Source organism: Rhinopithecus bieti, unplaced genomic scaffold (assembly GCF_001698545.2).
Source record: "Rhinopithecus bieti isolate Rb0 unplaced genomic scaffold, ASM169854v2 scaffold_7212, whole genome shotgun sequence".
NCBI classification, from domain to species: domain Eukaryota; kingdom Metazoa; phylum Chordata; class Mammalia; order Primates; family Cercopithecidae; genus Rhinopithecus; species Rhinopithecus bieti.
The window spans coordinates 24,690-96,778 of NW_016806198.1; the positions used below are offsets into that span (position 1 = coordinate 24,690).

General features: G+C 35.3%; 1 long non-coding RNA gene across 2 annotated transcripts; it reads left to right on the forward strand.

The window, feature by feature from the left end:
* Positions 1 to 3,443: 3,443 nt before the first annotated feature.
* LOC108531621 (uncharacterized) lies at positions 3,444 to 37,052 on the forward strand. Of its 2 annotated transcripts, none has more exons than XR_001886227.1 (6): positions 3,444 to 3,803; positions 17,968 to 18,067; positions 19,431 to 19,523; positions 29,554 to 29,746; positions 32,808 to 32,961; positions 37,016 to 37,052. It is a non-coding gene; the product is annotated as an uncharacterized LOC108531621 (long non-coding RNA). The 2 variants fall into 2 exon arrangements; XR_001886228.1 differs by lacking the exon at positions 3,444 to 3,803 and adding an exon at positions 17,659 to 17,698.
* The last annotated feature ends 35,037 nt before the right edge of the window (positions 37,053 to 72,089 follow it).

Consider the following 72,089-nt stretch of genomic DNA (forward strand, 5'->3'; position numbering starts at 1 on the left):
CCTGGATCAGTTCCAGGTTTTATGAGAAAGTGGCACACTATGATAACTGCTTAGAAGTTGCTGAGAAATCCTTGAATCTCAAAATGCCCACATAAATCTTTAAAGTGCTCATTATTTACAATAACATTAGTAACCCTTTTTCTTGAAAACTAATAGTATAATATAATTCATTGTTAAAACTTTTGTTTCAAAATAGGATTTAGAATATCTATCCAGAGACCAAAACAATATCTTTGGTAATTAAGAAAAATGCAATTTATATTTTAAGATAAAATATTGAATTTAAAGTGGTATTATCTTTACGTGATAATATTTAATTAGCTCATAAATATTTAAGATTATTTATTTATTTATTGAGATGGAGTTTTGCTCTTGTTTCCCAGGCTGGAGTGCAATGATGTGATTTTGGCTCACTGCAACCTCTGCCTCCTGGGTTCAAGCGATCCTCCTGCTTCAGCCTCCCAAGTGGCTGGGATTACAGGTGTCCGCCACCATGCCTGGTAATTTTTTTTTTTTTTTTTTTTTTTTTTTTTTTTTTGCATTTTTTTTAAGTTGAGACGAGGTTCACCAGGTTGGCCAGGCTGGTCTCGAACTCCTGGACTCAGGGTGATCCACCTCCTCGGCCTCCCAAGGCTGGGATTTACAGGCGGTTGAACCCACTGCGCCCAGTCAATACTTAAGATTCTTAATAATAAAAGTCCTGGGAATGAACCAGGCTCCAAATGAAAGGATGTAGAAAACAATAACTAAATATTATCTATTTCATAGCTATAATATAAATTAGCGCTATTATCTAATTGTTTATATATATAAAGCAAGTATTATCAGATATATTATAATTTACAGCAATTTATAAATAATGTAAGCCACTGTACATTGCTTTAAGAAAAAATAGAGGAATAAAGATGCCGTAGTCAATCCTTATACCTGTCTGTACAAGATACCTTCTTTATGCTAGGGCATTTTATGTACTTCATTTCAAAACAATAATGAGACCTACTAAACTGAGGGTCAGTGAGATTTAACAAATGGCTCAAGAACTTGCCGTGCATTGGCTGAGAATAAACATGAAATTCCAAATTTGTCTGAGGGCAAAATATGTACTTTTTCAACTAAGTGATCTTGCATTTTAATACAAGGCTGGACCTGTACCAAAAGAGGAGGAAGGTAGAAAACATTATTTATTTCAGAAAAAGTAAAAACAGACCTAAGTTCAGTAGAAAAACGTGTTTCTTGTGCCCAAATGTAGCTTGTGACAGAGACTAGTCATGAAACGAACTCATTTTCACCAGGGACATCTTTGTTGTATGCGCTTGAGAGAGTTAAAACTAAGTGGATGGAGTCAGGGTATGTAGGGTATGTAACCATCGGTAATTGTTTCATACTGTGGTTCTTTTTAACTTAAAACTGATTTCCTTTCTGTACTAATATGGAAAAGACATGATAAAGCAACTCAAAAGGAATCTTAGTACTAACATTTCTGAAAGTCATTCACATGTCTAGGTTATCTTATTCAGATATTATAGCCAAAAGTGCTGTAAAATCTTTGTGAAGAGACGAATTTTTACCAAAATTTTAAAACACTTGTTACTAAGCTGGCATTTTTATGAGCATGGTTGAAGACACAACTTGCAGAGAAGAAGTTAAAATTTTTCCTCAGATGTTACATATATATTACCAAGATCATTATATCAAAGTCAAAGAGATAAATGTCCTACATTAATAAATAGGGTAATTTAACGCTAAAAAAAAGGCAGCAACCCACCATAAGATGTCTTCCATCCCTTCTTTGCACACTTTGTATCCTCTGTTACTGTGATCTTGATTTTTATTCCCATTAGGTAATACTCCCTTAATTCTCCTCTTTAAATGTCCTAGATGCTCTCAGCAACATCAATTCTTATGATTCCCAAGTGCCTTCACAGTTTTAGTATATTTTACTGCTCTGTTGACTTGCAGGGCATAATATAAAGGTAATTAAAAATGTTAACTTTCAATCTTTTTTAGTTCAGTAAATGTATGTCTATAAGAAGTGAAAGGAACTGCAGAGGGATAATTCTCCACATGGAATTAATATTTTCGAACCACCTTACCAAATTGCCCACATTTTCTCGGCTGTAGGCTCAGGCTGAGCAAGGAGGCCAAGAGAAATGTAAGGGCAAATGGTAGTTCCACGTGATAAGTGAAAACACTGGCATACGCTGTTTGTAGCAAATGCTCATTGTCACTGGTAATTGGTATTGCAAGGTCTACTCAATAAATATTTTAACATAGTCATGCAAAATATTTCAAAATTATGATTTTTGAATTAGCATACCATATTTCTGAAAACCATGTAACATTCTACGTTCCTAATTCGAATAGCATTCCTAATATTCTGAAAACCACAGTACCAATCCTACATCCTATATTCTGGAAAACCATAGTATAGTACAATTCTACATTCCTGTCCCAAAATTTCTAACATAGCTCAAGGGTCAATGATATGTGCCAATCAGAAATCCTCTCCCTCACATTGGATAATGATCGTTTTAAATCAATGTTAAACACATCAGTTCTCTGCTAGGAAAATAAATGGGTTTAGACCACACATGTGAAGAATACTAAATGTAAGGCCTTTAGATAGGAATACCTCTGACAAATATTCTTGTTATTTACTGTATCAAGTCCATATACGAGTATGTTACGCATCTTTTCACACACACTGAAAAGCTAGATGAATTCTAATTATGTGAATTTAACTGACTGTATTTAATAAGACTCTGTCTCTAGCATTCAGTCTGGAGAGGGAAAAACTAGAGAAAGCAAGTGGGGCTATGGGAGTAATTGACTTTGTATGGGCTACACATTTCTTATTACACAAATACTAGGCTTATAAGAAAAGGGGTATTGTTTAGAAATCATTACTATGTTTTTCTTTGCTCTCACACACAGGCATCATCAACACACAAAAGACTTCTGTGGCCAAACTGTGTTGGTGGGGGGTTTTTTTTGGGGGGGATTTCCGCAATCGGGGACACCCATAAGGTGTCCTCCAATTCAATTATGACTCTGTCCCACGTAGAGGTAAAGTTATCAGATTCCAACAGTGTGGGGAAGCTCACGTTTTCAGAACTGCCTCCTCCAGACAACTAGTCGTGGGAGGAAAGAGAGAGACCCTCCTCATAATTTTTTATATTGTTTTCATACTCAGAAAAGGAAAGAGAAGCGAAACTTAAAAGCAGGGCTACCCCGGTTGCCCAGGAACCAGACCCGAAACAGACCTGGCCTGCCTGACATAAGCCTGGTAGTAAAATTCACCCTGACCTAGCAACTGTTGTTATCTATAGCATTCCAGATATTGTACGGAAGGGCATTGTGAAACCTCCCGTTCTGTTCTGTTTCCTCTGACCACCGGAGCTCCGGCAGGCCCCTGTCAGGTACCCCTGGCTTGCTCAATCGATTTCGCCCTCTCACTGTGGGACCCCCTTAGAGTTGTGACGCCTTAAAGAGGGACAGAAGTTAAGCACCTGACGAGCTCGGATTTTAAGACACTAGCGTGCCGATGCTCCCAGCTGATTCAAGCCACTCCCTTCACTATCTCCGCGTCTGAGGGGTTTTGTCCGTGGCTGATCTTGCTACATTTCTTGGTTCCTGACTGAATATTCTGAACAAGCAGCTTCAAGATGAGTTTTCCACAACCACCTTTTTTGGTTCAAGTAATTTTCTACAACAGTTCACAGTACTCAGGAAAGCATTTAAATATACCAGTTGATTAGAAAGGATACTACAAAGGATACAGAGGAAGGACTGCCTAGGATCAGGTATGTGAGAAGGGGCACAGAGCTTCCGTGCCCTCTCTGAATGTGTTGCCTTCTGGGAATCGCCACTTGTTCAGGTGTCTGTAAACTCTCTGAATCTTGTCCTCATGGGCCTTTTACGGAAACTTCATTGGATAGGCATGATTGACAATTGTGTGGAAATGTGACTGGACAAAAGGAGTATAATCCTAACCCGGCAACGTTTGTCTGTTCAGATTCTTCTTGGCCTTGCATGCAGTATTGCTTCCTTCAGTGTGTGAGGCACGAGCCCCTCTGGAATGAAGGTCTTAGGACCCACAGTCAGATTAGAGTCCTGCCTTAGGCAAGTGAAAGGAAGACAGGAGAAGGTTGAAGAGAGAGATTCTGTTTTCTGAGACCCAAAGACCCTCAACGTTATGAAAAGGGATATGGGAGTTATGAGGCAAAAACTGGATGTGTGTATATATACACAAATATATATACAAATATATATATATGTATACACATATACATATATGCATATATACACACACGCATACATGTATATGTGTGTGTATGTGTACATATATACATACATATACATATATACATATACATATATATGACAAACACCAGTATATTGCAGAATAAGAGCAAGAAAATTTAACCTAATAATTTACTGATTAAATGTATACATCTGGATAGTTATTCAGCACAGGAAAGAGAATACTTTCTCAGAAAATGTGTGCCTTGTGATTAAATATAAGATAATTAAATATAAGATAATATAAGATAATAAAATAAGATAAGATAATACGGATATATATATATACACACACGTTCCAGAGATGGCAAGAAAGTGAGAAAAAATTTCTGAAAAATAAGAGAATAAATACAATAATAGAGAAAATAGCACTACCAAATCCAGCAGGTAGGGTATATGCAATCCTTTATGACTTAGAACTTTGGACACAGGAGACAAGCATGTGGCCCTTTTTACTAGAAATAACACTATCCATTTGACAGGGATAGATACTGAGAAGAAAATCTGCCTCACCGAATTTCTAGTTTCATGACTGTCCTCAAACAGGTTTGGGATTAGAATTTATACCACACCTGCTTCCAGAAAAACCCAAGTAAATAATTTAGTTTAAATACACCTAAGTTACGTTGTTGCTTTATTTCCCTGGGAAAAACAAAAGCAAAACTTAATTAAAGCAAATCTCAAAAAAATTTCCTCAAAACTGTTCCCAAATGGTGGACTCCATAATCAGGATAAGAAAGATAATAGAAATATTAAACAAAAACCCTGAGGCAGTAAATATTAAATTTATCAGAAATGGAATGTGAAGTAAATCTTTTTCACATATTCAAAGAAAAGTTGTTAACTTTAAAAAATCTCTGGGATTATTAACTTAAAAAAAAACTCCAGACATACTTATAAATACTAAGCCAAACAAGACAGATATAAATTAATTGGTATGAGACATACTAAACAAATTCGACATTAATTTTTAATAAATCACTGCATAAGGGTAAAATATTTGATTCAGCAAGAAGATATAACCATCTCATGGTAAATTGCCTGGTAACATAGCTTGAAAGTAGATGGAACAAAAAATTGACAAAATTCCAAGAAGAAATTAAACAAAATTCAGAATCATATTGAGCAATTTTAGCACACACCTCCTGGAAGATAAATCAGACAAAATAATCTAATAAATCAGAAAAAATAGATAATTGAGGATTTGAACAATACAAGGAAGTTAACCTAATTGGCATATATGAACAATTCACTCAATACCTGGAGAACGCATATTGCTTTCTAGAATTCATGGTAAATTTAAAAATTGACCTTAAAATAATTAGCAAAGTAAACTTCAGAAATTAAAATATGATATTATATGTATCTTTCTCTGACCATAATGTAATTTGGAAATCAACCAAAAACATAACTAAAAGAAACAATTTAGAAAATATAAGCTGCACTGAAGGCAAACACAGGTAAAAGAATCAGTCACAATGGAAATTAGGATTTATTTACATTGAATTGTTTGCCATCATAACATAGGTAAAAACTTTTGAAAACATACTTAACAGGATAATTTTATCTTTAAATGTTTATTTGGGAAGAAAGGAAATCCATGCCCAGGTTCTAACTTATGAGTTTATAAAAGGAATAAGAGAATAACAGCGGTACATAACACATTAAAAAACAAACACACACACACAATCAACAAATGTAAATTCTTGTACTTTCAAATCTAATAAAATTGATCAACTTGTGGCAAAATTGATGAATAGATACAATTAGGAGTTGGAAAGAAGACAAAATTCAATATGTAGTAAAAATATTAAAAGAAGAAAATACGATAGAAAATTATACTATCAAATAAAAAATGTTCTTTTAAACAGAAATTTAAATAGAAAAATAAAAATTTCCATGCCTAACTAAAAATAGGTAATATGAGTAGTCTCACATTATTAAATAATAAAATTAATACTTAAATAATAACCAAACAGTTATCATCATTCCCAAAGCATTTTAATGTTGAATTCTTCCCAACATTTGTGGAATAAATCATTCTCACCTTAAAACAAGATTAAACAAGAACAACAAATCTCTTCAAATTTATAAATCTTGTATAAATTTGATACAAAAATTGTAGGAGAATGAGAAACTACAAGTTAATACACTCATAACTATAAATACAAATTTAACATTAATGTTAAAATACTAAATCCAACAGTGGTTTAAAATATAATCCTCCCCAAAATTCAAAACTGAATGAACATTTGAAAATCCACTGATGTAAGTCTCTGGATTAGAAATATTAAAGAAAATCAACATATTTATTTCAATGGATTTAAAATAATATTATTAGATATGTTTTCTAATTAACAGTGCATGATCAAAATGAAGAATCTTAAATAGATATGACACAAGTAATTTCCTTAGTTTATAAAACTTATAATAAGAATTATATTTAATAGTAAATTTTAAGAGCTTTTCCTTTGAAATGAGAAGCAAGTAAAGTATTTTCGCCATATCTCTTCAATTCAACATTCAGTGCATAAATAAACAGGCCAAAATTAAGTTGACATGATTGGAAAAAAAAAAGAAACAAAATACTTAGCTTTTGCAAAGTGAGTGAGGACAAGTTTATGTACATAGACAACCTGGAAGGATCTACAGTCAGATAATTAGAATTGTAAGGTTGCTGGCTGGATTAGTCAGGATAGCAAGAATACAATGTAGTAATTAAGAAATAAACACAACCTCTGGTTTGATTCATGCACACATTTATTCTTGCATATACCCTGTCTGATCTTGGCACTAGAAACTCTCCATAGTGTGTCCTACATGTTGTGATTCAGTGATCCAGGCTGATGCAAGCTCATGACACTGCTAAATTCCACACCAGGCCTCTGCATTTCCCAAGCAGGGTAGGCAATTGCCTTAGTCCCTTTGTGCTGCTATAACAGAATACCACAGACTGAGTAAATTACAAAAAAAGAGAAATTTATTTTCTCACAGTTCTGGAGGCTGAAAAATTCAGTATAAAGGTGCAAACATTAGTGTCTGGTGACGGCTGGTTCCATCGATGGCATCATCTGACAGTGACATCCTCCCATGGCGGAAGACACAAGTGCAAAAAGGGGCGAACTCTTGCTGAAACCTCTTTTTTATCAATCCATTCCTGAGCACTGAGCACCGTGACTTCATCACTTCTCAAAAGGCCCCCACCTCTTAACAGCATCACAGTGGAGATTAAGTTTCAACATGAATTTTGTAGAGGGTACATTCAACCCATAACAGCAATTATGTTCACACATTAATATAAAAACAAAGATTTGTCTCTATAAAATGTTACACATTTATTTTGCATTCCATATTCCCAGATCCTAGCGTTAAAATCATTGTGAAGAAGTTTTTGAGCTTCTATTATGTGGCTGCAATATTTACAAACCTCCAAATATTTCAAAGCCACTGTTTTGGTATTGATTAAATGAGAATAAAATGTGTTACGAGCGCACCTCAATTGCCCTGTCATATAGTATTTTATCCCATTTTTATCTCTCTCTTCCTCATAAAGCTTTTAGAGCAATAAAACAGTAAAATATATGCAGGAATAATTTTTGTGTTATAAAGATATACACAGATGTAATAGAAGGACGTGCAAGATACATTCCTAAGAATGTCAGAAATACGAACATCTATGATTGAGTTCATGATTCCCCAGTATTAACAAAATTGTAATGGAGAAAAAAATATAGACAATGTATAGGTTTAAATAGATAATAATAAGTTATCCTGTTTTGAGAGCCCCTCCAACTAATTAGGGGTTCCAGTACCAAAGTAGCTGGCAACCCTGCCTTAAGAAAATAGAAAGAGAGTTGGATGTGAGTGTTTACAGTGTGCCTCTCACAGGACATTATTTTACCTGGTGGGCGACCTAATGCCTAGTTGTTTGACCCATGACCAGGGGGCTTCTCACACGGGAAACTTGCTTATACTGGCAGATGCCCTTGTGGCTCTTGTCTGATCCATGCCCAGTTTATACCTACCTCACCATCACTCTGGTTCCAGGACCTACAGATGTCCCTAATTTTTCAGATGGAAGGTACAAATTCAGTACACTACCACTATAAAAGTGCAATGACTTTTACTTACATATCCTGAGCAGGGAGGGCACGAGGAGTCCAGAGGACAATTCTCCATTCCCAGGTCCCAGGAAGCAGGGATGGAGGATCAGGCGGACAGAGACAGAACATTTTGGCAATCAGCAGTATGCATGAGGAAATAGGGTGTGGGACACTTTAAGTTCACAGACAAGTGCCTGAATGTCTGTTTAAAAGAAGGGGAACCAATCAGCTAGGTGAGAAAAATGCTGCTAAGTTCTTATCTCTAGCCACCGGCTTGAACCATTTGGATGTGGTATAGAACTGGAAACTATGTCAAGGATGACTGAGCCCTGCTTCTGGTGTTAGAAAGTTAAACCTGCCCTCAAAGTGGAGGTGAAGCCAACATAAAATTATAAAAATACACCACATCCCTCACTGCCACTGCAGAAAAAAAAAAAAAAAAAAAAAATCCCGGAATGGTATAGATGGACAAATAAGCCAATACTTATTTCAAAAGTTTAAGAGAAGAAATATTTGATACACATAGGTCATTGGAGCTAAGCCTTGCAGGATGTGCAGCTTTAAACAAAGATAGATAAAAATGAGAGCCAATGAATTCCAGTCATAAGGAAAGAATGGAAATCAACATGGAAATTTACGAAGGCTACATGGATCATACTGACCAGTTCAGTGTGAGTGAGAAATGAGATGCATAAGAGGAAATAGTGGGATAAAGAACTTGGAATGGTGGTGAGAAGACAGGCCAGGGGTAAGGTCATGGAGGTCTTTAGTTATATTCAGTAGAAAATGTGTAATCATACAAATTCTCTGCCAGCATTTTGAGGCAAAAGAAAACAGGGCAGGGGTTAGAATGTTGTCCAAGAAAAGAACAAAAGAAGAATGATTTGTGAGAGATGCAATTTGCAATTTAATTGTCCGAACTTGGTCAGGGATAATATGTGTCTGGGCAAACAGTGCCTGAGAGAATGGGAACACTATTTATCTAAATGGTGTTGTAATACCAATGAGCGGAATCATATTGCTGATAATTTTTTATATCACACGCTTTACGCAAACTATATTGAAACATTTAAAAAGAGCTTATTTTTAGTTTGAGGAGCAAGTAAACTAGCAACCTATCAACTAAACATGTGCAACTTGAACTCAATAGGTCAAAGTGAGAAAGGAATACAGATTAGTGACCAAACTTATGCATGTGATACCTGAAATCATGGGAGTGTCTCACCGTTCCAAAATAAATATGCTGTAGAAAGTTGAAAAATAGAGCTCCCGATTTTATTTAGCTCCACCAAAATTAAAGGAAAATAATTATATACTTTAAATAGCATTTATTAATTACAATTGTATGTAAGGTGCTAAGAATGTATTAAAGACATAGGGCTATTGCATTGGGAGTTATACATGATATAAATGATGAATTGATGGGTGCTGACGAGTTGATGGGTGCAGCACACCAACATGGCACAAGTATACATATGTAACAAACCTGCACGTTATGCACATGAACCCTAGAACTTAAAGTATAATAAAAAAATAATTAAATAAATAAAAAAAGACATAGGGCTTAAAACAAAATTTATTCTCATGTAACATAATTAAATAAAACATAGATTAGTAAAAGAAATATAATCTATTATTTTTCAGCCTTGAATTGTGTTGGGTATTTGGGCTGATTACTCATAAATCATATGTCGCTAAATAGCCTTTCAAATGACCTTATCTACATTTGGTGTATAAAGGGAAAAAGACTTATTAAAACTGACATAGGCAATGCCAAAATATGGATTCATGTATCATTTAAGAACCTATGCTGGTTTTTTGTTTTGTTTTGTTTTTTGTTTTTTAACTTCATGAAACAAGAGAGGTTAAGAAGTAGGATGGTAAAGGAAATGTCTTTATGATTAAGAAGTCATTAGAAACCTTAGAGGACCTGGTTGTATAGACTGTTAAAAGAGGCAGACATAACTCTCAGTGATTAATGAATTAGCCTGAGGAAGAGAAAGCCAAAAATGACATAATATTCTGAGAAATATAACCGAGGAAATACAGCCAAGAATATGATCTTGAGAGAAGTAGCAGAATCATTGGAAGATGCTTTAAGAATAAGTGCAATTATCATGTTTGCAGGCAAAATGAAAATAGGAAGGACATAAATGATTTGGAAAGAATTTCATAATTGATTTAATAGGACCCCTAAGAATGAATAAGGGCATCAAGTCGAGGGTCTAATGCAAGAGACACATCAAATGATGAAAATAATGAGAGAAAAAGTACAAACACTGATTATATGGATACAACACAGTGATTAGCAAGGAGAAACGCTGGTAAAATTATAACAATAGAAAACGGTGACATTCTTTGAAAATGTCCTTGAAGTGAAAATTCTCGACTTGCATTACTTCGCTTTTAAAAGTCAAAGACTCTTTTAAAAACATGGGCTGTTTAGGCCGGGTGCAGTGGCTCACGCCTGTAACCCCAGCACTCTGGGAGGCTAAGCTGGGGGATCACGAGGAGGAGATCAAGACCATCCTGGCTAACACGGTGAAACCCCGTCTCTACTAAAAATACAAAAAATTAGCCGGGCAAGGTGGCAGGTGCCTGTAGTCCCAGCTACTGGGGAGGCTGAGGCAGGAGAATGGCATGAACCCGGGAGGCGGAGCTTGCAGTGAGCCGAGATCGCGCCACTGCACTCCAGCCTGGGCGACAGAGCGAGACTCTTGTCTCAAATAAATAAATAAATAAATACGAATAAATAAATAAATAAATAAATAAATTAATTAATTAATAAATAAATAAAATAAAAAAATAAAAGCATGGGCTATTTGGATATTTATTTTCTCTTAAAGCTGGAATTTAATTGTTATTGTGCTAACACCACGTTATGGTCCTTACATCAGTTGCATATACACCCAGACACACATCTACAGTGCCTATGTAAAATAAAATTATAAAAATATTAATAATGTAGACAAATGTACAATTGTATGTGTATGTAACTTTGTTAGGTATATGTTGCTTTTGGAAAGAACAAAAGTTAAGTATTAAAATACAGTGAGAGTTTAATAAACATATGGAATTTAATTTATACTCTTTAGCAATACAGCAATAAATCTCTCCAGTCATAGTAATTCTCGCTGTTTCAATAACATAACGTCTAAGTTCAGATATGTGCATGTATAATCTTTAACTTATTCTATACTCAATTTCTAGGATTCTCTAGAAATGTGACATACCTCTCTAGAATACCTGCTTTATCTTGAAAGCTCTCCGCTTCATTAAAATTTTTCAAATATATATTCATATATATATTACTATAAGTATGTGTAGACACATATAATTATATGTATATATGTACTTTATGCATACATATATGTACTTTATTCTGATAAAAACACATATCTATCTTAAATCAACTTTAATTTTACTCAACTTTTTTAGTGGTTGAATATTTTTGATTTTTGAATAATTTCGTCATCTTAGCTTCCTTGGGTAAGTGTGTATGCCCTGAGTACGGAAGAGATTCAAAGGAAATAGTAGTTTCCATGGGAAAGAATGGACTTCACACCCTGATATAATAAATTAGACCTGGGTTGAGCACGGCAGATCATTTTGGCTTTCTGAGTTCAGCTTCTCATATGTAAAATAAGGGTATGAACTTTTATCTTGTAACCTAATGCAGCTGACCCTTGAGTAATATGGAGGTTGAGGGGCCAACTCCCATGCAGTAAAACATCTGCGTATAACTTTTGACTCCAAAAACTTAACTACTAATAGCTTACTGTACACTGGAAGACTTACTGATAGCATAAAATCAATTAACACACATTTTGTAGGTGATATGTATTATATATTACATTCTTACAATGAAGTAAGTGAGAGAAAAGAAAATGTTATTAAGAGAATTATAAGGAAGCAAAAATGTACTTACTGTTCATTAAGTGGAAGTAGACCACCATAAAGGCCTTCATCTGCATGTCTTCACCTTGAGGAGGCTGAGGAGGAGGAGGAAGAAAGGTTTCTCTTGCTGTCTCACAGGTGGCAGATGCTGGAAAGGTGGACAAGGTAGAAGGGTAGACATGTGTATAAGTAGACTTGTGCAGTTCAGACTCGTATTGTTCAAGGACCAACTGTATATAAAAAATTCTCACAGAAATGCAACATTGTTAATAAAATATATTGTAATTACATCATTGCATATTGTAATTACATCATTGCATATCGCTGTTTTTATTTCTTCATAATTAGAGAGCAAGGTCTTTCTAGACCTTTCAGTATTTTTTTGCCCTTGTTAATAACTGATCATACGTTAGTAAAATCATATTGATTTTTTCCAAGTCAGTAACATTATAATATTAACATACCAAAACTGTAAATGATGTAGCATTTGGATGTATACACTAATCGCTTTTATATAAAGATAAAAATAATTTTATTGGCCCGGCGCTGGGACTCACGCCTTTAATCCCAGCACTTTAGGAGGCCGAGGCAGGTGGGTCACCCGAGGTCAAGAGCTCGAGACCAGTCTGACCAGCATAGTGAAAGCCCGTCTCTACTAAAAATATGAAAAAAATTAGTCAGGCGTGAAGGCACGCGCCTGTAATCCCAGCTAGTCAGGAGACTGCGGCAGGAGAATCGCTTGTACCCAGGAGGCAGAGGTTGCAGTAAGCCGAGATCGTGCCATTGAACTCCAGTGTGGGCAAGAAGAGCAAACCTCCATCTCAATAATAATAATAACAATAATAATAACAATAATGTACGAAGTATTTGGTGTCAAAATATGATTGAAGCTGTTGAATATTAAAATTTGACATTTGCATGCTAGTTATTGCTACATATGAACGTGTGGAGATGCCAAATTTGTGATTTAAAATCTATTTCAAATTACGCAGAGATACATTTCTCCATCTGAGTTTGAAATCACCACAGTGTTGCACAACTATTGGAATGCTGACACCAAGTGCAGCACAAACTTCCTGAGCATCACCTCTTATCTTTAAAATGTGAAGCATAGGCCGGGTGCTGTGGTACAGGCCTGTAATCCCAACACTTTGGGAGGCTGAAGCAGGCGAATCAGGAAGTTAGGAGTTTGAGAACAGCCTAACCAACATGGTGAAACTCCTTCTCTACTAAAAATACAAAAATTAGCTGGGCATGCTGGCGCGTGCCTGTCATCCCAGCTACTTGGGAGGCTGAAGCAGGAGAATTGCCTGAACCTGGGAGGCAGAGGTTGCAGTGAGCCGAGATCACACCACCGCGCCATGGCACTCCAGCCTGTGGGACAGAGCAACACTCCATCTCGAAAAACAAAACTAAACTAAACTAAATAAACGTGGAGCATAGTAATTTTCTTTCCACAAAATGAGCTTTAAGTGAGATGTTGACCATGAATAATTTAGAATGCAACCTTATACGTAGTATTTCCTCAATAAATATAAGCTCCTTTAAATTTAAAATGTTACTTCCTTGAGATGCTAAAAACTTTGACTCTTCTCTTTAGAAGAGGGAAAACTGACTCAAATAAAATTTTAATTTATTACTTTTCAAAGTTAAATATTATATGATGCATTTCCCAACCAAATTCTTATTGGCCAGAATCGTACTATTTTTGTGAAAATGGAGGCATGAGCATATCTAATGTTTAAGCAAAGAATCTTTAATATCTTTTTAAAATAAAATTGTTCCTTAAATCATATTCTAACAACGTCCATTAAAAGTAGAAAAGGATCTCTTTTTACTAAATTGTTAGATTAACCCATAAGAAATTATTTCTGAAGGTCAGAATGGTTGAATATCACACTTCATACAGCTCAACCTAATTAGTGCTCATTCTCTAAATCCCAATAATGAGTAAATGTGTCAGATAAGTCAAAATGTGAGTTACTGTTTTAACTACGCCGCTTGTAGATAAAAAATAAAGCCATGCTTCTTGAAAATGTTTAATCCCAAATAAAATATTGTTATACAATAAACAGAAGCCTTACTTTAACTTATTTACAAGGTTAAATTATGTGCAAGGTTTCTTTAATCTGAAATTTTTTAACATTTTAGTTATGATGTATTGACTGTATTTAGCTATGAATTGGAATGTATTCACTTTTACATTTTTGTAGATTTACTTTTACACTTGTAAATATGTGTTTTGCTAGGTATAAACATGTACAATTTTCTTGCTATGCAAAGTAATTAATGTTGCCTTTAAAAGAAATACTTTTTTTTTGGTACTGTTTGATTTTTACCTCATATTCCTCACCACTCATCCACTAATCAAACTATAGCAGCAATATTATTACAGCTATTAAGTAACATATTGGAGATTTAGAATGTGTCAGGAAACCTCACTTATGTTACCCACTTACATTCGTATAATGCTCAAAATTACCCTTTGCATCTGTACTGACATGTCCTATTTTTCCACTATTAATCACAGATGAACTGTATGTTTCTAAGCAAGGCGTGTGCCTCTGTTGTGTAGTAGATCCCATCATTTATTATCTAACCAAGGACACTACAAAAGTAATTCTTCCTCTCCCCAGCACTTCCCCAGAATATAAACAAGCAGATACTTCTCTCTCATAAGTTACTGGACTATTTATTTTCTCCTCTTCGTAGAGGTGCCATGTTTCTTGGAAGAGTCATCTTGAAAATAATGTCCGTAAGTTTCTTTCCTAGATTCTTCCTTTTATGTCGTTTTTATTTATAAAAGTATAACTATTATTCAGAACAGGATACAAATTGTAGGTGTATTGCTTGGTAAATGATCACAAAATGAGATCGACAACAGGTAACAGTAGAAGCACTCAAGATGTTTTCATAGTGCCTCCTCCCAGTTGGTGTCCTCTTGCATTATTCCTCATTTATGTTTATTAAGAATAATATTACTGGCCAGGCACTGTTGCTCACGCCTATAATCCCAGCACTGGGAGGCTGAGGTGGGCGGATCACCTGAGGTCGGGAGCTCAGGACCAGCCTGACCAACGTGGAGAAACCCGGTCTCTACTAAAAGTACAAAAAAAAAAAAATTGTGTGGCGGCGCATGCCTGTCATACCAGCTAGTCGGGCGGCTGAGGCAGGAGAACCGCTTGACCCAGGGAGGCGGAGGTTGCAGTGAGCCGAGATGGCACCACTGCACTCCAGCCTGGCAACAGAGCGAGACTCCGTCTAAAATAATAATAATAATAATAATAATAATAATAATAAACAAGAAGAAGCAGCATACTATGTATATTCTTGCATGCTTGTACTGAGGCATTAAAATAAAATTGATTGAATTTTAATTTAATTTTAAAATACACACATTTTAAGTACAAATAATCATTTCAAAGCTTAAACTCAGTGCACTCTCGGTTCCCACCTACCCTTCTCTAGAGGATGTTCTTAAAACATGCTAGTGCCAGAGAGAAGATAAAAGGTGCCTCTTGATGGTCCTTGTGCTAGTATTCAACCAGGTGTACTTCATTCACCCCGTACGTGTGTAATCTCTACCTTAGATGCGATACTCGAGGTCTCCATTCACTGTAGTCTTTTTTCATACACCAGACACCTACTCATATGTAACTTCTCTGAGGACATGTTTGAACTATCGGAGTTCTGGAGCTTCTTGGCTGCTTCTGCCTCCCCAAGTTCGACGTGTTTTCTCTGGACCACTTGCGTAAATATTCTCATTATCGTCTTTCTTCTTCTTCTTCTTTTTTTTTTTTTAGGCGGAGTTTCGGTCTTGTCACCCAGGCTGGAGTGCAATGGCACGATCTCGGCTCACTGCAACCTCCGCCTCCTGAGTTCAAGCAATTCTCCTGCCTCAGCGTCCCAAGTAACTGGAATTGCAGGCATGTGCCACCACGTCTTGCTAATTTTGTATTTTAGTAGAGACGGGGTTTCTCCATGTTGGTCAGGCTGGTCTTGAACTTCCGACCTCAGGTGACCCACCCATCTCGGCCTCCCAAAGTGCTGGGATGACAGGCGCGTGCCACCGCAACAGGCAGTCTTTCTTTTCCTAATCCAGCGCTTAAGCAGGACAGGAGTAGGATGCTGGATACCAAATGCTTCTAAGACACCGAACAATTTCAAAGGCTATTCTCTGGAAGACAACGAATAAGAGCCTCTACTGTGGGATTTACCCAAGGTTTCCTGGATATTTCTGAAAACACCCCATCACCTAAAAGCAGAGTTTTGATAGAAATTTGTGTGTGCTCGTGTGTGTGTTTGCAGGAGGGAACGATACGGAGCAGTCAATACATTTATCCCCAACTTTACTCCTTTGTCCTTTTCTGATATACCTATTACCAAAAGTCCTTTTAATGCCTATTTCTGTCTAGTGGGAATCTATTCTTTTCTTCCTCATTTTAGTTTCATGACTTTATGAAATTGGCAAATGGTGGCAGGGGTAAAAGTCTGTTATTTAGGAAGAAAACTATAGGCAAATCTTTTTTGTTTTCTTAAATCCCCTGTACATCCTAAGGATTAGTAAGTGCTTATATGAGAGAAGTAAAATGATATAAGAATGTCTAAGATGGTTACTTACTCTGAACTTAGCAAGGTCAACATAATACAATACATATATGTTAAGCTAAAATCAGAAAACAGAAAAGAAATAAAGAAACAAATCTGAACACATTACTGGAAAAGTAGTTTAGTTTCCTACGTAAAAGTGCAAGGGTGATCTTTTTTCCTTATCCAATGAGTTCAGCTGTGTCTGAGTCAATTTCATTATTAAAACTTTTTTAAAATGTAGAATTATACTTGACCAAGTAAATTAGAAGTATACATTTCATGTTTGTTGAACTTTGCACAAAATAGAATTTATACAATTCCACTTGAACATGTTCATAATTATCTATTATTTAGTTTTTTATAGAAATACCAAATCAGATGTCTATTGATTTTTAAATTCTCATTTTCTTCTCAAAGAGTAAGCATTTGAATTTAAATGTCCAATGATAGTAAATTTGATATTGTATAATTATGACAACAGCAAAAATAATCTCATTGAGAGATGTTAATGAAATTTCATGTATATTTAATTTCATTACAATTATTTCATTGGTCAGCATATTTTAATGGAGTTTTGTTAGCTTTTTCATATTCATGTGTGAGAGCAAAAAATAGGCTAACATGCTTTAATAAGAGTCTGCATATCTTTCAAAATTAATTTTTGAACATTGTTATTGGTTAAATTGAAAGAGGTAGATGAAAATTAGGATAAATATTTCACTTGACATCTTACTCTATCTCTGTGTAACAGAGTTATTTTTTACTTTACAGCATGACTGAGCAGTTCTCTGATTATTCTTCTGTTGGTAAGCCTAGACAATTGCTCTTGAAGCTTGTCTATGATGAAAAGAAGTCATAACGATTTATAGTATACTGTTTAAAGATCAAAATTGCCCTGCTTGTAAACCTGGGAAAAACATACTTGCAGGTACCTTACATCTAACTTGTTGGTGATATAACTAATTGGAGATATGATTTGACTACATGACTAGGTATATAAAAGTCCTAACTGGACACTTGGGTCGATCTCTCCTAATCAGGTTTCTTTACATATGTGTTGGTGGTTATTTTCCAGGGACAAAGAGAATTCTGATAACCAAAGAAAGGATCCTGGTGAGCTGTTCCTAGGAGATTTGCTGATGCCCAGGGCTTATCTGTGCCTTCTTGCTCTGGCGGTACTGTATACTTTGCCTCAACAATGTCTTTCATAAGCATGCTCTGTGAAGTCTAATGAGTCATTTCATTATCCATCTATCCAATGCCACTACCAGATATATGCACATTGTACAGCTTCTTCTTAATTCTATTGGTAGTCACCTGTGCAATCTTGACAATATGCTCATACCTCAGTTTATCAAACAAACAATATCCAGGATAATTGCTTTATTGAATTTGGTTTACTTAATATACCTCTTCTTTACCAAATATTTTATATATTTTTGTTAGTTTCATGTTTCTTAATCCATTAATTTTAGATAATGTCTCAATGCCACTATGTAAGAAAAGAAAATATGTGCTTCAGCCCTCTCTCATCTATTTCTAAGCAGTTTCATCTTCCAACTTCCAGCAACTATAATTTGATTTTCCAATTGTATAACATGTTTAGAAACTATAAGTTTCTTTAAGTGTCTGTCAGTTTCAAAACTTGTGTTAGGTTTTCAAAGTCTACAACATGTTTAGAAACTATAAGTTTTGATGAGTTGTATAAGGATAATTTTTTTTTTATTTTCATTTTTTGTCTACTAACAGGGAGGCAGCTACTCTGTACCTCTTTAGGGTGTTTGACATAATAGGGTCGATCTTTTGATTTTAAACTATAAAATCTCAGCTCTTCTAACCCTGGGAATTGTGAATCCATACCTCTAAAATTAACTTGAAAATCTCTCATGAAGTGTACAAGAAAGTATAACTCGAAGTAGAACTAACTGTTCTCAGGGAGATAAGAAAAGTTTTACATTATTGTGTAATTTCGTGTGAAATTTTATCCAGACTGTTTTCTCTTTCTCAGTACTCGCATTCATATAATCTGATCCATACTCAATAATAAATTGGGTCTTTCCTTTCTTAACAGTATGGAGTTCTCTTTGTGTGGTAGGATTTTTTATTCTCTCATTGTTGCCTGTTTATTGGTTCTAAAATTAAACTCCAATGTAGAGTGCTTGCAAATTTATGATTGTATAATTTTGTCCACCAAGAAGATTGATAGGAAAGAATGGATGATCTACATTAAAGTCATGAAGCTTGTCCTATTTGAATAAGAATGTTAGACACCAATGTAAAATGGTATCCTTTTATATAGCACAGAAATAATTTTCAAAATGTATGTCACAAATTATATCATAATTAAAACATGATTTCTTTTGATAGATTGTTTTACCTAGAGTAGGCAATACTTTTTTCACTTTTATGAAAGATACATATTACTTCATTTTATTAATAAATACACCAAGCACCTTCTGCCATATTACATGTTAAAATGAATCTTACTTATATTTGGATGCATCCATCTCAGTGCCCTGAATTTCCTTTCCAATGCAGATTGGTCACTTTTTAGGCCTGCTACATGTTGCAGAATGTTGGATTCCCCAAATATCAACAACATAACCTGTTTCTAAGAGAAAGCTGACCAAGGTAAAGGACAGCACTATTTCTATGAAGCTTGGGCAATGCCTTGAAGTAGGAAAGAGACATTAGAATTTATTGAAAATTGGAGATTTAGTTTAAGGCAAGAATTTCAATGTTGATGGGCTTGATTAAGATTGGGTTAAGAATAATACATGATACAATAGCCTTCGATTAGTGAAAAACAAGGTGAAGATTTTGAAGCAGAGAATTTAATGAATCTCAGGTCACACACTGTTAATTTTTATTGAATTGAAGAGCTGAGAGGTCTTCAGGAAGTTTCATAATGAACAATTAAACAATTTGCTTGGACTACAAACACTTGAGAAAGTACAGTAATGTTATTGAAGACAGTGGAATAGCAAAATCATGCTATTTTAGTGTTATGGGCTGGAATATGTCCCTCCAAAGTGTATGTATTGAAATTCTAACCACTAATATTTTAGAATGTGACTATATTTGAACATAGGGTCTTGAAAGAGGTAATTAGGATAAAATAAAGTCATAGGTATGGGCCTTAAAACAATCTCACTGGTGTTCTCATAAGAGGGAGAAATTTGGACATGGATATGCATATTCACAAAGGAGCAACCATACTAATGCCAAGGGAGAAGACGGTCATCTATTAATCAAGGAGAGAAGCCACAGAATGAAACTAATCATGCCAGCACCTTGATTTCAGTCTCCCAGCTTCAAGAATTTCTGAGTAAATATTGACCTTGTCTACCCACTTTGAGTTTCTGTTGTTTAAGTCATTCAATCCATGGTAGTTTTTACAGAAGCCCTAGCAAATTAACATATGCAGGTAAATGGTGGATTGGTAGTTTTGGTCCCCTGTATTCAGGTTAAATGTGGGGTGGGCATTTTGATTCAAAATGTATATTTTCTTTTTTAGCATACTCCTGATTTTAGTTCACTGTTTATGCATACCTATGTATTAGTTTTAATTTTTATGTTGGTAATATATATTTTTCAAATATTTTCATATATTTGCTTAATGTTTAGTTTTTTCTGACCTTATATTTGATTGGCATTTTACTGAGTATCAAATTTATGTTCTATTTTACTTCCTCTTAAATATTATTCAGTTGTTTTCTAGCACCTTGTTATTGAAAAAAATTAATGTTACTTTAATACAAACTATAAATGTAACATATACACATTTTTTCTGTCTTGCATTCTAAAAACCTTTAAAGAATGATTATTAATACCTAGTGATTATTAGTTATCTACATAATTATAGACATTGTTTGTCTTTATGTTAGTCAACACAGGCTGCTATTGTGTTTTATTTATATTTATTTATTTATTTTAATTTATTTTTTTGAGATGGAGTTTCGCTCTGTCACACAGACTGGAGTGCAGAGGCCCAATCTTGGCTCATTGCAACCTCTGCCTCCTGGGTTCAAGCAATTCTCTGCCTCAGCCTCCCAAGTAGCTGGAATTACAGGCACCTGCCAGCACAACTAGTCAATTTTTGTATTTTTAGTAAAGACAGGGTTTCACCATCTTGGACAGGCTGATCTTGAACTTCTGACCTTGTAATCTACTCTTCTCAGCCTCCCAAAGTTCTGGGATTACAGGCGTGAGTCACTGCACCTGGCCTCAGGCTGCTGTTTTAAAAACTAGCATAGACTAGGTGGCTTGTGAAAAAAAGGTATTTATTTCTTACAGTCCCAGAGGCTAGCAAGACCAAGATCTAGGTATCCACATATTCAGTGTGGACCTGCTTCTTGATTCACAGATGGCCTTTTTTTTTTTTTTTTTTTTTTTTTTTTTTTTTGCTATGTCCTTACATGAAAGGAAGGGCAAAGGAGTTCTCTGGGGTTCCTTTTATAAGGGCTCTTATCCCACTTGTAGGAGCTGTCCTCATGACCTAACCTAATCACTTCTCAAAGGCCTTACCTCCTAGAGTCCTCTCACTGGGGGTTAAGATTTCAGTAAGTGAATTCTGGGGTACACAAACATTCAGTGTATAATATTGTTCCTAACTGTGGCTGCACACTAAAATAAGGCATCAGAGCAACTTTTAAGAGATAGCAGGACCAGATGCCAGACCAACTAGATAAGATTCTATGAGGGAGGGTCCTCTCAACCTCATTCTACATATTCTCTAAATGATTACAGCATTATTGGGAATATACATACATTTCTCTTTATATAGGAATGCCATGTTTACCATCTTGACTACTAGAATCAACTTAAAATTAGCAAAGTGCAGATGATAGATTTAGTTTTGCTCAGTTGAAACTATGCCAGGAATTCTTGTGTTTTCTAGGCAGATAATTCCACTTTTTTAGATCCCTATTCTAGAAGTCAGTGTTGAAGTAACAATAATTCTATGCAACAAGTGGGATAAGTTATTAATAAAAGCTAATGTAGCAGGATGAGCCACAGACAAAACCCCTTAGACACCAGGTTAAAGAAGGAAGAGGCTTTATTCAGCCGGGAGCCTTGGCAGACTTGTGTCTCAAGAACCAAGCTCTCCAGAGAAAGAGTTCCTGGCCCTTTTAAAGGCTTACAACCCTAAGGGGCCCACGTGAAAGGGTCATAATAGATTGAGCAAGCATGGGGTATGTGACTATGTCCACATACGTTAGCGGTGGGGGTAAGCAATGCAAGTATTTCTGCATACCATTGCCTGTGATCTATAGATAGCACAAGCAATTAGGGTGGGGGTTAATCTTTAACCTACAGGCCCTGCCAATGGCACTAACCAGTCTGTTATTTTTCAACTTTCACTTGCTCCTTCTCTTTGGAGACAGGGGACAGTAAGAGAAATGGCCTCTCTCCTCAATAACAAAGAATAATTAACAAAAATTTCAACTGTTGGCATAACCTTCTGCTAATACTCTGCTAATGCCTTCCTCTGCTATTCAACTCCACATGTCCTTCCTCTGCATTCCCAGCTTTGAGCTTCTTGAGGCTGCTATTGGGGAGAAGAGTGCTTCTGCAACCATTTCCTGTGTGTATATTGGACCATGACTCCCTTCACTATCTCTGATGGAGTCTTAACTTTCCATCTGCCTCTGATTTCCCAAACATGTGTTAAAATCTCTGAGCCACCGATTATTTTCTTTCTTGCTACCTCTGTATATTATGTTACTTTTTTTTTTTTCCTTAAGTAGTCATCAGAGGGAAAAAAGAGAAATATATTTGATATATAACAGATATTAATGCCTTTCACATTATGCCCCTTTTCAATTGTCTCAGAGTACAAGGCTGTAGATAAAAGCTGTTAGGATAGAATAAAATAAAACCTTACTTACACTGTGTTTATGAAAATATCTGTTTATATGCTTGTTTTGAAATTTAGTATTGAAGGTTTTTTTTTTTTTTTAATTAAAAAAAAGGTTCAAACATTTTAATCTATTGGCCTCCAAGGTACGACTTTGGTGTTTTCCCATTCCATTTATTTTAATAAAAAATACCATATAACTGGGTTGAATTCACTCTAATTGTCACCATATCTTTACTGCTGAGGGATTTCTTATCCCGTGATTTCATCTTCTATCTATTCATGAATAATTTTCAAAGATGAAGCTCTCATATTCAGACAGCTTTCTTTCAGTGTAACACCTCATCACCTGCCCTGCAGGATACCCCAGATGCATGTCTCACACATCACGTTGGGTGTATCAAAGACAGAATGTTTACATTTACCTCAAATGCCTCAATGTTCTGTTTTAGGTCATTCTGTTTAGGGTCATTAGGAAAATCTGCAAAATTGTTGTATCTGGGATTTTATTAAATTAAGATATCTCTTTTAACCTTAGTTTTTTGGGGGGGAATATATAAATTTTGTTGGAACCAAACTTGGGACACAAACTTTCCATGAGAAAAATATGACTAGGAAAACCATGGGGCGTCAAAAAAAAAAAAATAGATTGTTACATTTTGAGGACAAAATAATACAGAACTATGTTTAATTATATATGGCTTAAATATGCTTTCAAAATGTTAACTTCTGATGTATCACAGAAAAGTTGAAATAAACATTTGAGTTGCTGGGAACATCGTCACCTTTCCAGTGAGATGACCTTTCCGGCCTCTAGGGACAGAAGCAGAAGCTGTTATTCCAATGTTTAATCACTAGAACATATACTGAGATGACACTTGTGTGGCACTTCTATGATTTAACAGCAGTAAAGTTAGTAATGTCAGTGCAAATGCTGGAAAAGATCGAAGAAGCAGACCCCTCACAGAAATATTCAAACTTCGTGCAAAACCTGTTAGAAGCAACTTTGTCAGAATTCTAGGAAACAGTGAAAGATTCATAGCAGCAAAATAAATGCTGAATTAAGAAAAGACAACTTAAAATGATAGAAATACTTTTTGACATTTTCACTTGTCCTTGCCACACTCCCCTACTCAGCTCAGGGGTATCTTGAAGATGGCAGCCTTTGTTTCTGGTGGAATCCCTGGTTCCAGAAGAGGCAAAGAATTGCATTTGCCTGCTCTAAATTGCCTGGGGGCTTCCCGAAGTGTTGAGGCAAGGCACTTGTCTTTGTTTAGCATAACTGGGAACTGGGTCTGAAAATCTATGGAGCTGACTAATAAACATTGTAAGGCAAGTGCAAAACCCACTGCCGCCTGGGGCAAAAGATTACACTTGAAGCAAACAATAGAGTCCTAGAAGCCTAGGAGGGAAAGCAGAGGAGAGAGTTTCATTGGGAAATTAGGGCATTCAAAAGTTTCTGAGTCTACCTGGGATTTAGAAAATTACATGCATGCCCAGGGTAACACCCATGCTAAGAAAAGGCCTGTGAATACCCAAAATGTTCCCCTTTGGTTAAACTCCATGCACAGTGCAAACAGGATGTGCAGGCTAAGGCAGAGTTTTAAGTGGCCTGGCTGAGTATTGAAGGATTGCCTCATCATAAAGCCAGTCGGTAAAGATTGGGGAAGGTTTTGGATTTTTGCTTTCCTCTCTTCTCTCTGTCTGTCTAGGGTCTCTCTCTCTCCCTCTGCCCCTGACAGTCTAGGAAATAACTGCCAAAACACTAGCTAGACAAAAATGAAAGGAAAAGCTATGTCAGTGATCAAACATTACAAAAATTGCAGGTCAACAGTTTAACAACGAAAAGATGACCAAATTAAGTGGGCAAAGGGTATATACAGACATTTCTCCAAAGAACTTATGCAAAGAACCAAGAAGCAGAAAGCCCTTGACATGATGCTCAACATCATTAGTCATTAAGGAAATGCAAATCGAAACCACAATTGAGATAGCACTTGTCACCAACTAGGATGGCTTTTTAAAAAATTTAACTTATGGCTGGGTGCGGTGGCTCACACCTGCAATCCCAGCAATTTGGGAGGCCGAGGTGGGTAGATTACGAGGTCAGGGAATCGAGACCATCTTGGCTAACATGGTGAAACACAGTCTCTACTAAAAATACAAAAAATAAGCCAGGCGTAGTGGCGGGCGCCTGTAGTCGCAGCTACTTGGGAAGCCGAGGCAGGAGAATGGCATGAACGCATGAGGTGGAGCTTGCAGTGGTAGTTGACAGAGGCTGGAGGATGGGAGAATGAGGAGTAACTGCTTGACAGGTACAAAATTTCCTTAGGGGATAATAAATATATTTTGGAGTTTAATAGAGGTGGGTGTATAAAAGACTGTGAATGTACTGAATGCCATTGATTTGTTCACTTTAAAATGGAGGTTAAAATAGTTAATTTTATGTTATATGAATTTCACCTAAACTAAATTAAACTAAAACAAATTAAACTAAAATTAAACCTAAATTAAACTAAATTAAACCTAAATTAAATTAAACCTAAAGTAAACTAAAACAAAAAAGTAAAAGCTACAAACTTCTTGCTGTCCTCAAAAAATATATATGATATCTAATTTTTATATGAAAATCTGTCAAAGACCAGAGGTGGTTTATGTTATTTTGGAATTGACATAAACTGAAAGAAGGTAAATATTATTTGTAAATTTCAGTGGCCCTGAAAACTTTCTGTAACAAGTTAAGAAATAACAATAAGTAATAGTAAATTAATTAATATTTCCTTAAAATCCTAAGTTTCTTTGACTAAATCATATGACTCTCTTATGTGGAAAGGTTTAGAGACATTGTTGTGAATGGTACCAGAGCATGCCACCCCAACACAGACCTTTTGCCCTATGAATTATTTTGAGCTAGGACTACTGAGAACCAGCAGACTCAGGAAAAGCTCTAAAAACAGGGCATTAATTTTCCCTTTGTAAAGGAAATTTCTATTTGTAAAGGTCTCTTTTTATCCCGGAAGAGGTGGAAAGTTCTCGGAACATTTTAAGAGTATGCCTTGGGCCTTGATCACTCACATATGACTCAGAATAAACTTCTTTAAATATTTTACAGAATTTGACTCTTTGTCAACAATATCAGAATAGATTAAACATCCAACATTTCTACAAATTGAAATGCCAATTTCAAATTTTTTTTCACAAGAACACAAATTGTCGTTAAATTTGGTGGCTGTTCATACTCACGGGAATAATCTGAACATAACGCATTTTCCTGCATTGGCCATGTACCTAGAAGGTCTACATTTTTTTTTCCGTCTCTCTCTTCAACTTATTTTTCTTAGCAGAAATTTTGATGTCTTAGAATCTACCAGGATTCTTACAGTTAAATAGCAAATAATTTCATTCAAATTAATTAGAGATTTAAAATGAAGTTGGTGAGTAAATATTTGAGAATATTGAATCAATAATATACTATTTTTACACCATTCTTCTTGGTTTTTTCTCTCTCCTTCTCTCCTCTCTTTGAAAGTCATTTAACTATTACCTGTTGAAAGCCCTGCAGGTGGCTCAGTGTTACCCTCATTATTCAACAGGAGCAAGAAAACTAAAGAAGCTTTTGTTCCTAGGCAGTCAAAACAAGATAGACCAACAATAGTTACAAAGCTATGAATTCGGTGCTAATTAGAGATTTGGAGGGTTTTTGTGAAGCTGCTATTCTTTAGAAATGCTTCCGTTTCTCCTTTCTCATACATTCTGTCTTTTCTGTCAAGTGAAATGTAGCATCTGTGTGTACAGAAAGTTTCTGAGCTAAGTATTTTCCTTTCCAAGATTCAACACCTATGCATTGCAATCAAATCTCTTTTATACCACATTGTATAAGTACATAAAGGCAACAGTTTAATAAATTAATTTTATTGAGCCTCTGTTAGTAAAACTTATGCAATTAAATGGTATAGTGCATTAAAATATATGAAGTGGTTTTATACTCTTTTCTGTGCAAAGGTGTTGAAAAGGTAACCATCCAAGGTTAATTACCGGCAGTAGTAGAAGTAGTATTTTTAGTAGGACAATATTTTGTTAAGTAAAACTAAATTATGCTTATACCTCGCTGTGATCTTATTTTATAATATTAGAGTTAAAGGTTACCTTACAAAACACAATTACCAACTTGCAAAAGTAGTTTAAAGGTCTGTTATTACTTTGCATCATTGAATAAAGTGTTGAAACAATTGTGTGATAGTGAACAGAATGTATTTAGATTATACTAGTAGATCAATAATAATAATAATTACACTGTTTTTGCCAGGCCTAGCATTTCAGAGAAAACTAGGAATAAGCAAAGGTATAGATGGTAGAAGGGAACACAGGACAGAAAAAACACATTTAAAATGCTTCTAATAATTTTCCAATTTTAAAAAGTGTCTAAAATCTCTCTGTATTTCTTTATATTTTTGAAAAATTTTGATGACTAGGAAGTTGCTGTTTTAGCTAAAATATGATAAATCTTCTGAAAACTAAGTCCAGCCAATGTGAAATTTGGCAGGGCCTATTATCTCTGAGCTACTTCTTGGATTAACCTCTGTAGTGTAATGGAGACTGTTAAGACTCCTGGGAGTGACAGCAACCACAGTGACAGGAGAACACCTGGTTATTGGCATTTCATCCTCTATAATAGATGCCCAAACAGGTCCCCAGACACCTGCAGAAATTACTAGGGTGTGTTAGACCATGACAGTTGATAAATTATTACCAGACACAATCTGGAAATGGGCTTCTAAGCTTTACTATCATCTCTGAAGGAAAAAATACTACTTGCCTACCAGGAGGAAAACTCAGATAAATATTCTAAATAAAAAATCAAAATATATGCATCAGACAAGCAAGCATTCATTATAGTAAATTCAATAGCTCTTAGCAAAATTCGACAACAAAATAATGTTTAGAAAATGATCAAAAATAACAAAGGCATAATATAATTAATGTATATCAAAAATGACAATTTTATGGAGACTTACAGTTTTTGTGCACAAGGACACAGTACTGTTAACAGTAACTATATAAAATTTTAAACAGAAAATAAAAACAATGGTAGAATATTAGCATTGGTGTCAATTCTACATTTTAATTATGTACAGTACAAAATATGTTAGACTTCCATATATTCGTGCTAACCTAGTTGATGCTAATCTAGATCTAACCTAGTTCATGCTAACCTAGACGATCTTCCCAATGTCATAGAGGAAAATTTAGTGACAATAAAGCTTATTGAGTGTCCACTCCGGATACTTACTCAAATATTTCCTAATATGGGTATGTAATCCACATATATGAAAACTCTTCTTTCCTCCCTATTCTTGCACTCACACTTAACAAAGAACTCTTCCATAACCAAATGTGTGTTGTTTGTTTTTTCCCTCACAACAATTTAATTCTCTAATTCTCTGCAGACCCCAGTTGGGTGCCCTGCAATTGAATTAATTCTGACATTCACTGTAATTAGCACAAAACCTACAGGTTAAGGGCTTAGTCTCACAAACCGTCCACACATGTGAAGCCAACCACAAGTTCCAGGTTTTTACTTGTCCTTCTGACTTTCTGGCTATAAATTGGGGTTTCCATGACTCCCTTCCTCCAGTTCAGTCATATTCCGAAAGGGTTCATATGACTCAGGGAAGCATTTTACCTATATTACCAGTTTATTATATATTTAAGGATATGATAGAGGTTACAGGTGAACAGCCAGATGAAGAGGGGGACATTGGGTGAGGTCCAGAAGTTTCCTGAGTGCAGGAGCTTTTCTCACCACAAACTTGAGGGGTGCCACACTCCCCATATGTGGATATGTTCACGAAACTAGATATTCAAACCCGATAGTTCAGGGATTTTTTTAGTGGAGGCTTCTTCACATAGACTCAGTCTCTAGTCCCTCTTCCCTTCCCAGAGGATCAGAAATAGGGCTGAACATTCCAAACTTCTGATAATGACTTGGCCCTTCTGATGACCAGCCCCAGAGCAGGAACCCACCATGAGTTCACCCAGGGATTTTATTTTATTTATTTTTATTTTTTTTGAGACGGAGTCTCACTCTGTCGCCCAGGCTGGAGTACAGTGGCCCGATCTCGGCTCACTGCAAGCTCCCCCTCCCGGGTTCATGCCATTCTCCTGCCTCAGCCTCCCGAGTAGCTGGGACTGCAGGTGCCGCCACCACGCCTGGCTAATTTTTTGTATTTTTAGTAGAGACGGGGTTTCACCGTGTTAGCCAGAATGGTCTCGATTTCCTGACCTCATGACCTGCTGGCCTCAGCCTCCCAAAGTGCTGGGATTACAGGTGGGAGCCACCGCGCCCAGCCACCCTGGGAATTTAAAACTCTTGGAGCTCTGTGTAAGAGAACTGGGCTTAAAGATCAAATATTAGTAAAAATGACACATCTAGTGCCCCCATTTATCAGGACATTACAAAGTTTTAGAAGCTTTGTGACAGAAATTAGGGGCAGAGACCAAATATTTTAAAATTATGTCTCATATCTATATCTATATATATCTTACACCCAAATAGACATTGGTGTCACAAACTATCCTATCTCCAATCTATTTATCTTTTTAAAAATTATTCTCCCACAAGCGGATTTTCTCCCTGTCTTTTACTCTATTAAAATGGTGCATAAACTCTAAAATCTCATCACTCTGTTGGATATTCACCTCCTCTTGTCATGCTCCCATGCATGCAAAATTAAAAATTATACATTTACATTTATATGCCTTTTCTCCCGTCAATCTGTCTCTTGTCACTTTATTTTTCAGATCCAGCAGGAGAACATAAGAGGTATAGAGGGAAAGTTCTTCCCTCCTACAGGGCCAATACAATATGCTATTGTTAACATTGTAAACTGAGGCGTAATAATATTTTAAAGTGTTTATTTGAACAAACAACAATTTATGAATCCAGGAGCTCCAGACCAGAAGTGGTTCAGGGATTCCCTGGAGGAAGCATAAGGTACAGGCTTTTCTAGAGTGAATATGGAAGTAATATAAAGAAAGGGATATGATTTGTCTGTGTCCCCACCAAAATCTCATATTGAATTGTGATTTCCATAATCTCCACATGTCATGCAAGGGACTCAGTGGAGGATGATTGAATCCTGGGGTGAGTTTTCATGTGCTGTTCTTATGATAGTGAATAAATTTCATAAGATCTGATGGTTTTATAAAGAGCAGTTCCCTTGCACATGCGCTCTTGCCTGCCACCATGTAAGACATGCCTTTGCTCCTTCTTTGACTTCTGCCATGATTTTGAGGCCTTCCCAGTCATATGGAGCTATAAGTCCATTAAACCTTTGTTTCTTTATAAATTACGCAGTCTCCGGTATTTCTTCATAACAGTATGAAAATGGATTAATACAGAAAGTATATTTGATTAATTACAGTTATAAAGTTGCCTCATTTAGTCTCTCCTGCTGGAAATATCTAGTCATATATTTAGAAGTTTGCTGGCTGCCTCTGATTTACTGAACTTAGGTGTATATATATGCGGGGGGAGAGAAAGACAGAGACATTTACAAGAAATAACTCAAGCTAAATTTTGCTTATGTTTTCAAATTCAGCAAGGTTAAGGTCACTTGTCAGGCCTAATTGGTTTTGTTTGCTCTCAGGGATTACTCAGGTCTGGTCTCCATTTTAATTTACTTTAATATCATCTCAAGCTAGACGTAGACCAGTGATTCTGAAAGCATAGTCCAAAGGCTACCACCAAAAAGCCATACAATGTTTAGAATCCCAAATATTTTTGACCTCAATTTATAGCAATAGAAGATGAAGACTTTGAATTGACATCCTTAGGAAAAAATACACACAATTAAGTTTTGGTAATGTTCTGGTAAAGATATATTAAGGATGTTGCTTTTCTGCTCAAATCCATTGTTACAGATGTTCCTCAAGGGACATCTATTACACTGAAAGAGAGGGACCTGGCTAGTAGAGAGAGGCCATATATGTTTAGACTTAAAAATTATGTTAAGTATAGAATAACCGTTGCTCCTTAAACTTGGAATTTATAATAAGCCAGCTGATAATTATCTGATTAGATTGGTGAAAGAGTTGGATTGCCAAAAAAGCCACAAGTCTGTACTTTAAAAGTCTGTGACTGGTAAATCTGCAAACTAAGCCTTGAATCCTTAAAATATCAATTTTATTTTATGATTTATAATCTTTTGCCAGTAATTTGGAAAGTGTAATGAAATCTTCAATTTCCTAAAGAAGTATAATTTATCAAAACTTAGTAACAGAAAATCTAAACTCATCTAAAATAATTAAATAAAACTAATCAACATTAAATACTTACCTCCCCTCCTCAAATTCCACATGTAAACAAAACTATCTGGGCCTAGATGGGTTAGCACATTATCTAAAACAAATACTTAGATATTTTTAAACTAACGTGTATTCTGCCAGTGAGAAAATATTACTTCAATTTATTTGAGTTATAATCATAATAAGAAAAAAAGAAGGGGGATGAAAAAGGAACACAGAAAATAGTTCAATTTTTTTTTTTTTTTTTTGAGATGGAGTCTCACTCTGTTGCCCAGCCTGGAGTGCAGTGGCACAATCTCGGCTCACTGCAAGCTCCACCTCCCAGGTTCACGCCACTCTCCTGCCTCAGCCTCCCAAGTAGGTGGGACTACAAGTGCTGGCTACCACGCCTGGCTAATATTTTTTTGTATTTTTAATGGAGACGGGGTTGCACCATGTTAGCCAGGATGGTCTCGATCTCCTGACCTCATGATCCACTCACCTGGACCTCCCAAAGTGCTGGGATTACAGGTGTGAGCCACCGTGCGCGGCCAATAATGCAAATATTTTAAGTAAATTTTATCATGTCAAACTTAGTGTTGTATATAAAAAAATACACAAGTAAGTTTACTTCAGCATAGAAAAGCAAAGACATCATTTGAAATTTCTTAATATATTATACATAATTAGATTTAAGGTTAAGGCTTTGAGAAATATATTTGATAATATTCAATATTCTCCCATGATAAAATTTCTTGTCACTCTAGCACTAGGAAGAAATGTTATTAGCCTGCTAAATGTTGTGCACCAGAGAAAATACAGCTAGAATCATAAAGGTAAAAAGCTAGAAACATTTCATTAAAAAATCAAAAAAAAAAAAACTAGCAGTTCCACTGTTGTGTTTATAAACTGCAGTTTCTATTGCACACGTACACAGAGTATGTTAAAATATTTATAGTAGAGTCTCAAGAGTAAACCTTTGGATAAGACATAAATGTCTGCCAAAACATTAACTGAGCATAGACTGCCCTTCCCTCAAAAGTACATACGTTCATTCCTTATATTACCTTACAAGAGTCTTATAAACATAACATTGAGTAAAACAATACAAGCTTCAGACAGATACCTACAATTTAAACTCATAAAAAAACAGCATATATGGGGTTAATGATGAATATATATGTAGTAAAACTACCCCAAAACTGCATATGAATAATCAAAACTAAATACAGTAGTTACTTACCTCTGATGAAGGAAGGGTAAAGTAAATACACCCAGGGATGTGGAAGGTGGTACCTATACCCTACTCAGCAAATTTTATTTTTTGAGCTATATTGTTGGTTCATAATTAATTATTATGCCATTCTTTACTCTTTCTTGTATTTTATAAATAAACATTTACTAATTCACTCTTAAAAATAAACAGTGAACACAGTTTTGATAGTTCTCAGTTCTGTGATGTTATTTCATAAAACTACATATACACACGTATAGATTTATGGTAATAAAATGCACAAATCTACATGTATGTGTGCCTGTGTATGTATATGTATGTATATAGATATTCCACAGAGGTAGTACACAGAAACTGAAAGTGGTCCACAAATGACAGAAATTATTAGAAAGGTATAGTAGAAATACATGATATGGAAAAATGAATAAATGTTTTTGAGATTATGTATGGACATAAAGCGAAAGAGCATATGCATAAATATATACAAAGTTTAACATGTAACTTGTATGCTAAGAATTCATTTGGTTATTTCCAGATCATTTACAAAACTTTGAAGAACAGAACTGTTGCTGTGGAGATTCTGCTTAATAGTCCTCAAACTAAAGGCTAAAAAAGCAAAAAATGCATTCATAAGAACATAATGCTCATGTTTATATTTTGAAGATCTATAGCATGAAGCACATGTTCAGGTATTGCCAAATTTTAAAGCAAAGTTTCTAATCCTACTTAATTTAAAATTATTTTGCTATTATTTTAGATTAATTTATATTTGTTTCCTATTGTTCTGTATTCATATTGACAAGAGATCAATTATATATCATCATTATGGGTAGTAGCTGGGAAAAAATCCTCATAAATTATCTGAAAGTCTTAGGAAGAACACATTCTGAATCTTGCAATTTTGTTCAGAGCTATCTCAGAGGCCCCTGTGCATAACAAGGAATTTTCAGAGCAGCAATTTTGGTTTTTTTCTTCCTAACAATTTGGCTTGGGTTCATAACTTGCTTATAGGGATTCACAGATTTCTAAGCATCCCAATCTGCAAAATTACCACATTTCATACATATTGCCCACCTAAGAAAGTCTGTTCCTCTTCAATCTGGCTTGCTCATCTGTGATCTGACAGATGGATTCTACCCACAGGCAAGAGAAAACCTTATTTTAAAAATAAAAATTAATTAAATCAAACTGAAAATCTCACATCAAGTTACAAAGAATTTTTATTAAATAAAATTGTAGTGGAGTACTGGCAGCATTGTTTCATATCCATTTTCATCTGTACAAAAAGTATTTTTTTTTAATTGGTGAGGTGTAGCTAGTGCAGGTATTATTTATCTAAATTTGGTAGCACAGTCAGATTGCAGCAGAACCATGTGGCGACCTTGTGATTTCTTATAAATGTCTATCCTTTCCCTCTTCCCGGATAATAAGATACAATGCTCTTGTTTGAAGCAAAGAAGATCCCAGTCACAAACAAGAGATAGTTATTGAACTAAACCAAAAGTTAGAATCCTCTTCCAAATTTATTCTTGCAGCTAATGGTAACTGTTGTGACACTGCTCTAGCCAATGGGGACAATCTATGGGGTTGTGGGACTACAGAAAACACTTTTGAGTTTCCAATGAAAGGGACAGATTAACCGGTCAACTCCCCTTCTTTTTTCCTACTGTGATTGGAAGTATCATGACTAGAACTGGGACAACCATTTTGCTACTGTAATTTATATGCATGGAAGTTATAATTTAACATTCTTAGGATGGTAGATGAGAAATATAGAACAATCTTGTACACTCAGTGGCATGACTGAGTGGCTGAGCAAATGCTAGCAACAGCCTAGTGTTGATTTACCTTGTCCCTTTGATTGATAGGGAATCACATGTGTTATCTGTTTCTTCTTAAAGTAGCATGTGGGGTTGTTTTTAAAGTGTTACGCTCATTTTATCCAAGTTATGAGGTTTATGAGCATAAAGATGCTGTGACATTTTATTATTATTTTAATGTTTGTAGGTTCAAAATGATGCCCCTCTTTTATGTCCGATCTTGGTAATGTGTGTCTGTTGTTCATGTTTATTATAGCTGGATGGCCATCAATTTTACTGATATTTCAAAGCAGTTTTGATATTATTGACCTTCTCTACTGTTTTTCTCTTTTTGATCTCATTGATTTCTGCTTTCATTTCTATATTTTCTCCTAATGGTGTGTTGCCTGCTTTTAGCTTAATTTGCTCTTTTTTCTGCTTTTTTATTAAAGGTAGATATTCAGATCATTGACTTGAGACATCTATTTTCTATATTTACTTTCTATATTTCTATATTCTATTTTCTAAATTTTCTTTACTGTTTTGACTGAATCCCACAAAATGTAAAGATAAATGTCAATTTTGTCGGATTAGTTGAGAATGTTCTCCAAGTTTTCCATATATTTACTCATTTTCTGCCTATTTGCTATATCAATTGCAGAAGAGTGTTAAATTTTCCACAAATTCTCATTGTGAAACATTAATATTTTTCCTAAAATTTTCTGAAATTTTTTTTCTTTTTTAAAAAACTTTTTTTTTCTCTTGTTTCAGTTTGGGTAATTTATGTTTGTATGGCTTCAAGGCTTTGATTCTGTCTTTATCTCCAACAAGTCTGCCAATGTCACCTGCTATAGGTTTCTTTGTGTGCTACCAAAAAAAGATATGTCGAAGTTCTTAAACTTAGTACTTCAAAATGTTGCCTTATTTGAAAACATATCTTTATAAAGGTAATTGAGTTAAAACAAGGTTATTGGGGTGGACCCTAGTCCAATATGACTTGTTTCCTCATATAAAATGGAATTTTGAACACAGAGACAGACATGCACAGACAGAGGATGATGTGAAGACAAAGAAGGCCATGTGAAGATAGACAATTGGAGTGATATATCTATGAGTCAAGGCATGCCTGAAGCTACCAGAAGTTAGGATGCATGAGGCAGATCCTTTCCTAGTGCCTTCAGAGGGAAAGTAGCCCTGATGACATCTTGATTTCATACTGTTAGCCTGCAGAATTTTGTTTTGTTTTGTTTTTTGAGCTGGAGTCTCGCTCTGTCACCCAGGTTGAAGCGTAGTAACACGATCTCGGCTCACTGCAACCTCTGCCTCCTGGGTTCAAGTGATTCTCCTGTCTCAGCCTCTTGAGTAGCTGAAATTACATGCATGCACCACCACATCCAGTTCATTTTTGCATTTTTAGTAGAGATGGGGTTTTACCATATTGGCCAGGCTGGTCTCAAACTCCTGACCTCAAGTGATCCATCTGCCACAGTCCCACAAAGTTCTGGGATTATAGGCGTGAGCCACTGCACCCAGCCTAGCACAGAATTCTGAACCAATAATGGTTCTGTTATTTTAAGCTACACAGTTTGTGGTACTTTGTTATGGAAGCCCTAGGAACTAATACAACTCTAAAGTTTTTCATATCTGTTAGTGTTTTTTATTTATATCATTTGCATTTTATTCTTGATATATTTCTCATTTTTCTACTGATTTTTTCTATCTGGTCATGCATGTTGGATTTTTACTAGATTATGTAACACATTAACCATAGTTATTTAAACTTCGTGTTTAATGTTTCCAAAAATTGTGTGATCTTGCAATCTGGTTCTGTTAGTTATTTTGCCTCTTGGCATTAGGCTCTATTCTCTTGCTTTTTTGTCTGTCTTCTATTTTACATTGAATACCAACTCTCATTTAAAGAACACTAGAAATTGAAGTAGACAGTGTTTATGATTAAAGATGAAACTGCCTTTTTTCTACAACGCTAATATGTGCGACATTATGCCAATCTAGGAAGCAATTGACTGGGTTTGGGTTTATTGTTAATGAAAGCTGCCTTTAGGTTTACTAAGGTTACTATACCATTGGCCTTGAGTTCCTTTAGTGCCACATCTTAACCACCTTAGATGAGCTGTCCTTAGATTTCAGGCTACTTGTTTGACCTGTGACCTCAGCATTCTGATGGACTTAAGGAACTCTATTAGCTTCTAATTAATTGAGCTTTTCTTTGTCATTGAAGAAATCATCGTTTTATTAGATTTCTCCCTCAGGTCTCCTCAGGTCTCCAAACGGTAGAGATTTTTTTAGTGAAAGTGGAACTCTTCTTGTTGTTTAAGAAAAATAATCATCCACATGATTAAGCACTTTTAGCCCTATAGCCCTATTTTTTGTAACTTGAAATCAAACACATTAGTAACTAAAATATCTTTTGTCTCAGGTTTTGTAACACACAAAGTCACATAAACTCACACACATACTGTGGAAAATGCATGTGTGTCTTTGTGCTTGTGTATATAGGTATATATATGTATATATAATATATATATTTTATATGTATATATAGTGAGAGAGAGAAAGGTATACCTAGATATGCAGTGCTTCAGAGTTGCTTATAACTATAGGTTCTCCAGTATTTATATGCAGTCATATATTGGAAAGTATAAAATATTCCAACATTTCAATACAAAACTTTCAAAAAATGTATTTATTGTCCGCTGCAGGAAAGGTACCATTTAAATATTTTGTGGGGTAAAACTTTCTAATACATACACTCTATCTTGAAAAAGTTTATAAAATAGGAGGAGGGGAAAAAAAAACACCATGTAGAGACAGTTTAAATTGTTCAAAATTATTTTATTACTTTTCTATCGTATGTTGATTAAATATAGGAAATAATATATTATATACTATATCCAAATAAGATCATGTGATTTGTTTTTTGCAGCACTATTCACAGTAGTCAAGATTTAGAAGCAGCCTAAGTGTCCATCAGCAAACAAATCGATAAAGAAAATGTGATACCGATACACAATGGAATATCATTCAGCTATAAAAAAGAATGGGATCCTGTCATTTGCAACAACGGGGGTGGAACTGGAGGTCACTATGTTAAATGAAATAAAGTAGGCACAGAAAAACAAACTTCATATGTTTTCATTCATTTATGATTACTAAAAACTGAAACAAAGGAAACTATAAATTTCTGTATCTTCTCTATCTAAAGATAGAGAGTAGAATGAACCTTCCCAGGAAAGGTAATTGGGCATTGACAGGGGGGTGGGGACTGGGAATGGTTAAACGGGTATAAAAATATAGTTAGATAGAATAAATACAATCTAGTATTTCATAGTGCTACAGGGTAACTACAATCAACAATAATTTATTATACATTTAAAAATAACTAAAAGAGTCTAATTGAATTGTTTATGACACAAAGTAAGGATAAATGCTTGAAGTGATGGATACCCCATTTACCTTGATGTGACCACTGTGTGTGGTATGCCTGTATCCAGCTATCTCATGTACTCCATAAATAAATATACCTACTATGTACTCACAAAAATAAACATTCAAAATTTTAAAAAATTGACATTTTATTTGAGCATTTCTGTATAAATGTTTAAAGTATTAAAAACATGAATAAATATTTACACAGATAAATTATACCGAGCTCCTTTCAGCTACAAACCTTACATTCCAATACCAGAGTAGCAATTTTCAAATTTATTTAATTTAAAGATGCTATTTAGTGACATAGCAAGTGGATATGTCTCTGTTTTCTGAGTTCCTGCCTGTCGTAGTGTGCTCAAGCTAGCCATAACAAAATATCACAGACTGGGGTGGCTTAACAATAGAAATATGTTTCCTCTCAGTTCTGGAGTCTGGAAGTTCAAGAGCAGGATGCCAGCATGGTTGATTTCTGGTGGGCACTCTCTTCTTGCTGTGTCCTCACAAAGTAGAGAGAAAGAGGAATCTCTCTGGTATCTCTTCTTATAGGCACATCAATCCCATTATGACACCTCCACCCTTATGACCTGATCTAACTCTTATAACTTCCCAAGAGCCCTATCTTCAGATGCCATCAAACAACATGATACAACTTCAACAGATAACATTTGAGGGATGACAAACATCCAATCTCTTCCTCTGCGTAGTAGTTTAAATAAAACTAGTTAGGATTAATGGAAATAAGAGTGTTACCTTTGAAGTGACATCTGATTCTATTTTATTATTACTACTTAGTCATTAATGGATGCAAAACACACACATACCACACACACAAACACACATGCATACACACACACACACACACATATGTCTGTATATTAGTTTATAAGCATTATTCATAGAGTAGACCTGTCTATAGGTCATCAAGAAGATTGGAACTGTCCATATTTTAAACCTATCCTGGGAAATTTATTTGATCACAGTGATGTCCTGCTCGGTGTTTCCACAAAAGAATTACCAACTACACTGAGAGAAGCATCTCAAAACAAAGGCGTGTCCCTTTTGTTTTTTTTCATTGTTAGGGTTACTATGCTTTTTTGTTTACATTCTTCCATCTTTTGCTATGTTTTATAGAGCCTGCTATTATTTCCACAAAGGACAACCATATTAAGAAGTAATATTAGCGAATTGTCTTAGGGTGTTAAAAATTGAATTTTATTGATTAAATAATACTGAGACGCATCCTTTTAGGTTTAGTGATAACTATAAAAGAACATAAAATATAAAACCAACAATATTGTAGCAACCAGTTGGTTATTCCTGCTTTTAGTAAATCCATTTTACTTTTAAGTTTTGATAATATCAAAGATAATTGACTAAAAAAATTAAATGAGAGTGAATAAAAGTTTTAGGAAGACAATTAAAAGAAAATTGAAAACGGAAAGAAAAGACTCAGACTCAACTACTTCCTAAAATAATATCAACTTTTCTCATCTAAACTTCCGTTTATTTCTTTTCAAGTCACATGTGAAAGCTAGGAAAGGGGTAATTAATGTCTTCTGATGGAAGACTTTGCAAAGTTCAAGTATACAAAACAAACCAATTACTGTAGATTGAACTTTGTAGAATATACACAATCCCAGCACTTTGGGAGGCCAAAGTGGGTGCATCATCTGAGCTCAGGAGTTCGAGACCAGCCTGGCCAACATGGTGAAACCGTGTCTCTATTAAAGATACAAAATTTAGCCGGACGTGGTGGTGCATGCCTGCAATCCCAGCTACTCAGGAGGCTGAGGCAGGAGAATTGCTTAAACCCAGGAAGTGGAGGTTGCAGTGAGCCAAGATCGCACCATTGCACACCAGCCTGGGCAACAGAGTGAGACTTTGTCTCAAAAAAAAAAAAAAAAAAAAAAAAATACACACACACACAAAAAGGGATAAATTGAACAAATTACTGAACTATACTTAAAAAGGAAGGATTCTATACAAGGAAGAATGTAAGTTTCATATATAGGAAATTAAAAAAATATGTATCAGGTTGAACTGTTGATTTCTGAACAACATTTTCTTAAATGAATAATTTCTGAAATTAATGACATGTAATTTAAAGAAATGTGTGCTCTGTCATTTTGGCTTGAAGAATTGAGCATTGGGTAGCATTATTAGTTTTATGTAGGTACTAGTATTGTATGTCTGGAGGCTTTTATATAAAATTTTAATTTCTCAAGGATCATTCCAAGTATTCTCAAAAGAAAATACAAAGTTTTACGTAATTCATGGAACACTTATATTTGCATGCGTCAGTTTGTTAAAGCATGGATAGGTTTTTTTTTTTTTAAATCGTCTTTTCTCCTTCTTTTTGCTAAATAATAAGACATAGACTTTTCCCCTAGATGAGACTGAAAGATTTCAGTAGGATTCTATTGGACAAATCTGTCGATTTCTGAATCTCAATTGTGGACCAAGGTCAATCTTACAATGATACACTTCAGTCAGATGAAAACTGAGGAATATAGCCAAGTACTTGTTTTAAACACCTTGAAAAAAGTTAAAACATGTTTATCATATTTTAGGATATTTACAAAGGCAAAAGTCATAGAAAAAAGAGAGGCCTTAGAGGCCAAATACCAAGAATAAAACTTACTGCTGACTCAGTAAATAAAGAATATTTTGTGTTAGTAGTAAATTCATTATAAACATACAAGCTATGCCCATGCCAATACTGCCAACATCAATATATGGTAAGCACTTTTTATGTGCAGGCATTATGCCAGACAACTTGTACAGTACATTAATTTTTAATTTTTTTTAAACACTCAAGAAATAGAACCAAAAGAAGAAGGGAATAAGGAGAGGAAATTTAATAAATATGCGAAAGTTATTAAAAGCCAATTCTCTCTCTCTTACTACACACATGCCAAGACCAGCTCAGTCGGGGAGACCCTAACCCAGCAGCCTGGAGGAATTAAAGACACACACACAGAAATATAGAGGTGTGAAGTGGGAAATCAGGGGTTTCACAGCCTTCAGAGCTGAGAGCCTCGAACAGAGATTTACCCACGTATTTATTAACAGCAAGCCAGTCATTAGCATTGTTTCTATAGATATTAAATTAACCCAAAGTATCCCTTATGGAAAACGAAGGGATGGGCCAAATTAAAGGAATAGATGGGGCTAGTTAACTGCAGCAAGAGCATGTCCTTAAGGTATAGATAGCTCATGCTATTGTTTGCGGCTTAAGAATGCCTTTAAGTGGTTTTCCACCCTGGGTGGGCCAGGTGTTCCTTGCCCTCATTCCAGTAAACCCACAACCTTCCAGCGTGGGCATTATGGCCATTATGAACATGTCACAATGCTGCAGAGATTTTGTTTGTGGCCAGTTATGGGGTCAGTTTATGGCCAGATTTTGGGGGCTTGTTCCCAACACACACACACACCTTTATCACTCTTTCTCCATAGTGTATATGTATGTACTTTACAGATCAAATTTCCTCTCCTTTTTCGTGCATATGGTCAGTTTTCAATTCATTTATGTAAAATCTCTCAGAGTGAGACCATGATCTGCCATTCTAAATTCCAAATGCCATAAGAGATGAAAAAGCTCTGATTGTTTTTGATTCATGTGGCCAGCACTAACACTGCTCTATGTAGAAAATGAGAACAGCCTCATAATTTGGAAATATAGCTACTAAGAACTCAATAATATGATTCTGAGATTGATTATTTTTTTAAAAAATGGAGTTGGTCATGATAACTTACAAATACATTCTCAATATTCTTGTCACATATAGAAAGGATTGCAGATAAGCCCTAAGCCTAGTCCTGTGGCCCTTTTTCCCTTCTGAATAATATTATCTTGGTAATGTAGACTTAGTGATGGTTGAAGTATTTCAGATGGATCTGTATTTATATTAGGACACAGCAGAGCATGGTGTGTGTAACAAGGGATTTGAAGCCAGGTATATCTGCATTTAAGTGTATGCTGTGTTTTGCGATTCCTCTATGGCCATGGCCAAATGATTTGCTGTTAATTTTCAGTTTCCTCAGTAACAAAAATAGGGGTCATAACATTAGTTATATGGTAGATTTCTTGAGTGGGTAACAAAAAGATAAAGATTACAACTTGTTTGGCACAATGCCTGCACATAGAAAATGCTTATTATATATTGATGTTGGTGGAATTGGCAGAGGTAGAAATGATGGTAGAGTAGTAGTTGGTAGAAGCAGTAATCTGTAGGGTAAGTGAAAGGGACAAGGCAACTTTCAATAGGATTTGGTACCTGATTTGGATATTTAACCCATAGCAGAATATGCGTCAACTATGCTGAGCAAGGCATATAACAAACAGAACGGGAAGAAGCATTGGGACAATGAGGAATACCAGAAAATAGGTGATATACTAGCTCTTTAATTAATGCTATAATGCATTACCATTAGGGTAGTGGCTTATAAAACACAGATATTTTATCTTACTGTTACAGAAGTCAGAATTCTGAAACGGTCTCACTGGGCTGCATTTGTTCTTGAAGCTCTGGGGAGAATCTGTTTCCTGCCATTCACAGCTGCTACAGGCTGCGCACATTCCTTGGCTCATGGCCCCCGGTCAGACTCTCCTGCCTTCCTCTTTATCTTTTAAGGCCTCCTGTAATTATCTAGTGCCCACCGGATAATCCAGAATTATCTTCACATAACAAAGTCAACTGATTAACAACCGTAGTTCCATCTAGAATCTTAATTCTCCCTTTTATGTAACATAAAATGTTCAGAAATTAGGAGAATAAAGATGTGGACATCTTTGGAGGTGGTAGAGGGCATTATTCTGCCTACCACAAGTAAGTACATTAGTTTGAAAATATTTTAGAAGTAAGATTTTATAAACTTTGTACTTAGGCCAAGAAAGGGGATAGAAATACACATGAATGAGTTACTTTGACTATTAAGGCAAAATAACTGATTGGTTTTTCTTCTCAAGATGTAGATTGATGGCTGGTTCATTCCTACCCATTAATAAGAAATTAACCATCTGCAACAGAGTCCTTTCAAACAATTGTGTCATTTATAATCATGTGGAATAATTGAAATATTGGAACACACTAAAAGACAGATTGAATGAATAATTAGAGACGATAAAGAAAAGCAAGGTTAAACATTATTTTAAATTTTTTGTGAGGACAAATATATATCTGAACAAGAGTCCAAATAAATGATTTTATCTGGAAAAGTGGCCATCCTGTTAAGTTGTTTCACTACGAATTTTCAATAACAACTTGCTTTTTTGATTCTGAATATGTAAAAGCTATTTAATTTTGCCATCTGTTCTCAGCATGATTACATATAAATTAATTGTGGGTAATAATTTTTAGAATGCATTGAATGCCAAGATATTCAAAATGTTCCAAAGGGAGAATTTATTTAATTTCATTTTCCAAAATAATAAAGCAAACTACTTTAAAAGTGAAAGAATGATATAGTCTTTGCTACTTTAATGTAATTTTCATTTTTTCTTTTTTCAAGACTTTGGAGGAAATTGTATCCAAAATTTTGCCCAAATTCCTCACACTGTTAGTAGGTTTTTGCTCAAGTAGAAATTCATTTATGACCCTTGTCTACTTTCATGTTTGCCACCTTTTAGAACTAAAAATTTACATTGAAATAATAAATTCTAACTCTTCTAAAGTGGTCAGCAAAGATAAAAATAATGTTGCAATAGTAAGATAGAAAACAAGTCATTTGTTTACAGGTAGATATTTTTTAAAAGATATAAATAGCTGACAGAGAAGCCTGAAGTACCTCAAAAGAAGAAACAAAACAAAATTAAACAATGATAAAAAATTTAACTAGGAATTATTAAGCAGATACCACATGCTTGGAACTCTCATGAGTGGTTTAACAGAACAAATGAGGTTCTAGTTCTCATAGAACGTAGACTCTAGTACATGAAAGCAGGGAATATAAAATAAATACAAAATACAATACTGTCAGGCGCGTTGGTTCACGCCTGTAATCCCAGCACTTTGGGAGGCCGAGGCAGGTGGATCACCTGAGGTCAGGAGTTTGAGACTAGCCTGGCCAACATAGTGAAACTCTGTCTCTACTAAAAATATAAAAAATTAGCCGGCCGTGGTTGTCGGCTCCTGTAATCCCAGCTACTCAGGAGGCTGAGGCAGGATAATCGCTTGAACCTGGGAGATCTCAGTGAGCTGAGATCGTGCCATTGCATTTCAGCCTGGGAAAAAAAGAGCAAAATTCTGTCTCAAAAAAAAAAAATTTATAAAATTGATAAATGAATATATCATTTCTTCAACATTTCTCCTAATGCTTGTTTTATTTCTATATCATTGGACATCTAATTTTTCTTACTTTTTTAATGTGATAAATGTTTTTTATTAAAACTATAATTTGGCCTATCTTTCTGGGGACTTTTCTCCATAGATAAATATATTTGCTTTCAATTTTTCTGAGGAGTTAAAAAGTTATTGGGCATACTTGTTTAAAAGAATACCAAACTCTTTTTTTGTAAAAAATACCACACTCTTGCATATTTATTTGTTTTGTTGATGTTATCTGGTTCTTTTCTCAATTTTGTATGATCTTGTCTTAAATTTCAGAAGATATAAAATGTCTCTGAAGTATTATTTTGCTCATTGCTATAATTCATATGCATCCCTTATGTATGTGTGTATGTGCCTGTATACACGAGTCTGTGCTTTTCACATGTATATTTTGAATTGTAGGTTTTCCTCAAATGTATTATAATCCATGTATGCATACTAATGAGTCACCAAAAGCTGATTTAAAGCTTTCTGTTCAAAGGAAACGTTTCTTGTCTGATGGGCATCATTGCAGAGTAAGTGATTGTTTTCTCTTTGTTTGTTTCATCTTGTTTTTGCATGGTTCCCTTACTGGTCTTTGCTGTGAGTTAATTCAAGTTCTTTAAGATACTCTTATGCCTTGTTTGGATAATCAAAGTTTAACTTTAGATATTCTGGAAATCAGCCAGTGAAGAAAGCTATGGATTTCAGTATTCACTAGTTACACTTTGAAATGATACTCATATTTTTTATATAACCATGTGAACCACCTAACTTCTTCTTTGACTATTATTTCTGAGACCAGAACCCCTATTATTCCGTTTCTAAAGGTAATGAAATGTTGATCTTATGTGAAGCTTATGAACCAAGTTGCCACATTGCAGGGTTTTGTATAGTGTCTTAGAGAACTTGGGAACCACATTTTTATGCTAATTATTGAACTCTCCTGGCTGTGTTGAGTGTCCCACGTTGCATATATGTTCTGCAACATCAGGTTATATGCCTTCGGTTATTTCACACTTTTACAGTATCCCCAATATCTGCCCTTCCTAATATCATATAATTTTTAGCAGATCTCCACAGTATCTGGCTCTTCTAATATCTACATTGCTTCCACAGTAATGAATTATAGGTTATAGGACAGGAACTATTTAAATTTGCTATCATCAAATCTCCAAGTTTGGTCACATCTGCATTAATTCATGACTTTTCCTCTGTTGCAATTAAGACGTTGTCCCTCTTCCTACCTCAGGTCAACTTCATGCTTGTGCTCTAAATGGCAGTCTCTTCCACTTTTTTAGAACCTTAATGTTACTCGATGCTATTTCTATTCCTTATCTTGAGAGTTTTTCAGCCTACTCTCTTCATTTCACATTATAATACCTCAATGTCACCATATATTAAAATAAAAAATTCCTTGCTGCCACAAATTATTTTACAGCTCATTTTTATCTGTCTTTCATTTTTTTTTTCCAAAGTGCAATCAACATTCAGTGCTTTTTTTTTCTTTTTCGCCTCCCAGACAAACATTGACCTTAGGATTTTTTTTTTTTTTTTTTTTTTTTTTTTTTTTTTTTTTTTTTTTTTTTTTTTTTTCCCCCCCCAAAAAAAAATTTCCCTTTGTTTTTTTTTTTTTTTTTTTTTTTTTTTTTTGAGACGGAGTCTCACTCTGTGCCCCAGGCTGGAGTGCACTGGCGCAATCTCAGCTCACTGCAAGCTCCGCCTCCCGGGTTCACGCCATTCTCCTGCCTCAGCCTCCTGAGTAGCTGGACTACAGGCGCCCGCCACCGCGCCCGGCTAATTTTTTGTATTTTTACATTTTACAGTAGAGACGGGGTCTCACCGTGTTAGCCAGGATGGTCTCAATCTCCTGACCTCGTGATCAACCCGTCTTGGCCTCCCAAAGTGCTAGAATTACAGGCGTGAGCCACCGTGCCTGGCCGACCATAGGATTTCTTAATGTGAGTTTAATCTTCACTATTGGCAAAGTGTTCTCCTAGTAACACCATTGTTGCTTTGAATTATATTTTTTATTTTACTGTAACCTCAGATCATCTTTCTTATTTTTTTTTTTTTTTTTTTTTTTTTTTTTTTTTTGAGACGGAGTCTCGCTCTGTCGCCCAGGCTGGAGTGCAGTGGCCGGATCTCAGCTCACTGCAAGCTCCGCCTCCCGGGTTTACGCCATTCTCCTGCCTCAGCCTCCCGAGTAGCTGGGACTACAGGCACCCGCCACCTCGCTCGGCTAGTTTTTTGTATTTTTTTTTTTAGTAGAGACGGGGTTTCACCGTGTTAGTCAGGATGGTCTCGATCTCCTGACCTCGTGATCCGCCCGTCTCGGCCTCCCAAAGTGCTGGGATTACAGGCTTGAGCCACCGCGCCCGGCCATCTTTCTTATTTTCTAAGAACTTGATGCAGTTGTCAGGAGCTCAGCTAAGCTGGAGAGAACTGAACTGCCAGGTGTCAGAATAGTCAATTAAGATAACAAGCCAAAATCAAAGTAACAGCCAAGGCTTTAGTGACTTACTGCGATTGTATAAGCCAGACACTAAACAGTTCTGTCTCCTTTCTGGTTCATGATGAACCCCAAGGAACAACACGTTGAGGTTCAAATGGATCAGCAAATATATGGGGGTCATCTCACCATCAAGGGAGAATGGAACAAAAAACTCCTGCAATTCTATGAACCCAGAGGATGGGAGAAATTAATGAGAAGGGCTGAGAGTGAAATACAGAGGGAAGAAAAACATCAAGGCTGCCCTCCCTCTGAAAACGGGGTTTTAGCCTCTGTTGAAGGCCCCCTATAAAAAAGGCCTCTGAATAAAAGTGTCCGGGCTAGGATGCACCTGCAAGGACACATTTGGGCACAAGGGTCCAAGTCCTTGATTGCAACTCCCTGCAGCCCGCAGTGCCTTAGCTGGGCAACATTGCTGGTGTGGGAAGAACAGCTTCCCCAGTAAGACCTGCTGGGTAAAAGTCTTTCCCATTTTCTATTTTCAGGCTTAAAAAATCACATACAGGTTTCTAACAAGAGCCACGCTCCTCAATGCTTACTCATGAAACACTTGGTTTCTGAAGTTTCCATTATGATATAATTCTCTTGAGAGATTATGCTGTGTAGTCTAATGGTAAAAAGCAAGAACTCTGAAATTTGACTCCTTGGGTTCCAAGACGAACTCTATCTTTTGTTAGCTTGTAACTCTGGGGAAATTGTATATTTCTCCGTGCCTTGGTTTCCTCATCTGTAACCTGGGGAAAATAGCAATGTAAGAATTTAATTAATTTAGTGTAGACGTTTTACAATATGTTAGTGAACCTGTTATTATATTCACCTGAACACATTCCTCAGATTTTCAAATTCCTAAGCTTATACTTTCAGGCTTTGCAAAGTATAAAAAGAATGGTTAAGAGACTTTTCATGTATTTCTCATTTAGTTTTAAACATATGTGCCTTGTTAATTTAAGGAATATTTTAATTGAAATCATAAAAAGTACTTGCAAATTTAATAATGAAACTTTCTTATTCCCTTATTTCATGTTTTACCCTGAGTTTTAAGAAATAATTTTTCCTTGGAAATTTTATGGAGGCATGATTTCCATNTTTTCCTTGGAAATTTTATGGAGGCATGATTTCCATGCCTGTGAGTTTGTAAGAGATAGGCTTAGAGAGATTTAGGTAAATGATTAAAGATCGATTTGTGGATAGGATACTCTTATTTACATGTCTAAAGTTTAATGAGTTTTTCTCCATGAAAAATATTCAGAAATCTCTTTCCATTCAAATACTATAGTATTGGAGGAATCTTAGGAGTAAAAATATAGTAAACTATTTCCCCATTTGTAGAGTCTCTACCACTGTCTTTCTACAGATAACTATTCCCTCACTTCTGAAACAGGAGGGAAAACAAATATAAAAATTATGGTGAAAGATGGCTGTTGTATACTGAACGTTTTAGACATCTCAAAATTTATGCATTGAAATCTAATTTCCGATGTGATGGTGTCAGGAGATGTGGCCCTTGGGAGATGATGAGGTCATGAATGGGATTGATAGCCTTAGAAAAGAGGACCCACCCTATTATAAGCTTCCTCACCCTCTCCACCACGTAAGGACATAGAAAATTGGGCCATCTACAAACCAAGAAATAGGCCCTCCGCAGACACCAAATTTGCCAGGATCTTGAACTTTCCAGGCTCCAGAACTGAAAGAAAGAGGTTTATGTTGTTTATAAACCACCCAGTGCATGGCAATTTGCTATAGAAGCCCAGTGGACTAGGAAACCTGACCAACATCTCTGGAGCAAATGAAGATTGTTTCTTTTAGTTTACTTACACATTACAACATAAATTTCTCACATTTTAGAAAATGTTAACTTTTAAAAAGATTTTTGCATAGTATGTCTAATTTGATTTTTACCTTTATGCCTCCCCATAACCACAGCTCCACAGACTTCTTAGGACATGCAGAATGGTCTGTGCAGTATTGTTAGAAGCCAAAGAAAGAAGTAAAATATTTCTAATATCTTAGAAGTAAGCCATAGTATATTCTTACCAAATAATTTTTATGTTAATTATATCATTTTGTTGTACATAAAAGTCACTAAATTATATAGATAAATAAAATTTTCCTAGACTTTTATGTCTACTCATAATAGCAACCTTATTACTAAAAGTGTTACGTTAAGAATTACTGTGTTTTGAAAACTAGTCCAATTATTTTCTTCTGTATTATACTCTGATTTTTTAAAAAATGCATTGAGAACTGAAAAGAATAGAATGAGGGTCCATTCAAGGAAAATATTATTCTTGCAATATGTCTGAGCAAAATCCATGGGGAAAAAAAGACATATATATATATAAGTTTAGAATACGTAGTATCATTTCTAACCTACTTTCTGTCTGTCTGTCTGTTTTTCCTAGCTGTAGATAGCCTATTTTATTTGTTGATGTAAATATGAACTTCTAAATAAAGTGATTTGAAACATTTACTGTATTGTCATTTAAAGTAGATTGTCATTTGAAAGTGAGCATTTTCAACAAGCATTTTGACCGAATTACAGATAGAGATATAGATAGGCAGACAAAATTCTACAATCTTTTTACATAATATCACCGTTTCCATTCTATCATTGATTAATATAAATAAATTCTGACTGAACAGAGCTCTTGGGTATATAACTTTTTCTTGACTTTCATTTGAGTTATGTACACAGGAAAGGTGTATAGTAATGATAATAAAATACTTTATTTGCATAACACCTTTGACCCTAAAGCACACCAAATGGTTTCATAAACACAGTTTCATTACTTCTAATGGAAGCAACAAATATTATCACAAAGAGGAAACAGAAAGATCAGACAAGCTGGTTATCCACATTATTTCAAGATTTATTTCATGACTTCTAAATATTATGATTTAACCTATCTCGCTAATTACCCTAATGAAAGAGGAATTTGAATATATCCTAGAATCTAAGCACATTGTTAGAGAATAAATGGAATCTTTAAAAAAAAAAAAAAAAAAGACTTAAATTGCTTGACTCTGTTGGAAATGAAGTTATTGAAAAAAAGTGTAAGAATTTAAATAGTATATTTTCTGGGCAACTCATTAGAGGGTGTGTTTAGTGTAGTATTCACAATTAAAATAAAAAGTGAAATAAATGTTCTATGTTAACTTTTATTCTGGAAGGAAATTTAACTGCTTAAATAGATTAATATTAGCAATTCAAGATATTTAATAATATCTCAAAATTTTTTAATGGCATTTATATACATAGAGAAAAAATTGTGAAATAATAATAGTCTGTCATGTGAATTTTTTTTAACAATAGAACCACCAGGAGGTAAAGTTGAAAAACTAAAATTTTAAAGCAGGTTGATAACAGGTTACTAGATATCAAATGTTACATTCTTCTTCATTACATTTATTTGGCTACGCCATCAATCAAAGACACTTATATAAGGTTGTGATGATGTCACTTTCAATAACAAGCTTGACAGGAACAATTTTTATACATTGACATGACATCCAATTTAGGTACTCTCTGATTTGTCAGCCTGTCACTAGAAGAACTTCACATTTCAAAAATTATAGCATTCACCACAGTAAATGCTTTAGTTAAAAGTAAAAGACAACTACCTTAATGTATACTGTTTTGGCATGATCTTATTAAGTACTTACGTTTTTTTACACATACAATTTGATGAGATTGTATATAAAAGACTTTTGGCCACTTGTGATGGTTAATATTGAGTGTCAACTTGACTGGATTGAAAGAATCAAAATGTGTTCCCACGTGTGTCTGCAAGAGTGTTGCCAAAGGAGATAAACATCTGAGCCAGTGGACTGGGAGAGGCAGGCCCACCCTCCACCCAGGTGGGTACCATCTAATCATCTTCCAGTGTGACTAGAATAAAGCAGGCAGAAGAACATGGAAGGACTAAACATGCTGAGTCTTCTGGCCTTCATCTTTCTCCTGTGCTAGATGCTTCCTGCCCCTGAACAACAAACTCTAAGTTCTTCAGCTTTTGGACTATGGGTCTATTGGACTTACATGAGTGGTTTGCCTGGGCCTCTGAGGTTAGTTCTGTCCCTCTGGAGAACCCTGACTAATACACCACTCAATAGACAAGCAGAACATGACAGATAGAATACATTCTCAAAAACATAATCATAATATCTTTCGTAAAATAAAAAAATTGATCCAAAATGGCCAGAAAAAAATGAGAAATTGGATCTGCTAAATCTATGATACTGCTAGATAATCCATTATTAAATAATACATAGTTTATATATTATTATTCCTAATTGAAATTTATTCCTCTCTTTGATTTCTTTCATTTTCCCTTTACAATTTCCATTTCTAGGTTTTCTTTTTTTAACATTTTTAGTATTTTCATTTTTTTAATTTGATTTTTTCTATATACAACCATAAAGTTTTCGTGTGAAATATGCTATATGAATCCCACAGGTATATGTAAATACTAGCTTTTCAAGGTAATTTGTTAGAGTGTACTTCACACACTGGGAAATATTCAGACTTGTACATTTAATGGCAGCATTAAATGCTTTTGTATGCCACTTAATTAAACTACACTTCAATATGAATTAAAATGAAAGGTAGAGACCCCACAACATCCTCTGCTGCAAGTCATGTGCAATATCCAAACATTAATTTCATGAATAATTACTAAAAGTTTACTTTGATTTGCATTTCTGTAATAACCAGTAATGATGAGCTTTATTTTTTCATATGTTTACTGGCTGCTATTGCCTAGGTTTTCTTCTACGGTTTTTATGGTTTGGAGTTTTACGTTTAAGATTTTACTCCATCTTGGCCGGGCACGGTGGCTCGAGCCTGTAATCCCAGCACTTTGGGAGGCCGAGATGGGCGGATCACGAGGTCCGGAGATCCAGACCATACTGGCTAACCCGGTGAAACCCCGTCTGTACTAAAAAAAATAAAATACAAAAAAAAAATACAAAAAAACTAGCCGGGCGAGGTGGCGGGTGCCTGTAGTCCCAGCTACTCGGGAGGCTCAGGCAGGAGAATGGCCTGAACCCGGGAGGCGGAGCTTGCAGTGAGCGGAGATCGGGCCACTGCACTCCAGGCTGCGCGACAGAGTGAGACTCCGTCTCAAAAAAAAAAAAAAAAAAAAAAGATTTTACTCCATCTTGAGTTAATTTTTGTATAAGGAAGGGGTCCAGTGTCAGTTTTCTGCATATGGCTAGCCAGTTTTCCCAGCGCCATTTATTATATAGGGAATCATTTTCCATTGTTCGTTTTTGNGGACCTGAAAGGGAGCAAGTAGCAGTCTTTCAGAAGCAAGTGTTCAATGAGAACCTGCCAGAAACTGTCTAGCCTTGCATGACTGAGCCTCAGAAGTCACAAAGCATTGCTCTGTCATAATCTGTTCACTGAGGGAGTCACAAAAGTCTACGTCATTTCAAAGGACATAAACTCCTCCCCTTGATGAAAGGAAAGGAGAGTCAAAGAATTCAGGAATCACATTTTTCAAATGGGTTCATTCTCTTTTTCCATTCCTTAAGGGCATGATCCACTCTCCCACCAGGAGAGAGCTGTTCCCAGCTCTGCCCTTTCACTCCCACAACCTAATTAATCCTGTTCATCCTACTGACCCCAGTTCCTTCTTTTCTTCTGCAAGGAAGCTCTTCCTAAGACTCGGAGCTGCTCAGATCCCCTCTTTATAGAGACTTCTTCCACCATGCACATCTTTGCCATTGACATGCACTCACTGCCAGTGTCATTCTAATCTGAAGTTATTGATTGATGCATCACTCTCCTTCAATAGGTAATGAACTCCCCAAAGGCAGAGACATTAGTGGATGAATGAAGAAATGAAATGAGAAAGAGCTAGAAATGGAAAACGCTATCTGTGATGGTGCCTGCAGAGCTGTCTGCATCTCATTAAGCTTCACTCTATGGAAAGGTAGACCATTCTAGTTTATGAGGCAGGAAAGGCAAGGCCTGTCTTTAGAGCACAATGTTGGGAGGTCCTCCAGGAGAAATGTACAACTCTCTTGCCCTATTTCTTAATCTTTCCAAATGAATGAACAAAAACACTTTATGGCCTCCCCTGGCAGCCTCTGGCCTTTTCACGTGGCAGAAAATGAAGGTATGGTTGCCAGGCTTGCCCAAGATCGTTTGCATGTAAGCAGGAGGGCACAGGGTGGGAGGCAGTAACAAGAAACAAGCCTGCAGTTACACCTGGATATTCCCCTCTTTGTAACCCTGGGGGCACCTGGATGCTTTCCAGAAGGACAGCACCTGGGTCCCCCACTGTCTGGACAGCTGCCACATGCCTTTGCCTCCTCCTGAATATTGGGCAGAACAGCCAGTGCTGTGAGAGGGACGCAGATCCCAACGCACGAGGTGGGGTGTACGGAGAGTGGGTTCTTAAACAAGTCATCCCATCTTCCTGAAACCATGCAGTCATGCTTTCCCTGCTTCTTGGTACGCTGACTTTCCTCTCCAAAGCAACTGTTCATCACACACACACACGCACACACGCACAGGTGACCCCCTAGATCCCTAAGTCCCAGTAGATGGAGTTAGATGATCCACTTAATGAAATGTTCCAACAACAAAGAATGCTAACATGGGAGGTAAGAAAACAAGGGCATTTTTTCCTACTCTCGTTTAAGAATTTACCAGGTCCAAAAGCACAATATTGAAAGAAGGTAGGAAATGGGCTTGGCTCCATTTTGGGTATTTTTTTTTTTAATATAAGGTTTCAACTTTCTAGCAATCAAGTCTTGTTTTACATTTACTTTTAAAAAGCAATTTTATAATGTGGATATACCTTCTTGGAGGCTACCATTTAAATGACTATAATGCATAACCCTGGGCAAGTCACTTCCTCCTTCAGTGTCTCATTTTCGACTCCTCCAAGCTAGGACAAGGATGAAGTCATTTGCCTCACAACTCCTTTATTCTAAGACTGCACTCTTAAATACAGTTGTCACAGCAGCCAAATGTGGCTGTTGAGCATTTGAAATTGTAGCTAGTCTGAATTGAGATATGATTGCAAACATAAAAATATACACTAAATTTCAAGCATGCAGCATGAAAAATAATGTAAAATACCTCATAAATAATTTTTATTAGCCTAGTGTGGTGGTGCACACCTGTAGTCCTAGCTACTCAGGAGGCTGAGGCAGGAGGATTGCTTGAGCCTAGGAGATTAAGACTGCAGTAAGCCATGATCACATCACTGCACTCCAATCTGGGTGAGAGAGCAAAACCCTGTCTCCAAATAATTGTAATTATAATAATGATTATTTATTTTTATCTTTATTTCATATTCAAAATGTAATATTTTTGATATATTGCGATACATCAAATTTCTGTCTCAAATTAATTTCACCTGTTTGTTTTTATTTTTTGTAATGTGCCTACTAAAAAATGTAAAATTATATACGTGGCTTGCGTTATATTTATTTGGGCAACTCTGTTCTGAAGAATAGATTTCCTGACTTATTAATGATCACTATTCTAACTGGTGTGAGATGGTATCTCATTGTGGTTTTGATTTGTATTTCTCTAACGACCAGTGATGATGAGGTTTTCTTTTCATGTTTGTTGGCCGCATAAATGTTTTCTTTTGAAAAGTGTCTGTTCATATCCTTTGCCCACTTTTCGATGTTTTTTTTTCTTATAAATTTGTTTAAGTTCCTTGTAGATTCTGGATATTAGCCTTTTGTCAGATGGATAGATTGCAAAAATTTTCTCCCATTCTAGGTTGCCTGTTCACTCTGATAATAGTTTCTTTTGCTGTGCAGAAGCTCTTTAGTTTAATTAGATCCCATTTGTCTATTTTGGTTTTTGTTGCAATTGCTTTCATTGTTTTAGTCATGAAGTCCTTGCCCATGCTTATGTTCTGAATGGTATTGCCTAGGTTTTCTTCTAGGGTTTTTATGGTTTTAGGTCTTATATTTAAGATTTTACTCCATCTTGAGTTAATTTTGTATAAGGAAGGGGTCCAGTGTCAGTTTTCTGCATATGGCTAGCCAGTTTTCCCAGCGCCATTTATTATATAGGGAATCATTTTTCCATTGTTTGTTTTTGTCAGGTTTGTTGAAGATCAGATGGTTGTAGATGTGTCATGTTGTTTCTGAGGTCTCTGTTCTGTTCCGTTTATCTACATGTCTGTTTTGGTACCAGTACCATGCTGTTTTGGTTACTGTAGCGTTTTTTAACAGTGAATTCCAAAAGAGGAGTTAGGTTTTGTTATTGTAGGTTAGCAGTCTTAGTTGGATACCCTCTGTATTTTTTGGTAAGTTCTTATTTTAAGTGACAGTGTAACAAGATCTGGGATGTAATGTGAGGTCCTTGTCAAAATAGAAAGTATGTATCACAGATTTCTAAATAGTCAAGCAGAGCAGCTAACATATGCAAGAAACTTGCCCAGCAACAACTATGTAATTTTTACTGACCATATGGTATTCTTTCTCCAATTGCCCTTCATATTTTGTATTCCAAATGATTAGCTAATATCTTATAATCGTTTATGTTAAGCAATTCAATTCTTGGTCTAAAAATCTTAGTAATTTAGAATTTGATAATGTTACTGGGGGGAGAACAAAAAGGAAATATATATTAATTTTCTCTTTGCTTTATGTCTGTTTTAAATAATTTTTGAGTGCAAAATCTGCCCTTGATGATTAGTCGCTTTGTGTTAAGAAAGCTTTAATGGTCTTTTATTAAGCCTTATTAAAAAATGGTCTTTTGGACTCTTTAAGAAATGTTTTCCTGATTTCCTATGAGGCCTTCCCATGTAGCCAATCATTTTCCAAAGGGCCTGATTTTGTAGTCACCCACTTCTCTGAATAATTATTCAATTTAGCTGGGTGCAGTGGCTCATGCCTGTAATCCCAGCACTTTGGGAGGCCGAGGCATGTGGATCACTTGAGGTCAGCAGTTCGAGAACAGGCTGGCCAACATAGCAAAACCCTGTCTCTACTAAAATACAAAAAGTAGCTGGGTGTGGTAGTGCCCGCCTGTCGTCTCAGCTTTTAAGGAGGCTGAGGTAGAAGAAACGTTTGAACCTGGGAGGCAGAGGTTGCAGTGAGCCAAGATCGCACAATTGCACTCCAGCCTCGGTGACAGAACAAGACTCTGTCTCAAAACAAAACAAAACAAAAAACAAACAAAAAAAAATCAGAATCAGTTCACAAGTGTGTGTTTTATATGAGCTTTGTAGAAAAAAAAATTAACATTTATTTCTGACAGCCTTTTATACTCAATGATTTAAAACTAACAGAAAAATTATGAATTTATTTTACATTAGTTTATAGCAAGCCATGCAGTATTACATTGTTTACAATATTTCACATCTACAGTCCCTTTATATAAGAGACATGCTGAAATAGCTAGGTCATGACTTTGAATAATAAAGAAGATTTTCACCATTGGATGGTGCCAATTTCGGTAAGACAAATTGGTGAAATTGGAGGATCTACTTGCAGTCAGCCTTTGTTTTTTATTCATACTGATTCTGTATTCTCATTTTTGACGTTTGGTTCCTATTGAAATCACTAATGATTTTATCTTTTGCTCTTTTGTGGAAATAATTGAAGAACAACCAAATAAGAACAGACAAAAGCTATTTTTGAAAGTTTTTCATAGCGAGGGAGTCATTACCATCATCTGCACTTTGGCCGAGACCGTGAGATAGACAAAAGAGTGGAAAAGCTTTATAGTGGAAAAATGGAAAGCTTCAAGTGTGCCCTGATTGGAAGCTGTTAGCGTGGGGGAGCTGTAGGCAGTCTAACTAGAAGCAGGGCATCTCATGTGATTGATTAGGAGTGTATATTTGGCTTCCTCTGTCCTGTCTGATATTTGAAGTAGAGACAAAAATTTGGGAAGCTGTCAGTTATTAATAAATTCCTAGAAATTTTAGACTTATTGTTACAGGGGTTATTGTTTCTTTTCCTAAAATATTTGCTAGAGATAATTGTTTTACTTCCTGAAAGTTTAACTAGCGGATATTAAATAGTTCAGCTTAGTAGATAATAATTTGCCTTTCTGGACTGGTTATTCTAGATGACAAGTTGATTTCTTGGGCTGCAGATTTGTGAGTCAAATTTCTATGTTTTATATATGGTCATTGTCCATTTGTTTATCTAGTCTCAGTTTTCATAGGTAAACTGAAGATTTTGTTGCCTAAAAGTTTATATTAAATCTGGGTTGATGAGCAAAGTAATAGTTGTAGATAAGTACAGCTTTTTTTTTTTGTCTGTTTATTGTTATTATTATTATACTTTAAGTTCTGGAATACATGTGCAGAATGTGCAGGTTTGTTACATAGGTATATAGGTAAACATGTGCCATGGTGGTTTGCTGCACCCATCAACCGATCATCTACATTAGATATTTCTCCTAATGCTATTCCTCCCATAACTCCCCGCCCCCTGACAGGCCCCAGTGTGTGATGTTCTCGTCCCTGTGTCCATGTGTTCTCATTGTTCAACTCGCACCTATGAGTACACTAAGGGTTAATTAAGAAAATGGCATTGATCTAAAATGCATTTGCTATCTTTTTGTGTTTGTCATATATTATCGAAATATTTGTTATCACTTGAATACCTATTGTCAAACTCCTGTTTTCCAAGACAAGACTTTTAAAAAACAGTCTAACTCATTTCGATTGGACTTGCAAGAAAAAAAAAATGGCCTTTTTACTTTGGAAAATTTCTAGTCACCTCAGCTGATTGTCTATAAAAGGAAGGTAGCATTCATTGAGGAATAACCAGGTTTACCTTAGTCTTTTATTCCCGAGGGTGATGTTTAAACTTCTTCAAATTCTGAGGAGAATGAAATGCATTCATAAAAATATTTTTGCCATTTATTGAATTTCTTTTATACATTAGACAATTTCCTACCTTTATATATATTTTTTTTCAATGACATCTCTAGTGAGTAGTATAGATATACTTTTTTTTTCACATGAAGAAAATGAGACTCAGGGAGTCTCTACATTCTGGCAGCTAGGGAGATAGAATTCAAAGTCCTAACTCCATTGTGCTTTACAGTTCCTCAAATGATGTAGTTTTATTTTGTCTACAAATTACATGTCTCTTAAAGTGAAACTATAAATTACATACAACACCGAATGTAAGAGGAACAGAAATGACACTGATATGGAATAAAACCTGATTCTTTCCTTAAGTCCCCGCACCACTAATGCCACAACTACTCGGCAGTGTAGAATCATCTGGGGCAATAACTTGGACTTAAAATAATGTTGGACAAATATAATTAAAGAAATAACATAGGAAGTTAAAATAGAAAAGCATGTTTAATTTTTGCAACCCATTATCATAGTTTAATGAAGTTTAGACACTTAAAAAAATAAGAAACAGACAAAAATTAGAAACAGCCTAAATATACATATTAGGAGAGTAATTTGATAGGAATTATCAATCCAGGCCGGGCGCGGTGGCTCACGCCTGTAATTCCAGCACTTTGGGAGGCCAAGGCGGGCGGATCACGAGATCAGGAGATCGAGACCATCCTGGCTAACACAGTGAACCCCGTCTCTACTAAAATACAAAAAAATTTGCTGGGCGTGGTGGAGGGCACCTGTAGTCTGTAGTCCCAGGCCCTGGCTGGGGGGAGCGCCCCTGCAGGCAGGAGAACTCATGCCTGCAACCCGTGGCAGGCCAGGAGGTCCACTTGCCAGTGCAGCCGAGGATCGGCACCACGGCCCCACTCTTTTAACCTGCGACGGACAGGAGCCCCCGAGCACTCATCTCAAAAAAAAAAAGGGAAAAAAAAAAAAAGCAATTATTCCAACCCGCATACATTGGGCCTCATCATGTGCTTGAATAGCAACATTATGTTTTAATCTTTGCCCTAAGTTTGCTTAACACTGAGATTTATTAAATAAGACCTGTTAGTGTTTTTGATAAACAAAATAAAAATTTTTTAACTCATTCTGGGTATTTAAATATTGATTGTTTTATGGTGGCATTATCTAGAATATTGTAACAATATATTTACCTGATTTTCATGCAAACATAATTTTCATTTTTTTCACTCAATACTCCAGATAAAATGAATGTTCCTCCTTTCAGCTTTGTCATGACTGAACATTTGCAATTTTTTAGAGCATACGCCTGAGTTGAACCGCTGTGTTCTGGCAGTAGACACTGTCTGTAGTCCAAGTAAAAAATAGTGTCTGTTGATATTTTTGTCTTTTTCGTCACTCTTGTATAGCAGATGAGTGTTCAACAAGAAGCTCAACCTACTAGCCTGATAAATGACATTTTCATTTCTATCTAGAAATGTTTTGCCATCATGCTTTTATATAAAATACATATAACATCATCATTTACAATGTCTTTACATTTAGCATGATCTATTTGCATTTGCTTTGTTTTCACTTTGAATTCAAAATACATATGGTTATTTTTCTTGTATACTATCATATAGCACATTATACATAGCTAAAATTTTCACAGAATCATTCAGATTGTATGAAAAGGTGCATTTTAATGTTTAACTCTGTCATTGAATCCTATCTATAAAGAGTATTATAGTTCCATTTATACTTACATAGAACCCTGTCATATTTTACCATTAAAAATTAAAGTTTAAAACAACCTTCTAAACAATAACATAAAATGCAATAATTTTAAACTTCTCATTTAATATTATATAAATAATCTACAGCAATGATTTCACTATTTGACCAATAGATTCTCCAGAGACTCCTCAAATCCTGCAGACTAGATTTAAATTGGTCAAAATTGCAACATATAAATAATGGGTTGGTATTTATTTGGTTTTTGCTTTCTTCTAAAATGCGTTTAGCACTTCAAATTATAATCTGCCTTTAAAGAAAAAAAATGACTGTGGTAATAATGTTACCACACAAAATAAGGGAAGAGTTTCTAGGTTTCTGAGAATGCTTTGTGTTTTACTTTATTTTCGAGAGAAATCGAAGCCCAGTTGGGCCCTCTTGTCACCTTGTTCTCTACATTTTAGATGTTTGGGAGACATTCAGTTTCACGTACTGTCTTCCGAAAATGTGTTTCAGAAAAAAATAATAACTAAAAGTATGTCACTTAACACATTGTCTTGTAATGTATTTGCGTATGCCCTTATCTCCCATTAGAACAAGTGTCTCAAAGACAATATCTATGTCCTGCACATCTTTTATTTTCCCTGGCACAGAGCCTGCAAAAATTAGACAGGTTCTTTTTACTGAATATTTGGATATATCTAAGTATCTCATCTTTTGATCTCTTTGTATTATTGGGTTCTTATAGGCACCTTATTTGATTAATTACTTATTTAATCAAGAAGAGCTGTTGAGCGCCTACCTCACGATAGCATGACAATCATCACTCAAAATTAACAAGGCTACGCCAAAACAAAGATTTTTTTACTCCACCTCCTACCCACAACAATTTTTGTTTCTTTTTAAAAGTCTTCCCTATTTACATAAATTATTACACCATTCATACCTTGAACACATTTTTTAAATTACTTTTGTACGGTGGTTATATACATATAACATAATATTTACCATTGTAACAGTTTCAAGCGTTCAGTTCAGTGGTATCAAAGACATCCATAATGTTGTGTAACCATCACCACTACCGTCTCTGTACCTTTTCATCTTGTAAAACTAAAACTCTGTCTTCATTAAGCAATAGCTTCTCATGCCCCTCTCCTCTTCTACCCTTGCCTTTGGCATCCATCATTCTAATTTCCGTCTCTATGATTTTGACTACTCTATCTCACGCAAGTGGAATTATATAGTATTTGTCTTCTTGTGACTGGCTTATACCACTTAGCATAATGATCTCAATGTTTATCTTTGTTGTTGCATATGTTAGAATTGCCTTCCTTTTTAAGGTTGAATGCTATTTCATTGTATTTATAGTTCATACTTTGTTACGCAATCATCTGTCAACAGACATGAGCTGCTTCCACATTTTAGCTATTGTAAGTAATACTGCTGTGAACATTGGTTGTACAAATATCTCCTCAAGACCCTGCTTTCAATTCTTTTGGGTATATGCACAGAAGTGAAACTACTGGATCATAGACCACATTATTTCTGATATATGCTCAGGCCTGAATTCTTCTCTGTGTTCTTGGTAGTTCTCATACTGTCTGGGACTGTTAACCTTTTGTAATCTACGATCACTCCAACTGTAGTCTCCAAACTAGTATCTCTACCTCCACTCTTGTTTTCCAGTTCTCTTTACATAGAGGAATCATAGTAAGATTTTTAAAGCATAAAATAGTAAATTAATTCTATCCTCACAAAAAAGACAGATGGCAATGAAAACAATCCCAAATTTCTCATAACCTTCTACAATGCAGGTATCAAAATATTTGGCTTCTGAATTTTACATGACCAAATATGTGTATATATTCCTTGCCCAACATACAATTTCCTGTATCTCATAAAAACACAAACAATACAAGTGTCTTCCAAGACATTTGCAACTTTTTAAAAAAATTTATGGTGTTTATTTGTTTATTTGTTTTCAGAGTGGAAAGTCTTTCAAACTGTTCGCATGCCTGACATTTCTCTTATTTAAATGCCATCTCAAATGTCACTTTTTCATTATGGATTTCTCTCATGATCCTAAGCAGGGGACTCATCTAGTCACTTTCTTATTATGCCTAATCATATCACATTTTCTTTTTGTTCTTATCACTATATGAAGTTATCCTATTTGTTTGTTTGTTTATAGTAGATTACAGATAGAAAGTTTGCTTATGGCAAATTTAAGTCATGAAATATCCACCACCTGCTTGTGTCTCCTGTATCACAAATCTAAGCAGGACAGTACAGTGTCTTTACCTGTTAACTACTACCCCTGGCCTCCTCCTCAGGGACTAGGGATTTTATAGTGACCTCAAGATTCAAACATAAAGGACCAAGATGATGTAAACTTGGCTATCCTGGGGTGATGGTGGACCCCACACCATTGCATTACAACAGATTTTTGTTAACCAAAGGCCTTCCCGATTTCCACATGACTGTGAATGTCAGTGTGAATAAATGCCAATAAGCATGAGTTTAAATAAATAGAAGGACATAGGCCAAAATGGAAGGAGACAGAGGCAGAATCCTGATCGACTGAGTTACCATAAGTGACTTGGGGAGGAAAAAATATCTGGAAATGACTGAGATATATTTGAATTGATTATATAATAGTATCAACTATAGAAACAAACTTGAATTTCCAGAACTAAGTCTAAATTCATTACAAACAAATAAACTTCCATTTTGATAGCACAAGAAATAGTTAAAATACATGGCCACTAACTAAGAAGACAAGTACCTTTAAAAGCAGCAGAGGCTATTGGTACTTGATCCAGGTGTTATTGAAGCACGTGGGTCACTATTAGCAATTTCTAATAGAATAAAACTGTTTGTAAATATTTTTACAAGAACAAAATATGTAAACAATTGACTAAGGCTTTCCATCTGATTAGAATCTGTCTTGATCATATGAGACAGTCATAAATCATGACCAACTAGGCTACACTAAGAAAAAATTGCTTCTGTTATATTAAATTATAAGTGAAAAACTCTTCCAAACAAATACTATGATATTTTGTATTAAATATTTCCTCGACTCTTTCACATTTAATTCAAATAGAAGATTTATTTCCAATATGCAATTGGCAATAGAGAAATATGCAAGAACCATATGAAATTATATGTGCTACTATGGCAGACAGAATACATATGTAACAAAGGTTTGAATAAGTTTAGCATTTAGCAGGTGTAATCGCTGAAGAAAAGAAAACTAAAATATTTTGAGGGAAAGAGAATTTGTGTTAGCTTATAATGTTCTCTCTTTTCTTCCTTTCTTTCCTATAGCATTTTAGACAAATGGAAGGCTTAGAATGAAGATTGAACGAGTGGATGTTTGTGTTAGCTGAAGAAGAGTGCAAGGCAGAGCGAGTGGAGGAGTTAACCAGGGGGTATCTCAATATGAACCTTGCCATTAACTTAAATGAATAGTCCAGAACCTTTATCACACTCATAATTCACTTTCATATGGGATATACTTAGCTGTCTCTCCTGGAGAAATGATATTGCACCATACAAGATTAATATAGCTTGAGCCCTGGTGGTCATTATGTTGCCACAGGTTTATGGTTTTTCTACAGTATTTTGATTTATGAGACCCTTCCTTTTAATAGAGGTTCATTATTTGTACATTAAGGTTGTAACTTACTCCATCATAGGGGGACTTCTATTAATCAGGGATCCTATGTGGCTCAGACTGACATTACTGTCCTTTTTGACAGTATTGCTCAAGCTGAGTCATTTGTTAAATGTGCAGGCCCTTTGTGGCCTAAGATGCACTTCAGCAGCTGGGGAAACATTTCCATTCTGACGCAAAATGACTCTTATGTGTCATTTCATATGTCATTTAATCTAGGTGATAGATGCTTCAATTTAACTAACTCAGTATTATCTATTTATTTTGATTTTATAGAGTTCTCCATTAAAACATTCAAAAATACAAAGCTACGTTCTACCCCAGGCTTATCATGTCCCTTGCAAAGGAAGTAAATAGGCATAAACAGAATAATTCTATTATTTTGCCTTTAGCTCATAGTATTGAAAATCTCTTTTCCACAGATGTTATTTTATGAAAGAGAGACAGAGAGAGAGAGACAGAGAGACAGAGAGACAGAGAGAGAGAAAGAGACAGAGAGAGAGAGGTGTATTTAAGGTTAGATTCAATATTTATGAACTTTTTAAAGTTCTGAAATTCCACACACTTTTAATTCATTGTAGGTTTGTAGATATTACATTTCTATGTAACTTCATATATTTTGTTTCAGAACTCCATATTTCAAAGAGAAAAGAACAATTCTGATGAGATTTATTTGCTAAGGAATATTAATAGTGAATTTTTGATGAAATAATACCACTGTGCAAACTCTACTTAGTGATTTGAGATTTAGGGAGACGTTATTTGAAGTTTGAATTTACATAGTAAATTCAGGGAATACAATGCTTCATGTCAATATATGAAGGGTAAAATGATAACTAATAAGATGTCTTGGTTAAAGATATATATTAGCAATACATATTTACCATGCAAAATATTTAAGTCTTCATGCTAGAATAGGTATATAGAATTTTCCAGAGGCTGGACAGGCAAATACAGATTAAAGTTATTTAATATTTAGCATATTAAGAGTAACCACAGCCATAAGAAATTGAAAAGTTGACTTTTGGAGTATTTTAATTTTGTATTGTTTCCTAATTACTGCTTTAAGGTTGAGCACAGCTGCCATTCCAAAGTCTTGTTTTACTATTTTATTTTACATTTGAAAAATAGAATATATTTTTACTTATAAGTGGGAGCAAAAAAATGTGTACACATGAACACAGAGTATGAAATACGGATGCTGGAGGCTCAGAAGGTGGGAGGGGGAGGAGAGGGACAGATGATGATTCAATAGGTACAGTGTGCCTTATTCAGATGATAGGCACACTAAAAGTTCTAGAGCCTGTGGATTACATTAGAAATATGCAATAAAAGGAGGAGACACGAACATTCAGAAAGAAATATTGCCAATTTTGGTTACCTAGGTTAAAGTTATTAAATATGAGCTGATAATTAAATATTACTAAGTACTTGAAAATATCTATTACCTAAGAGGAGACGCAACAGAAACAAATATCAAAGGATTTATATGACCTAGATTTTGAAATGATTATGATCAGTTTACAGAAAATGAGATGTTAAAATAGGCAATAAGAAAGATTATAAAAATTATGTGTGGACTTTTAACAGTTAAATACAGAGCATATTAGAAGCAGTTTAAGAGGGAATCAGTAAGATGTAAGCTGAAGTATATTAGAAACCATGCTTATAGCAAAAAGGAGATATTGTAAAGAGAAATATAAACTACTAAGAGATTTAGAGAACAAAATAAAATTGTCTAAAAACACCTTTAATTAGATTCTTACAGGAAGAGAAGAGATGGAGTAAAGAACAGGCAAATTCTCAAAGAAAGTGCTGGTTTATTTTCTGGAACTAGTGACAAACATAATTCCACATACTGAGAAATCACAATATATATAAAGAAAAATGAATAAGAATAAATCTACATTCACTCCATTAATTGTATATTGTAGAGTAGCAAAGATTAAAAAAAAAATTAAAAACAACTAGGGAGCTATTCCATGCTGTAGGACACTTGGTGGTATAGATCAAATCAAAAGACATTTTCTGAATATACAGAGTAGCATCACCAGTAGTGATCAAAAAGAACATTTTGCTGTGTATCTGAACTTTACGAATACAAGATTCACTTCAGCAACCAAAGAATAATTTCATTTTTATGCCAAATGACTTATGTATATTTTAATATGTCAATTTGCATGGCTGACATATTATAAGTGACTCACCAAGTAATTTGAAAAATCAGGATAGAGAGTACTTTTATATTTGTGTTGTATTTAAATCAAAATCCTACATAATTTAGTTTAACGGGAGATTGAATTAGGCTGAAACTCCAAAGTGAGGCATATAGAGGAAAAAAAGACTAAGAAAACTCAAAGGAGTCTATACATAGGAAAATATCAAGCAGGTTTAATGTATTTGTAATATAAGATCTGGAAGAAAGCATAAGGCAAGAAAAAAATAACTTTTTATTTCACCCTGAAATTGTATAAAAACTATACATTTATTTATTTTAAAAAAATTGTTTTATCTTTTTTTGAGACACAGTCTCTCTTTCATAGGCTGGGGTGCGGTAGCACAAACACAGCTCATTGCAACTGCAGCCTCCTGAGCTCAAGCAATCCTCCAGTCTCAGCCTCCCAAATAGATAGAACCACAGGTGTATGCCACACTCAGCTAATTTTTAGATTTTTTGGAGACAAGATGTCTTGCCATGCTGTCCAGGCTGGTCTTGAACTCCCAGGCTCAGCGAGCCTTCTACCTCAGCCTCCCATAGTGCTAGAATTACAGGTGCCATCTACTGCATCTGGTCAAAACCATAATTTAGAGATACTAAAGCTCAATTAAACCTCCCAAAAAACTAATATCAGGAATTTCTCCAATGTTTCCTTCTAGCAATTTTCTCCAAGTTTTACATTTAAGTCATCAGTGCATTTTGAATTAATTTTTGGGTATAGTGAATGATGAGTCTAGTTTCATTCTTCTGCATATGTGTATAGCAGACACCTGTGGCAGCAACAACTTAAGCATACCGTGAGAAAGGCCCTCTGACCTAAGAGGAGCTCTGAATTAAGGACCCCAGGAATAGCCAACCTGAGGATAACTTTCATTTATGAAGGACATCCAAAGCCTGGCCCATTCCTTGGAATGCAGGCTGTACAGGGGATGGGAGCCCTTTGTTTTGAGTTCAATGGATTTGCTAAATAAACTGCATACCTTTTACAAAAAGCAGTGGTTCACCTGTCCAGCCCACCACCACTGGACTGCTCCAGAAAGTAAATTTTTAATAAAACTCTGTCTCATTATTATATTGAAGAGATATCTGCACTCTCATGTTTACTGCAGCATTATTCACAACAACCAAGATATGGGATCAAATTTAATGTCCATCAGTGGATGAGTGGATAAAGAAAATATGGTATGTGTACACACTGGGATATTATTTGACCATTAAAAAAATGAAATTCTGTGATTTGCAGCAACATGTATAGAATTGGAGGTCATGTTAAGTGAAATAAGCCAGGCTCAAACAGACAAATATGACATGCTCTTACTCGTATGTAAAGCTAAAAAGTTGATCTCACAAAATTACTGAGTGAAATGGTGGTTACCAGAGACCGGGAAGAGTAGTGTAGAAGGAGAAATGAATAGAGGTTGGTTAACGAGTGTAAAAACACAGGTAGATGGAGTATGTTCTAGTGTTTGATAGTACAATAGGGCGACTATAGTTAACAAGGATTCACAGTATTTCAAAATAGCTAGAGGAGAAGATTGGCAATGTTCCAAACACAAAGAAATCATTTGAGGTGATTCATATTCTTCTTACCATAATATGATCATTACATATCATTTTTGTACATAAAAATATTACCTATACCCCACTGTGTTAGTATGTTTTGCGTTGCTGTAAAGGAATACCTGAGGCTGGATAGTTTATACAGAAAGAGGTTCATTTGGCTTATGGTTCTGCAGGTTGTATAAGAAGCATGGTGCTGGCATCTGCTTGGCTTCTGGTGAGGCCTCAGGAAGCTTTCACTCATGGAGAAAGACAAGGGGGAGTCAGTGTGTTACCTGGAGAGAGGGAGCAAGAGAGAGAGAAGGAGGGGCCAGACTTTAACCATCAGATCTCATGGTACCTAATAGAGCAAGAACTCATTATTACTACACGGATAGCACAAAGCCATTAATGGGGGATCTAACCTCATCACCCAAACACCTCCCCATCTCCAATGTTGGGGTTTAATTTTCAAAATGAAGTTTGGAGGACAAATATCCAAACTATATTACCAATAAGTAGGTATAAGTATTAATAAAAAGTAAAGTAAATAAATATAATTTGTTATAAAAAATAGAAAAAAAATAAGCCCAATGCCAGGAATTTTACAATCATCTTTCTGAAAACACGTGAGAAACACAATTTTTTTTGTTTATTCAATATTATTGGAATGGGTAAAAGGGAAATATTTTATGATCATAAAATGGCTACATGATTATGAAATTATGTTTTTCAATTCTCTACATAATAATAGACTTTTGAAATATGCAAGTTAAAGTTTCATAGAAATTGAGGGAGAAATCATGATAGAGACTTTGGAACACTAAATTTAACAAAAACAGTGTGGTTACGAGTCAATTGCACTCACATACATCGCCAGTGGAAAAGTAAAATGTTACAGCTTCTTTGAAAAGTAATATGCTTGTCTCCTGTAAATGTAAATAAACAACATTTTACCAAGCTATTTCACTTCTATAGGTATCAACCCAAGAGAAATCACAATCTTTGTCTACACAAATATTTTATGTCAAATATTTATAGCAATATTATTCATAATATCCTCAAATCAGTAGTAATAAAGTAATTATCAACTGAAAAATTGATAAACAATTTGTGGATATGCAATGAGGTACTGCTTAAACAAGTAAAAAATGGGAGAAGGAGGGAGAGTGACACGGGTTGGAAAACTCACTATTGGATCCTGCGCTTACTACCTGGTGACTGGATCCCAAACTTCAGCATCACACATATACCCATGTAAGAAACCTGCACATGTATCCCCTGAATCTAAAATAAAGGTTGAAATTATTTAAAAACAATAAAAATAAGCAAATTACTTACATATGCATCAACATAGATGAATGCAGAAACTTTATACTAAGTAAAATAAGACATGTACAAAACAGATAAGCACAAACAATACGACAGTGACTTAGCGGTTGCAACTGGTTAAAGGCGGAGGCAAGGTTGGACTGCTTGCAAAGAGCACAGGGAAATGTTTTTTTACTGACAGAAATTTCTTTTATTGACATAGGGTGATGGTTATATGATTGTGTACATTCAGAATATATTGACATAGGGTGATGGTTATACGGTTGTGTACATTCAGAATATATTGACATAGGGTGATGGTTATACGGTTGTGTACATTCAGAATATATTGACATAGGGTGATGGTTATACGGTTGTGTACATTCAGAATATATTGACATAGGGTGATGGTTATACGGTTGTGTACATTCAGAATATATTGACATAGGGTGATGGTTATACGGTTGTGTACATTCAGAATATATTGACATAGGGTGATGGTTATACGGTTGTGTACATTCAGAATATATTGACATAGGGTGATGGTTATACGGTTGTGTACATTCAGAATATATTGACATAGGGTGATGGTTATACGGTTGTGTACATTCAGAATATATTGACATAGGGTGATGGTTATACGGTTGTGTACATTCAGAATATATTGACATAGGGTGATGGTTATACGGTTGTGTACATTCAGAATATATTGACATAGGGTGATGGTTATACGGTTGTGTACATTCAGAATATATTGACATAGGGTGATGGTTATACGGTTGTGTACATTCAGAATATATTGACATAGGGTGATGGTTATACGGTTGTGTACATTCAGAATATATTGACATAGGGTGATGGTTATACGGTTGTGTACATTCAGAATATATTGACATAGGGTGATGGTTATACGGTTGTGTACATTCAGAATATATTGACATAGGGTGATGGTTATACGGTTGTGTACATTCAGAATATATTGACATGTTTACCTTTAAAAAGTCCATTCACGTCTGTGTAAATTATACCCCAAAAATCCGGCCCCCAAAAGTTAAACGGAGTCTTGCTCCATGGCAAGTCAAATCCTCTCCTTTTTTTTTTTTTTTTTTTCCTAAAATCAAGTTGGTTTCTTACTATTGAATTCAGTTGCTTTTATATTTTTCACATTAACACTTTATCAGAGGTATGATTTGCAAATGTTTTCTCTTATATTTAGGTTGTCTCTTCCCTGTGTTCATTGTTTCCTTGGATGTGCAGAAGCTTTTTAGTTTAGTGTAACGCCATTTGTTTAGTTTTGCCTCTGTTGCCTGTTCTGTTTGAGTCATATCCAAAAACATCTTTGCCCAGATGAATACTATGAAGTTTTTCTCCTGTTTTCTTCTACTAGTTTTACAGGTTTAGGTCTGACATTTAAGTCTTTAATTTATTTTGAGTTGTTTCTATATGATGTCAGATGAAAGTCTAATTTCATTCATCTTCATGGGAATATTTAGTTTTCCTCAGACCATTTATGGAAGAGACTCTCCTTTCCGCATTGTGTATTTTGGCATCTTTGTCAAAAATCTACTGCTTGTAAATGTGTGGATTTATTTCTGGTTCTAAAAATAATCTGGTTCATTGGTCTATGCATCTGTTTTAATGTCAGTACTAGGCTGTTTAAGTTACTATTGATTTCTCGTATATTTTTAAATCAGGTAGAGTGTAAAGCCTCCAGCTTTTTTTTTTTTTTTCTCAAGAGTTTCTTGGCTACTGGGTGTCTTTTGTTGTTCCATATGAATGATAGAATCATTTATTTATTTATTTATTTATTTTTTGTTTTGTTTTTTGAGATGGAATCTCGCTGTGTCCCCCATGCTGGAGTGCAGTGGCGCGATCTCGGCTCACTACAAGCTCTGCCTCCCGGGTTCAAGCCATTCTCCTGTCTCAGCCTCCCGAGTAGCTGGAACTACAGGTGCCCACCACCAGGCCCGGCTAATTTTTTGTATTTTTAGTAGAGACGGGGTTTCACCGTGTTAGCCAGGATGGTCTCGATCTCCTGACCTTGTGATCCTCCCGCCTCGGTCTCCCCAAGTGCTGGGATTACAGGCATGAGCCACCGCGCCCGGCCTGAATTATTTTTTATTTCTGTGGAAATAACATTGAAATTTCGATAGAGTTCTTTCACCACCTTGGTTTATTTCCAAGTAGTTTTTAAGCTGTTATAAATGGGATAGTTTTCTTAATTTCACTTTTGTGTAGTTTGTTGTTAGTGTACAGAAATACTACTAACTGTTGTATGTTGAGTTTGTATCCTGCGACTTTACTTAATTCATTTATTAGACCTACCATTTTTTTTCTGGAATCTTTAGGGGATCCTATAGACATGTGGTCTGAAAACAGAGGATTTTGCCTCTTTCTTTTCAATTTGGATGCCTTTTATTTCTTTTTCTTATTTATTTTTTCTTATTAGGACTTTCCTAACTACAATGAATAGATGTAACAAGTGTGGACATCTTTTGTCTTACTTTTGATGTTACACGAAAGTCTTTCAACTTTTCATCTTGAGGATAATTTTATCTTTTGACTTGGCATATGGCCTTTATTGTGCTGAGGTACATTTCTTCTACATATAATTTTTTGAGAGCTTTTCTTATGAAAGGATGTTGAATTTTGCCAAATACTTTTTTTGCATCTATTGAGAGGACAGTGTGGTTTTTGTCTTTCATTCTGTTAAGGTGGTGTATCAGATTTATTAATTTCCATATGTTCAACCATCCTTGCCCCGCAAGAGTAAATCCCAGCTGGTCGTGGTGAATGATCCTTCTAATATGCTGTTGAATTTGGCTTGTTAGTATTATGTCGAAGATTTTTGCATTCTTGTTCGTCAGAGATAATGGCCTGTAGTTATTTTGGAACCATGTCCGCATTCAGGTTTGGTATGTAGGTAATGCTGGCCTTGTAAAATGAGTTTGCAAGTGTTCCCTCCTTTTTACTTTTTTTTGTTGTTGTTTGGAAGAGTTTAAGGATTGGTGTTAATTCTTCTTTAGAAGTTTAGTAGAATTTAGGAATGAAGCCACCAGATCCTGGGCTTTGATGGGAGACTTTTTATTACTGGTTCAGTTTTCTTGCTCTCTATCAGTCTGTTCAGATTTTCTGTTTCTTCATAACTTATTCTTGGTAGGTTGCATGTTTCTAGGAATTTATTCATTTCTTCTAGGTTATCTAATTTGTTGCTATGTAATTGTTCATACTTTGTTCATAGTTTGTAAACATGAAACTGTTCACTTACATTTTTAGCTAAATTGTGACTAGTTATCCAGATACTATTACTACTCACAGCATGGACTCTTCTGCAATTTTGACATGGAGCTCCAGGGTCAGAAGTTTTGTGAGAATGTGTCTTATGTGAGTACTTGAGGTGGAAAAAAAAAAACAAAAAAAAACAAAAAAAACAAAAAAAAAAACAATGTTTTAAGTTCACAGACACAGATGTTAATCTGTGAAAAATTCTTTCAGATCATTTATTTTATATGTGATGAAGGCACCGTAGAGATCTTCTTAAATTTGACAACAATCCCCAGCTCTTACATTGTTATCAATAATAGATGAGAAAATAAATCTGTCAATAAAACATCTTGCCAAATGTAAGATATTTTTATTTTCTCTATAAAGATGCTATTAAAAAATATTTATCATATGAAAAAGATCGAGGGCAATATGGCCAAAATACATATAATATATATTATTACAGCTATGCATCCCACAGTCCTTTAATAAACATAAAAGGATATGCCTCTGTTTTGGTAATTTTTATCTTTTTTTAAAATGTGTAATTAATTATGTAATTAATCATTTTTTTCTCTCAAGATGAATATTCATGTTTCAATCTAGTTTTGGTTTCTTGATTTTGTATTTTTTTAAGTGGGATGCCAAAGTGTATAAGCTTCAGGTCCTATAAATCCTGGGTATGCCTATATATCATCTAGTAGATGACACCTTTGTATCTTTTCCTTTCTAGCTTAGAATTAAATAGACAAGGATAAATGTATATTTAGATCCAAGTAATTAACCAAGGAACTACTATGTGCTAACCATACACTAAAGTCCTTCACAAATTGTTTAGTCCTACAACAAGCATATTATAATACTCATTTTAAAGATAAAGAAACTGAGACTGAGTTGAATTGTATTCCAGTATCACAGAAGAAGAGTGTCACATGGAATAAAGAATAGCAAAGCAAGTCATACTATATAACATTGTTTTTTTTTTTTTTTTTTTTTTTTTTTTTTTTTGAGATGGAGTCTCACTCTGTGGCCCAGGCTGCAGTGCAGTGGCACGATCTTGGCTCACTGCAAGCTCCGCCTCCCGGGTCCAGGCCATTCTCCTGCCTCAGCCTCCCGAGTAGCTGAGACGACAGGCGCCCGCCACCACGCCTGGCTAATTTTTTGTATTTTTAGTAGAGACGAGGTTTCACCGTGTTAGCCAGGA